The 70,508-nt window shown below is 53.5% G+C and overlaps 8 protein-coding genes across 8 annotated transcripts in view; 5 read left to right on the plus strand and 3 right to left on the minus strand.

Annotated features, from left to right (window-relative positions):
- Positions 1-518, plus strand: part of IUM83_19046 (Anaphase spindle elongation protein 1) — a gene marked incomplete at both ends in the record, with an annotated part of 2,282 nt that extends 1,764 nt beyond the window's left edge. The window contains 3 exons of the mRNA XM_067944075.1: positions 1-119; positions 199-293; positions 369-518. The exon at positions 1-119 is cut by the window's left edge and continues 6 nt beyond it. Of these exons, the coding sequence (XP_067787802.1) occupies positions 1-119; positions 199-293; positions 369-518 (364 nt within the window). The remainder of the gene's footprint in view (positions 120-198; positions 294-368) is intronic.
- Positions 519-3,287: 2,769 nt separating this feature from the next.
- On the plus strand, positions 3,288-5,098 carry IUM83_19047 (uncharacterized protein; the record flags this gene model as incomplete). The annotated part of the gene is made up of 2 exons (XM_067944076.1): positions 3,288-5,022; positions 5,088-5,098. 2 exons carry the CDS (start codon positions 3,288-3,290, stop codon positions 5,096-5,098), a joined length of 1,746 nt encoding a protein of 581 aa, XP_067787803.1.
- A 12,817-nt stretch (positions 5,099-17,915) lies between these two features.
- On the plus strand, positions 17,916-18,437 carry IUM83_19048 (uncharacterized protein; the record flags this gene model as incomplete). The annotated part of the gene is made up of 1 exon (XM_067944077.1): positions 17,916-18,437. One exon carries the CDS (start codon positions 17,916-17,918, stop codon positions 18,435-18,437), a length of 522 nt encoding a protein of 173 aa, XP_067787798.1.
- Positions 18,438-22,937: 4,500 nt separating this feature from the next.
- On the minus strand, positions 22,938-24,895 carry IUM83_19049 (uncharacterized protein; the record flags this gene model as incomplete). The annotated part of the gene is made up of 3 exons (XM_067944078.1): positions 22,938-22,950; positions 23,034-24,109; positions 24,170-24,895. 3 exons carry the CDS (start codon positions 24,893-24,895, stop codon positions 22,938-22,940), a joined length of 1,815 nt encoding a protein of 604 aa, XP_067787799.1.
- A 14,051-nt stretch (positions 24,896-38,946) lies between these two features.
- IUM83_19050 (putative Tigger transposable elementderived protein 6) lies at positions 38,947-39,854 on the minus strand (the record flags this gene model as incomplete). The annotated part of the gene is made up of 3 exons (XM_067944079.1): positions 38,947-39,176; positions 39,257-39,318; positions 39,601-39,854. The coding sequence occupies 3 exons, from the start codon at positions 39,852-39,854 to the stop codon at positions 38,947-38,949; spliced, it is 546 nt and encodes a 181-aa protein (XP_067787847.1).
- On the plus strand, positions 39,032-39,238 carry IUM83_19051 (putative thioredoxin; the record flags this gene model as incomplete). Its single annotated transcript, XM_067944080.1, has 1 exon — positions 39,032-39,238. The coding sequence occupies one exon, from the start codon at positions 39,032-39,034 to the stop codon at positions 39,236-39,238; it is 207 nt and encodes a 68-aa protein (XP_067787846.1).
- Positions 39,855-41,112: 1,258 nt separating the features above from the next.
- On the plus strand, positions 41,113-41,652 carry IUM83_19052 (Amino Acid/Auxin Permease (AAAP) Family; the record flags this gene model as incomplete). The annotated part of the gene is made up of 1 exon (XM_067944081.1): positions 41,113-41,652. The coding sequence occupies one exon, from the start codon at positions 41,113-41,115 to the stop codon at positions 41,650-41,652; it is 540 nt and encodes a 179-aa protein (XP_067787845.1).
- Positions 41,653-42,646: 994 nt separating this feature from the next.
- Positions 42,647-43,050, minus strand: IUM83_19053 (catalase/peroxidase HPI; the record flags this gene model as incomplete). The annotated part of the gene is made up of 2 exons (XM_067944082.1): positions 42,647-42,927; positions 43,047-43,050. The coding sequence occupies 2 exons, from the start codon at positions 43,048-43,050 to the stop codon at positions 42,647-42,649; spliced, it is 285 nt and encodes a 94-aa protein (XP_067787844.1).
- Between the last annotated feature and the right edge of the window lie 27,458 nt (positions 43,051-70,508).

The following is a 70,508-nucleotide window of genomic DNA, read 5'->3' on the forward strand; positions in this document are numbered from 1 at the left end:
CGTCCCCGACGAGAGAACGCGACTGCGCATTGAGCGCGAGCTGCCAAAGTACACCGCGATACTACACAATCGCATTGCTAAGTGGCAGAAGGAAACGGGCGTAGTCTTCTGCTGGAACGGTACTTTGCTCCTATCATTCCCTTTGATGCAAACAGAATTTTTGACGTTGAAGCAAGTACTCACTTAGTATCTACTCAGGTCAGCCGTACCTGGAGCAGATGCGCGCAGATGGCCACGAGTACGGTAAGGAGGAGAACTCAGTGCAGGACAATCAAACCTCGTTTGGCGCTCAGGTTGGTAGAGGATCCAGCCGAGTTGGTGTGTTGTACTGCAGTCGTGTGATGTCACGTGGTACAATTGTTAAACAGACTCGCCATTCCATTGAGGAACGCAGATCCCCGCGTATTGAGGTTGCAGAGACACAGCTTCGTCGTCGCCGGTCGGACCCGCAGGCCGCTGAGCGCCCCCGCTGGCGAAACTTCATCCGAGCCACGTTCGCGAGACGAGCCAAGTCGTAGGCAACAGCAGCCCGGCTATATTGTTGGTGACTTGTATACGTGTATGCGCAACATTTGACCAATTTCGCGTAACTGTTCGTGATCGTGAAATCCTGAGCAGAGAACTTTGATTGATGAAATCTATACTCTTGTTTGAATCAACAAAACTGACTATTATTCAATGAGAATTGACACAACGCTGATCTTATCAATCGACTGACCGGTGAACGGGGCCAATGGCCCCGTTCAGACAAAACTGAGATCTGGAACCTGAGAAAAAGGCCCCAGGTTCCAGGATTTGCCGCGTGTTCAGCTACACGAGCGAGTCTAGCGCACAATCATTTCGAACATTGATTCTGACAGGGAGGGAGGGTAGGCTTTCTATTTGATTGTAGAAGTCCCAGATTCCAGGAACTTTTGAGAAAGGGCACTGAAGCGGGTTATTCCTGGTGTTTTTAGTGGCCTTTTCTCAGGTTACAGGGCAAAATGTCACTAATTTTTGTCAGGTTCCAGGTTCCAAGCGTTGTCTGAACAGCGCCATTACCAGGTAAGCAAAACACAAACATAGGGGCAATTCGTTATACTAGTACTTAGGGGAAAACAACAGCTTTATGCATTGATTTTGGGAATCCCTTTCACAGTCTACTACTGTAGAGAAGGAACGGAGCGTAGGTACATCAAATTATTATGAAATATTACGGGTGGATATGTTATTTGATAGGGTATTTCGTACCCCTACCCTACTCAAACATCAATGTCGGAATCAACAAGTTCTATACGGTATTGGCAGTGATATTTACTAACTTAATGGATAACGCCGAATTGTGTACCGCATACTATTGGATTGAAAGCTTATACATTCAAGAAAGGTACATAATAGGAGAGGGTATACTATAAAAACTTAAATGGAAACTTCAGTCCTAAAAGATCATTTCGTTCAGATTTTCGAGTAATTCGTCCGCGGAGTCTTCACCTTCGGAGTCTAGTCGCGAGCGAGCATAGACGTCGTGGCGACGCCTCAAACCACGAAGAAAGCCCTGGTGCTGTTGCAGAGCGACTCGCAATGTCATCAGGTACGGCTTTATAAGCAGTTTAATGGAGATTGTTGCCCCTAATAAGCAACAATTCAGGACAAACTCATGCTTTTTTCGAATTTTAGGACAAAATACCAAAAATATACAAAATATCCTGAAATCAAGTCAGAATCGTTTTTGTCCTGCGATTTGTCCTTTACAAATTGGTGTAGGTACAATAGCTTTGTATATTCAACAATTTCTATCAGATTTGAGAGGATGTATTCAATTTGGGAAGGATGCGCTATTTGATGCTACCCGTTACTTAAGTATACTGATATAGGCACCTGAGTGAGGCAGTAAAAGCCGTACAGGTTCCTTTGTTCAATCGTGTGAGGCTCACGCCCATACTAGTATGTACCAGTTCAGCGCTGATTTCTCCCGTCATCACAATGGACGTTATACCGTGTACAGCTACATTAGATGTATAGCGGCCCCGCGCCTCCATAACCACACCGGCTACAGGCCCACAGGAGCAGTACCAGTAGAGGGATATATACCTATTATATATATGGTTTCGAGGCCACATTTCTAACAAAACAACAGTTCAGCACATCCTTCCACCCAATCTTTTCCCTTTGTTTTCGTTTCGAAACGAGGTACACACTTGATGCCACTTGGATTTGGCATCTTTCAAGTTAGGATCCGACTGTGTGTCCATTTCCAACATACACAACCTCTTATGACACCACCTGCAGCTCCATTTTTAGGATTTCTACAGACAATGATAGATTTGGCTTTTCCGAAGTTGAGATTTCCTACAGCTGACATATCTCCTAAAGCACATCCCTCACTAGCCAATCATGTTCAGCGGTGCGCCCAGCTCACCACTCGATGACAGCATGTAATGCAGCAGAGCCGAGCCAAAACAACCAGTTTTTTTTGCAAAGAGCTTGCAGAATGCCAGGGTCTTCCGAAAAAGGGGCAGATTTACTCGTGATTCATGCAGCGTGACTTCATAGCAGAGCAATGTGAGTCGGGGGCAGCCGTACACTTTAATTCTCGTGCAATTGGGGCGGGAGCTACATTGCTGCCGGAGGTGAGGAAAAGCTCGTTCGCTGGACCAACGCTACGTAGCGAAGGGGGTGACAATGCTTGCAAACGTATCGGTTGATCGCGATATCGATACACGAACTGCCGACGAGGAAGAAGCCTAACTACATGAGTACACGCGCATCGTTGCATTTGCATTTATCAGAGGAGTGTTCTTGTGCATTTCACCTGTACATCTCGTGTTCAAGTGCAACGCGACAACTTCAACGTTCCTGGGTTATCATGTAGGAATTCTCAAATTCGGTAATACTATAATAATATACTCCCCATACGTGTACAAGTGCAACGCGACAACTTCAATGTTCCTGGGGTATCATGTAGGAATTCTCAAATTCGGTAATACTACCTCCCCATGTAAGGAACGATATGCTTAATCTATGTTGAGGTTAGGGCTCGTCACACAGCCCTAGCCGAAGTACCGTGTGGACCCTTTATTCTAATACTGAAAGGACTCGCGCAGTACAGTGACTCTAAACTTTGATATTCAACGTCAAATGGTTGGTAGGCACGATATTTATCTGTGTTTTAGGCAACCACATACTTCTCTCGAGTGAGCAGCAAGACTAGCTCCCTGCTCCATAACTTACTTAATCTCACTCCTCCTTTTACCGTCTTTTCTACAAGTCCTTCTCTCAAGCGCTAAAGCCTGCTACATTAACAGGTCATGAGTCCCAGCCAAGTCTCGAGTGACGACTTCCCCCGACTTACCGGGTCAAGAAATTTCGACGTGTGGAAGACCCGAGTGACGGCATCGCTTGATGGCAAGCACCTCCTCGGCTTCGTCACCAAGAAGGACTACGACGGAGTGAGCGATGACGACGACGAAGATGAAGATGGTTCGTCAGACAACGCCGACATGTCCGACGTCGAAGACCCTCCCAAGACTTCTACTCCTGTCGACTACGACTCTCAAGCCGTCGACTATGAGTCAAGCTCCGAGGAGGACGATGCGGCCAGCGACGAGGACGGCAAGACAAAGTCGACACCCAGCCCACCCTCACCGATACGCTCGTTTTCGCAGCGGAAATCGCAGCGCCGAGCCAAGAAAGAGATACCAGCACCGTTGTCATCCCGGCGCTTGCGCCGCATGGAAGCACAAACCAAGGCCTTCCTGATGAAGACTATGGACGACACGCACATCCGTCTTGTCAAGAACCTTCACTCGGCTTACGCCATTTTTCAAGCCATCTGCAAGAAGTACGAGGGAGCCGCGTTCCATGGTGACCCATACTTCATCCAGCACTTCCTCATGGAAACCAAGTACGAGGAAGGGAGTGATGTGAACGAGTTTTTCCTCGTTCTCGAAGACGCGATGAGAGCCGCGTCCAAGGCGACCGAATCGGTCCTCACGGATGGACAGAAGTCACTGTACCTGTTCCACTCCATGCCAGCGTCGTGGAAGGACGATCTGCGCATCTGGAAAGGAAATCGGAAGTACATCCCGTACGATGAACTCAAGATGAGCATCGAGAATAAAGTCCGCAAGATGGAGGCGCAAACCCGATACTCTCTGGCGAAGGGTACTCCTGAAAGTCGAAGGACCAAGGATGAACGTGCACTTATTGCACCAGAGCAACCCACATCACGTGGTACGTCCTACGGCGAAGTATGCAGCTGCTGCCAAAAGCCATATCATCACATTCGACTATGCCGTGGGTTGCAGAAGGATCTCCGCGATGGCACTGTCAAGGCGGGCACCGTTCTACCAGCGAATTTCGAGTTTCGCGGCGGAAATCTTCGCAGGTCCCACCCTTACGAACGACGTGACAACAATTCGGGTCGTGGCCGTGGACAATGGCAGAAAGGCGGCCGAGGTCGGAACAACGGCGGTCGTGGCAGCTACAACCGTGGCGCCAACGACAAGAGACAACTGTCTCGCCGTGAAGAAGGAGGCAACAGCCAAACTCGCCGTGATGAGGCTCGTATTGCGGTTGCCACTGTAATCAAGCCGGCACCACCTGCCATCAGCCTCACCGCTCAAGCCAGCGCTAGCTTCGACTCCAACTGGACCATCGATTCAGGGTGCACGAGTCATGTCACTCAGCATGCTGAATGGTTCATCTCGAAGAATCCTGCCTCCGGTGTCATCACCGTCGGCGGAAAATCCGAGATTCCAATTGAAGGAACCGGCGATGTCGTGCTCCAAGTCACCGACTCAAAGGGGCAACACCGCCAACTCACGCTGCGCGACGTGCTCTACGCACTTCAACTGAAGTTCAACCTTTTATCGGTTCCTGCAGCAGTGGAGCATGACTTCCGCTTCACATTCCAGCGCGCCGTATGCACGGTGCAGTCGGACCAAAGGTTCAATGTCAAGGCAAAGAAGTCCACCAGTGCCAAGCTGTACCAGGTCACGGCCTCGCCGATCAAAAAGCAAGAAGTCCACGTGGCCATGTCAGGTAAGCCCACTGCTATTATGCTCTTGCACAAACGCCTAGGTCATCCTAACTTTCGTGTCTTACAGGCGCTGACTAAGGACCAGGCGCTAAAGGGACTCGAAGACACAGCCGTAGTTCCCCGAGACAATTTCTTTTGTCCTGCTTGCACTTATGCGAAGTCACACCGCAATGCATTTCATTCCAATATACATGTTGAGCGTGCTACCATGCCTCTACATAAAGTTCATTCTGACATTTGTGGACCGCTACCTGTTCCTAGTATTAGCGGGTGCCGGTACTTCGTTGTCTTTATTGATGACTTCACTCGCTACATGTTCCTATACCCTATCAAAGCACGGAGTCAGCTATACTCCTGCTACGAGAACTTCCGGATGAAAGCGTTGAATATCTTCCGCTCAGACATTCATCTTCTTGAGTATACAGGCCCCTCAGAAGATAAGGATATTCGGGTACTTCAAGCCGATAATGCCAAGGAATATGAAAAACTTGGTCGAATTATCTTTACACGGTATGGAACACATGCACAATTCACCAATGCATACACACCGCAACAGAACGGTGTAGCCGAACGACGAAATCGCACGATCCTAGAACGCATCCGTGCTCTCCTACTCGATGCCAAACTACCTAAGATGCTTTGGGCGGAATGTGCTACTCACGTCACTACACTACTAAATATGACACCTAGCGAGAACACATATCGACGCACTCCTTACGAACTCTAGTACAACCGTAAACCCAGCGTGGAGTATCTGAAAGTATTCGGCTGTGCAGCATACGCTCACGTGAATGACATCTACAGGGACAAGCTCGATGCACGAGCTAAGCTATGTATTTATCTGGGTATTCCCGAACATAAGAAAGGCTATCGTCTTATGGACGTAAAATCCCATGCGATCGTCTACAGTCGCGACGTGGTCCTTAATGAAACCAGTTTTCCAACGATTGGAACCGTTGAGGATACCTCCGAACCACTACCACTGCCGCTACAACTTGCCGCATTGACAGATCCAGCCCCATCGACAACTACAGACGATACACCTGTAGAGGCGGAACATACACCGCAGGTCGGACCAAGTGACGAGACTATCCCACTTTCATCTGATATCGCAGCGACGCCGAAACCGCTTCCATCACTGAGAAATGCCCTTGAACGTGGCACAATAAACTATTCCTTTATATCGGAGACGCCTTCTACTCCTCCACATCGCTCAACTAAACGCCCTCGGTACGAGGATGAAATAAATCTGACTGAGCTAAATTCTAAGGAAGATTCCGAGGAAGCAGCAGAACGTATTCACTCAGTTCTCAGCCTACTTGCTATCCGCTACGTGCCGGAACCCAAAACATATAAAGCAGCAATGGCATCTTCATACGCGAGAGAATGGCGAACAGCAGCCGAATCCGAATACCAGTCCCTTACGAAAAATAAGACGTGGGTCCTTGTCCCTCCACGGAAAGGCCGGCGAGTTCTCCAAAACCGCTGGGTCTTTGTTGTCAAGTATACTGGCACTGGCGAGATAGATAGATTCAAGGCCCGTCTTGTTATCAAAGGATTTTTACAACAGTATGGTATTGACTACGACGAGATATTTTCTCCTGTCATACGGATGGAAGTGCTTCGCCTTCTCCTCATCATAGCTGCGCTTCTTGATTATGAGATCCATCAGATGGATGTTAAAACTGCCTTTCTCAATGGCTTCCTATCTGAGGAAATATACATGGCTCAACCGGAGGGATTCACGACCCCTGGTCAAGAACACTTGGTGTGCAAACTATTAAAAAGCCTCTATGGTCTTAAACAAGCACCTCGTATTTGGTATCAGACATTGTCTACCTTCCTAGAGAGTCTCGGTTTTCGAAAGCTGATTAAGGATCGCTGTGTCTTTATGGCGACATTTGACGGACGGGTCTGCTACATTGCAGTCTACGTGGATGACTTGCTTATTATCGCTCCCACGGTTAACCTCGTATGTCGTATTAAATCGGCCCTGAATCAGAGATTTTCAATGACAGATTTAGGGGAGGTGAAATACATCCTCGGCTGGTCAATCGAACGAAACCGCAAAGACAAAACCATTCTCATTCATCAACGCAAGTATGCAACAAATGTCCTCGACAGGTTCAAACACCTCGTCACATACCCAACTGCGACGCCATCAGACCGCAGCATTAAGCTCACAAAAGCCATGGAGCCCTCCACTCAAGAAGAGAGGGAGGCTGTAGTGGGCCTACTTTGGCTCACTACTTTAGCTTACACGTTGCGCTACGTGTATGAGGAAGCGTAGGAGTTTATTAATAATTTGAATTAATTATACTTGAGTCCACAAGTATAATATAAATCAAATAAAACACCGAGTAGGTAGTTTAAGGTAAAAATGAGAACTGTATTGTTTGTAAATTGATCTTCCTCTAAAAGCTGCTAAAACTGTTTATCATCTATGAAAGGGTTGGCAGCGGCTGGCTGTCAGAGCCCCGCTAATATGCATGTCTCTGATTGGTAGAAAGATGCTGCTTTCTACCAATAGGATCTTTTGGGTATGTGTGGACCACTCACTGTGGTGGTCCACTTCAATGTATCCATCGGTGTGTCTTACACCAATGTGAGGAAGTATCCAAAACGTTTAACAGATAACCTATCTGTTAAATTCACAAGTGGCTTGCAGCCACTTGTACGTGTAACCCCGTTACACCATCCCCCCCTTAAGGTTAGACGCGCGGGGTCCCCGCACGTCAATCTTTGGAATTGACCATTCGTCAAATCTCCGCGTTTGGAGAAGAAACCCGCGCTCATTCAACGATGAGCGCGCCTCAGAAGAAGTCCGCAAAGTCGATGGGGAGTCATCTCTCCATCGACGACTACTTCGAACGCCAGAAGGCGAAGTACGGTGACGTCGTCGACTTCGACGACGACGATGAAGATATGGAGGGCGAGGAAGACTCGCCCTCACAGCGCAAAGACTCAGTGTCGAGCGAATCGCTCGACCCTCACGCCAAGATCGTTCGCCCACGTGAAGGGGACGAATCGGACGCTTCGAGTTCGAAGCGTTCGCGTACTGAGAGCGATACCCCACTCGCTTTTGCTGGGGCTCTCAGTACTCCGCGCACTGCTGCTGCAGCGCGTGATATCAAAGCTCAAGGCTCTCCGCGCGCTGCAGGCGCAGCGCGCGATCCGTGGATGCCGTCCACGTCCGAGATCGCGGACCGGTTTGGGAACTCGGTACCTCCGAATGAGGTGCCGCTGTATGTATGCAGCGCCATCAAAGATGACGCTGTGGCTGCCGAGCTGCACTTTGATGCGGAAACGCATCAAAGGCGCGATTACTACATCGGACTCTTTCATGAGCTCCGATGGTTCCAAAGCAAGAAGACATCTTCTCGCAGCAAAGTGCCCGAATGGCAGGCACTTTGTCAAAGTTGGAATGTTTTTGTTGAGAGCTTCAACAAGAAGCCGAGTGCTTACCGTGATCGGATTAAGCAAGCGCGTGATCGCTTCGAGACGTACTCGAAGCGTGGAAAGTTGGAGCAGCTCCACGTTGCCGCGGAGGAGGCTAACGTGCCGTGCGCGGTGCCCGAGGGCTTTCAGTGCACGAAGTGCTTTCCAGGCGCGGTCCGCTTGAGCGACCGCGACCTGAACGGGTACACGTCGTTCCGTGTGCCCGAGAGTCTCAAAGAGCTCCGTGCTAAGTTCTTAGCACGTGAGGGTTCGGGCGCTAGCGATGATCGCAGCGCTCGTGTTACTTCCGCTGCGCCAGCGCGTACTGCTCTTCGTACGCCCTCACCATTTCCGGAACGTCCTCCAGCAAGACGTTCCGCGGCTCCATGTATCTCGATGGGGAGGAAATCCTCTCCAACGAATACGAAAACGAGCCCCTTGAGGGTTCGTTTTCGGGATACTATGGTCAACAATCCGCTCAACAATCCAGCGGGTTGAGCCGCGGGCGTCACGGATCGGCGGTGGCGGGGGTGGGAACACGCCCCGGGTATGATCAGCCCCGGGCTGATCAGTATGCGCCTCTCCACGACCGGGTGGCCGTCGTGGAGCGTCTGCAGGGCGCTGAGTTCGCCGCCCTGAAGCAGGAGCTGGCGAACCAGAAGGCCCAAGTCGCGGCGGTCTGCGAGACCGCCTCGAATATCCAGGTCGAAATGGGGGACCCAGATGAAGGGGTTGCTCCAGCGCGTCCGCGCGCTGGAGGAGAGGTTGCTCGTCGCCGAGGCCAAGTCCTCCGCTTCTGCCTCGGCTCCTGCCGAGGCTTCGGGTCAGCCGAGCTAGATGGCTCGTGCTGCCGGTATGGCTTCAGCCGTCCGACGTAAAAGGTCGGATGGAGGCGCATGCTAGACGGTATGTCTAGCGTGTATGCGTTGCCGTGCCGTGCCAACACAGTGAACAGCCCGATGAAGCGCGGAGCAAGCTTGCTTGCTCCGAAATCCGAAACTGCATGTCTAGGCAGGTTTTGTGTAGCTAACAAAACTAATGAACCAACTTTAAATTCATTTGTGTTGCCTCTGCCCGCATTGTCTGCGTTCAGCTTCTGTTGATCAACAGAAGCTGCTATTATGTCTTGGACAAACCGAATCACGGCTTGTCTTTTGGTGATGAAACTGATTGCATCCGAGCTGAAGTCATTCAGCTCGCTCTCCGCTAGAGGCCCGGCCTCTGCGTGGTTCTTTGCGGTGTCTGCGCCCTGCGCAGACCCGTGGTCGTTGGCCATGTTGTTGGGGAGTCTGCGCCCTGCGCAGACTCATGTGGTTTGTCCATTGTTGCAGCTGACACTGTGCAAGTGTCAGCGGTTTTCTGCGGCTGCTGTATTGCAGTCGTAGATCCTCCCCCACTTAAAGTGGGAGCCATCACTCCGAGTAAACTCGGTAGACGTGGATGCCGCATGGCATTCACGTAGAACGGTGTATGCCCTGTCGAGGCATGCACTGAGTTATTGATGGCAAACTCTGCCATCGGTAAGCACTCGCTCCAGTAGTGGAACGAGTGAGCGTAGCTCTTCAACATATCGACGAGCACGCGATTCACGCGCTCGGTTTGACCGTCCGTCTGCGGATGATCCGCAGTCGACATGGAAAGCTGGCTCCCAAGAAGTGTAAACACTTCTTGCCACAGGTGCGCTGTGAAGCGCGGGTCTCTGTCCGACACGATGTCGGACGGCATGCCATGGTGTTTGAACACCATGTCGACGAGCAGACGGGCCGTCTGCTTCGCGGTCACCTCTGCTGGCACCGCAGCAAGATGTACCATCTTGCTGAAACGGTCTACAAAGACCACAACACCGGTGTTCCCTCCGCTGTCCGGGGAAGACCAAAGATGAAGTCCAAAGACATGGACTTCCAACACTCCGACGGAGTTGGTAGTGATTGCAGTGGAGCCTGCGCAAACGGCGCAGGCTTTACGCGTTGGCACACCTCGCAAGCACGGATGTACTTACGCACCCACTATACTGGTGGTGCCAGTAGAAGTCGCGCGTGAGAAGGACGTAAGTCTTCTCACGTCCGAGATGTCCCGCAGTCGGGGCATCGTGATACTCGTACATGATCCTGAGTCGCAGGTCATGGTCATTTGGCACGACAACGCGATCCGCGTTGTCGTCGACTACGTTGTAAAGTAGCAGTCCTTCGTGCACACGAAAGCGGTGTGCACGCGCTTGAAGGTGCTTGGGCAGCTTCTGACGGGACTTGTCAGAAGGCGCTGTGCCATAGGCCAGCAAGAGCTTCGCGTCCGCGTCGTGCGCGTACGCGGCCTTCACATCATCCAACAGAGATGATGTGGGTTTGCTCGATCGTATGGCGTCAATGGCATTGACGTCAACAGCTTCTGCATAGTCCGGCCGACGTGATAACGCGTCGGCCACCACGTTCAATCTTCCGGGTTTGTATTCGACCCGGAAGTTATACTCCGCAAAGAATGAGAGCCATCTCGCCATTCTTTGTGAAATGTGTGGCGACTTCACTGCGGTGCGCAGTGAAGCATGGTCGGTGTAGACCACAAATGGTCTACTCCCAAGCAAATACACTCGGAACTTTGCGAGTGCATACTTCATGGCAAGGAGTTCCTTGTCATGCACCGGATAGTTGCGCTCAGCTGGCTTCAGCTGACGCGATTGGTAGTAGACAACACGATCACGGCCCTCGTGATCGTGCTGCATCAACACGCATCCGATCGCGAAATCGGATGCGTCACACACTACGTGAAATGGGCGATCTTGGTCAGCCACTGCCAAGATCGGCGCCTCAGTCAAGCCCCGCTTGACTGCATCGAATGCCTTTTGGCAATCGTGTTTCCAATTCCACATAGCTTCCTTCTTAAGAAGCTGTGACAGCGGGCGGATCTTGCCCGCATAGTCCTCCACGTACTTGCACAAAAAACGTGGCCAAGCCAAGGAACTGCCTCAGTTCCTTGACACTTGAAGGCGTTGGCCATTCATTGATCACTCTGACCTTTTCCGGGTCAGGGCGAACACCATTCTTCCCTACGAGACACCCGAGGACGGGTATCTCGCTCGCCCCGAAGATACACTTCTTCAGGTTCGCGTAGAGCTTATGCTTTCGCATAAGCTCAAGTAGCTGCCGGAGATGCACCCTGTGCATCTCTACGTCGGTCTTCCCGTCCACAGCCCGGCTGTGGATGAATACATCATCGAAGTAGCTCGGTGCGAAGTCGCGCACCGAGCGCAACAAGTGCGTCACGCACCTGTTGAAAGTCGCAGGGGCATTCTTAAGCCCCTGTGGCATTACTAGCCATTCCCAGAGCATGCCGCTTGGCGTGCTCACTGCCGTGAGAGGGATATCGCTCTCACGCATTAGGATTTGATAAAATCCATCTCGCAAGTCGAGAGCACTGTAAACGGTGCTCCCGGCCATCGAATCGATGATAACATCTTTTCGTGGTATCGGCGTCTGCGCCGGTACCGTCGCATCGTTCAGCTTGTTGTAGGCATGAACGATGCGCCATCCGCCCTGTGGCTTCTTGACACAGAACGTCGGAGCACTGTGCGGGGACTTTGATTCCCGCACTTGTCCTACTTTACGACGACTTTCAAAGAAGTCGTCGATCGCTTTCACTTGCTCTCGCGGCAGTGGCCACTGCCGCGTGACACAGTACTTCGTGCCCGGCACGAGATCAATCTCGTGCTGAATGCCCTTATCCTGCGGAAGCTCCGCAGGAATGTCTTCCGGGAGTACGTCTTTGTACTCCCTCAACAATTGTAATAGGGACTCGACTTCAGCGAGTCCCAACCTTATTCCTCGAAGCGCTCTCGCTTCGTCTTCGCACTGAGAGTGTCTTCACTCTCAGTGGTACTTCCATGAAGAGCTGCCTCAGCTCTTCGCTCTCGCTCGCCGTTCTTTCGCTGTCCGAAAGAACGCAGACTTGTTCGATGCGTCCATCGTGCAAGTCGCGCGTGAAGCGCTTCCAGCTCATGGCTGGAAGCGAAGTCAACTCCGACGCCGTCGTCGGAGGACTAGCGAGTTCCATGTCACAATACTGAAATCCAGTATCGGTGCGCGTCAAGACGCTTAGCGTCTTGACATTCGGCGTCACCGCCGCAGTCTGCCCAGCAGACTGCTCTTGTTGCGTCTCGGTCCCGGACCGAGACTTGCGCAGCGTTTTCCGCTTGCGCCGTCTTCTTGTTGTGCGGAGCCCGGCTCCGCACAGTTGTTCTTCTTGTCCAGGCCCGGCCGTGGACAGTCGTTCGCCGGCGGACCCTGTCCGCGGGCGCGCGGTATCAAGCCCGGCTTGACCGCATTTTCCTTCGTGCAGCCCGGCTGCACGGTAATGTGTCCCTTCGCCGGCAGACCCTGTCTGCGGGCGCGCGATATCAAGCCCGGCTTGATCGCATGGCGCCTCGTCGTGCAGCCCGGCTGTACGACAGCATGCAAATTGCGTCAGTGCGGTACGTTTGCAACCGTCCGCACTGTTTGCAGCGTCAACTCCCGGAGTTGACACGCCTTCGTCACCTCGATGCCATTCATTGGCGGAGCCCCTCATGACTGAGGGTGCGTCGGCTCCCGGAGCCGACGCGTCGTTGTCGACCTGACCGCTTCGGGTCAGGGACTGTCCCTTACACGCTTGAACGTGGGTGTTGGTTCCCGGAACCAACACATCTTTTTCTTCCGACGTCGGCAGCATTGCCGACGTGGGTCTCACTTGTGCGCGCCCTCGCGCACTTCTTGGGCACTCCGGGACAGCAGCATAAAGCGCTGTCTCGACTTGTGAGCCGCGCGCACCAGCAGGTGCGCGCGCTGCGGTAACAGGGCCATCGCTCTCTGTTCCGCTGTCGCGTCCGAAGCGCACGAGCGTGCGCTTCTTCCAGTCTATCACCGGATCATGCCGTGCAAGCCACGGCATGCCCATTACTACGTCGAACTTATCGTCCAGGTCCAGGACGATAAAGTGTTCGACAAACACTCGTTGTTTGTACGAGAAGCGCACGTTCACGACGCGCTTCTCGGTCTTCACGATGGCACCTGTTGCCAGTCGTACCTCCAGAAGACTTCGAGGTGTATCTACCTCCTCGAAGTCAAGTCTCGGCAGGCTTCGTAGTCGAACAAAGTTGTTCGACGCGCCTGAATCCACCAAAGCTCGAAGAGAGTCACTCGCTCTGTTCGAGTAAACCTTCAAGATGACTAGGTTTGGCCTGTCATCTTGTTTCTTGCAGTGAGAGCTGGTCTCACTGGGGCTGCAGTCTCAGTGTCGCGTGCCCGATGTCGGCACGCGCGACTGCATTACCAGTAGGGCGCCCCGCGCCTACTGGATGTTCGCGTTTTTTGTTGGTCCGCGGCGATGCCTAGCATCGCCACGACGGCCACCTCCAGGGGGCATGGGAGCTGTACACTCCCGTGCAAAGTGACCGATCCTTCCGCAGCGGAGCATCGCACGTTACCTCCCTGCTGCTGGTAACCAGCAGTTGTTGCGCTCGAGAGGTCCATTGGCTCCGGACCTCCCGTCCTCGCTACCGGGCGCGGTTGCGGCCTCGGTACGTTTACATGGAGTTTAGCCTGCCGCAGGCTAAACTCTTCTTGCATGGCAAGAGTGATTGCAGCTTCGAGAGTACTCGGGTACTCTCGGAAGAGATAGGTCTTCACAGGCCCATCGCTAAGCCCCTTCATGAACGTGACGACCTGGGTCGCCTCGTCAATCGGGTTAGTCACGATATTTGATACCAAATATCGTGCGCGCTGCGCGTAAGCATGGACGTCATGCTTACCCTGCTGCTGGTCGAGGAGCTCCGCCCTCGACCGGAACTCGTTTTGCGGGGGCTCAAACGCTTGTCCAAGCTCTTCTTTGAATGCTTCGTACGTGCTGAAGCACGTAGGATCGGAGAGTCGGCATCCATACGCCCAACTCCTCGCTCGTCCGCCAAGGCAGGACATGGCGAATGCGACCTTCGACAGTGGGTCGACGATGCGTCGAGCCACTATGGCTGTGTCGAGTTCGACAAGCCATCGGAGGAGAGGCTCGCCCTCACTTCCTACATAATTGCTCATGCTCAATTTTAATGATTGAGCACGCGGTGTCGTCCCCGACGACGCCGTCACTGAGGAAGCAGCATCACGCTGCTCCTTCATGATGAACCCCAGAGCAACACCATGTTGCTCCGTCGGCGATAGCGTACGCAGCATTGTAGCTATCGCCGCTTCTCCAATGACTGTTGACAGTCGTTGGAGGGCCTCCCACTCTGGGTCTGACAGGTGGGGGCAGTCAGCGCGTGCAACATGCGTTGCAGGCGTGTTGGAGCTCTCCATGGGCACCTCCGTGCTCATGTGGTTCTCGGCTCCGCGTTCGTACACCGCGTACGAACGTCAAGCAGTCGGTCGTTGGACGGACTACAAAGTGCTACCAGGTGTAGTGGGCCTACTTTGGCTCACTACTTTAGCTTACACGTTGCGCTACGTGTATGAGGAAGCGTAGGAGTTTATTAATAATTTGAATTAATTATACTTGAGTCCACAAGTATAATATAAATCAAATAAAACACCGAGTAGGTAGTTTAAGGTAAAAATGAGAACTGTATTGTTTGTAAATTGATCTTCCTCTAAAAGCTGCTAAAACTGTTTATCATCTATGAAAGGGTTGGCAGCGGCTGGCTGTCAGAGCCCCGCTAATATGCATGTCTCTGATTGGTAGAAAGATGCTGCTTTCTACCAATAGGATCTTTTGGGTATGTGTGGACCACTCACTGTGGTGGTCCACTTCAATGTATCCATCGGTGTGTCTTACACCAATGTGAGGAAGTATCCAAAACGTTTAACCGATAACCTATCTGTTAAATTCACAAGTGGCTTGCAGCCACTTGTACGTGTAACCCCGTTACAGAGGCAATGAAAGATATTCCATACCGAGAGGTCGTTGGAAGTATCATGTACCTCATGGTTGGCACTCGCCCAGATCTAGCATTCTATATGCGCGAAGTCAGCCAATTCTTATCAAATCCTGGAATGGAACACTGGAAAGCAGTGATAAGAGGTCTAAAATACCTATCAGGCACAACAAACCAAGGTATACTGCTAGGTGGATCAACATCTATTGACGCCAGCAATCTAGCTGATCATCTGACAGCTTACACGGACTCAGACTATGCCAATTGCCCTGACACTAGAAGATCAGTTGGCGGATATGTCACAATGATCGGAAAAAGTCCGATATCATGGCTATCGAGAAAGCACCACACGGTAGTGCTCTCGACTACGGAAGCAGAGTATATCGCATTATGTCATTGCATGCAAGAAGTCATATTTCTTAAACTACTACTCAAAGAGCTTGGGTTTTCTACTACTAAATCGACAGTTATTATGGAGGACAATCAAAGCTGCATTAAGATCGCTACCAACCCGGAACCACACGGACGATCAAAGCATATTGACATCCGTTATCATTTTGTTCAAGAAAAGGTAGAACGACACGAATTCAACGTCGTTTATTGCAATACCAAGTCGATGGTAGCCGATATCTTCACGAAAGCACTAGACAAGCATCAGTTTCGAAATTTGCGTCGCAATTTAGGTATGCATTCACTTAAGACAACTACAGACACTAACTCAGTTAATCGTAGCACTTCAATGCATATTGAGTCACGGGTCATACGTGAGGTTTCTCCTACAAGGTTTACTCACGATGTCCTATAGGTTTTCCCCTCTCACGAGGTTTTCCTGGCACACAGCCGCCAAATATATACAGCATACATGAAGCAACAATAAAGCTACTAATAATAATGTGATGCACTATGAAGCATAACCCCTTGATATCAGTGCAAGCCATGATACCGGTCACAGCGTCGCCAGAACACAAGTGTACTCACCAAACAGCGCAAGCAGCAGTTGCAGAGGGCTACCAAAGCCCTTAGTCAACCGCAATTGCACTGCTCAGTGAAAACTGTGTTCTTTGCGGGAATCGAACCCGCGGTGTCCGGACTGCGATCCAGACACGCAAACCACTACGCTACGATTTGCCAAGCATAAAAGTGCTGGCTCAAATCGTCCGGATAGTTCCCTGATGACGAGCCAGGGAGGCTGTTGAGGTTAGGGCTCGTCACACAGCCCTAGCCGAAGTACCGTGTGGACCCTTTATTCTAATACTGAAAGGACTCGCGCAGTACAGTGACTCTAAACTTTGATATTCAACGTCAAATGGTTGGTAGGCACGATATTTATCTGTGTTTTAGGCAACCACATACTTCTCTCGAGTGAGCAGCAAGACTAGCTCCCTGCTCCATAACTTACTTAATCTCACTCCTCCTTTTACCGTCTTTTCTACAAGTCCTTCTCTCAAGCGCTAAAGCCTGCTACATTAACAATCTACAACTCACTAGTTCACCAAGGAAACCCAATCATCCAATTCTTGCCACCGACAACTACACCTTTGCCCGTCCAAACTAAGAATAGTTTCAAGCAAAGCGACACTGTAATATTTGACCTTTTCGCAAAATTGACACTACTGCTACTAATCACCAACGAATCAGAGAATAGTTGCACACAAACCGAGACTGCGCCTCAGGTGTTTGCGCGCTCCCGCGCTCGCAGAACGAGTGGTGAGCGCGCCCTAGCACGAAAATGCGCGCGAATGCGCGGTGAGAAGCCCTGAGCTCCGACCCAGGCAGGCGTCTCTCACAACTCGGTCCCCCTCCTCGCGCACAGATGTCCCGCCAAGCCTCACTCCCCAAGCACTCGCCAGCCGAGAGAGAAGCTCCGCGTCGTCGCTGCCACCGCACCGACCGCGCTGACTGGATCCAAGTCACATGGCATTCACGGTCAAACAGACGCGGATTGAGCCTATGACATGCAACAACATGGTCAACAGGACTAAACGCCAGGTCTTTGCGAAGGCGCTGAAGAAGCACCAGCAAGATGACGACTTCGTCGTCTACAGTACTTCGATGAAACCAACTATAAGTACAACGTCTCCTGCAAACGAGGCTGCGGTCGTGCCAAGAAGGGCAAGCGAGCTACGTTGGTGCTGCCATCGTCAAAGGGCGCCAACCTGCAAGTACAGTGCGCGGTCAACTCAAACACCGGAGGCGCAGTCTCGGTTTGTGTGCAAGTATTCTCTGATTCGTTGGTAATTAGTAGCAGTAGTGTCGATTTTGCGAAAAGGTCAAATATTACAGTATCGCTTTGCTTGAAACAATTCTTAGTTTGGATGGCAAAGGTATAGTACTTCAAGGGACGAATAACCCGATCCACCCATCCTATCTTTTATCGGTAAGGGCCAGTCTGGCGTATACATAAACCGAGGAACCACCTCCGGGTCCTCGAAGCCTGCTGGAGATCTGCTCGCTCGTGGTCTTGGTGACACGCGAATAGTGCTGCCGTCGCGGTTTCAACTGGTCGCGCTATCCAGCTCATTATCGAATCCCCCCCCCCCCCAAGACAAGATCAAGCAAGCAACAACGATGATGTTTCTCTTGCAGGCTCGTACGATGGTGGCGCTTATCCCAACGGGCGCTGCCGAGCTCCAGAGCGGTGTTATGCTGAGCGAGATCTACGGCGGTCCCCACGGAAACAAGTACTCGGACCTGGACGTTGTGAAGCCGGCACAAGCGGTCAAATCTATCACGATCCGCACTGGCAAGCGCGTCAATGGCGTCGGTCTTGAGATTGTGGGACTGAAGAACCCCTTGTACCACGGCGGCTACGGCGGTGACTCGAACACAATGACCTTGGGTAAGGGTGAGTGGGTCACCGACATGGAGGCCCACTGGGATGAGCAGGACAGTCACACGCGCATCTTCTACATCAACTTCACCACGAATGCAGGCAATTGGATCGCAGGAAGTACCCCTATGGTTGATCCGGCCCTCATCGGAAAGGATACTGCGAATTCTGGCTACCAGCTTGGTGGCTTCATCGGTAACACTGGCAGGGAGCTCGACTCGGCGGGAGCCATTTGGACCAGCATTAATCCCGTGGAGTAAGTGGACTCGGTGGCACGTTCGCTCGATCCTGTTTGTTGGAGGAAGTGTCATAAGCGGTAGTGAAAACACACAGTTGGTTTATGGAAGGCTAGGAAGTCGACTGAGGAGCACGGCGAGTGTAGGAGACTGGTTGTTATTGAGTTGGTAGAATTGAGAATGAGAAAGAAGTTGGAGCGTGAGCTCTACATGCACTAGGGCTATCCCCTTGGAGTCTCCTCTTGTGTGATATGCAGTAATGGGTGGTAAGTTCGCTGTACTTGTAGTCTGTCCTTCATTCGGATGAAGTAAGCGTGCGCAACCAACCATCTCACTCTGCGAGCAGAAGTATCCAGCTGCCAGTGGCTGTAAATCATCGTAGAGCTGTGCTTGTCTTGCAGGTTGCAACACTCCCCCTCAAGCATGGCTTGCGAGGCGGAGTTTGCAGCAGAGTCGCTCGAAAATGTCCCGATCGGTGGCCTTTGTGAAAAGGTCAGCGAGCTGCTGTTGCGTGGGGTAATATTCGACGTGGACGTCCTTTTTCATGATGGCGTCGCAAACGAAATGGTACTTGATGTTAAGGTGCCGGGTCCGTTGAAACGAAACTGCGTTTTGCATGGACTTGATGGCCGATTGGTCATCAACGCGGAGCAAAATGGACGCGCCTTCAGGTAGCAGGCGTAGTTCATCAAGAAGTTGGCGGATGCCGATGCAATCTTGAATCGCTGTGCAGGCAGCAACACATTCGGCTACCATAGTCGAAAGTGCGACCGTGGTCTGCTTGCGTGAGGCCCAGGAGACGGTCATCAAATTTATCTGCAACACTGCACCGCTCGTTGATTTTGCAGAGTTGGAGTCTCCAGCCAGTTTGCGTCAGAGTAAACGACTGCTTGCAGCTGTGCTCCCGGACCGTTGCCGAACTTGTACAGGAGTCCTTTACTCATGGTGCCCTAGAGGTATCGCAGTACGCGTTTGATTCCACGCCAGTGCATCACTGTCGGGTGTGCCACGAAACGTGACAAGCAGTTTACAGCGGTGGTTGTAAGGCTTTTGGTTGTGCTTGTTGCTTTGAAGGTAAATTGGAAACTGAATTGATGTGGTTATCTCTGTGTTCTGTGCTATCCATTTACCCAAGGGCGCCCTCGTGGCGCGCAGTCTGAAACATGCATTGGTTGGCTGTGGCTTGCTGGAGCCAACGGTTGCGCAACCTGGTAAGTGTGCAGGCGGCGACCCAGGCTCTCTGTGCGCGGACTCAACTGATGATGTGGTGTTACTTCTGCTCTTGCACGTGCAGATCATTACACTCCCCCCGACTTGAGCGAATCCCGGCACCTTGAACGTTGAAGTCGCCGAAGTTGAAGTTGGTATTACCGTAGTACCTCGATATAAGGAACAGTACAGTGTAACCTCTAATCCAGAGAATTCCACTAGGCCCGTGCCACTCGAGTGCGCTGGCGAAGATCCTTGAGTAGCGCTTGCCAATGGCTGACGTGCTTGATGTCGCGCTCGCGTTCCCACGTGTTCTCATGGTGAGGGAGTCCGTGCCACTTGACCAAGTACTCAGGTTGGCGGTTGAAGATGCGCTTCTTGATCAGAGCTTCGACAACATGTAGCGGTTCGCCGTCGTCATCGAAAATCACGGGAGTCGACTTCGGGATCACGCGGCCGACGAAGCGATCAGGGTTGCTGTTGTATACCTTGAGCTTGTCGATGTTCACGCGTGGGCTGATGTGCTTCAAGTTGGCCGGTAGATTCAGTAGCGCGACGTTGCCCTGAAGCTCCAGGATCGGATATGGACCGATGAAGCGCGGGATGAACTTCCGTGAACGAAGGGTAGTTTCCGCAGTGGCGTGCGAGATGTTCAGGTCTTGCGTCGACAGTAGGGCTAGATCGCCGACCTTGAATGGATTTGCTGCACGGCGCCGGTCGTAGAACCTCTTTTGAGCCTCTTGTGCGCCCAACAGGTTCTTTCGAGCGCGTTCGATCACCTCTTGACGATGTCGAGCAAACCGAGACGCGTACTCCACGCGAGACCTTGCCACCGGTTGATCGCCGTCAGCACTACCCAATGGATTCTTAGGGTGACGACCTGTGTCGACGAAGAATGGCGACATCTTCGAAGAGCTTGACACCAGTGTTGCATGCGCATACTCGATCATGGGTAGGTGCTCATTCCAGTCGTTTCCATGGTACGAGATGGAGCATCGTAATGAGTCTTCGAGAGTCCTATTCTGACGCTCGGTCTGACCATCGGCCTGAGCTCGGTGGGCAGTCGTCATCGCTGTCTTGATCTTCATCAGGTTCACCAGTGCTTTCCAGAACTTCGACGTGAACTTTGGGTCCCTGTCGGAGATGATGGTCGATGGGATTCCATAGTACCGGATAACGTTGTTGAAGAACAGCTTGGCAATATCTTCCGTGGTCGCCGTGGTGTGTGTCGGGATGTAGACTGGACGCTTCGACAACTTGTCTACCACAACCATGATCGCATCAAAGCCGTCAGACACGGGCAAATGTGTGATGAAGTCGGTCGAGACAACATCCCAACAAGCTGCCGGCAACGGAATCGGCTGAAGCTTACCGGTCTTCCGGCCGGTGCTCGACTTGTACCTCATACAAGACTCACAGCTCTGAACGTAGGCTTTGATGTCCAGGTCCATGCTCGGCCAGAAGTACCACTGTGCTGCAGCAAGCTGTGTACGACGGATTCCTGGGTGTGCCATGATGGCAGCATCATGCGCGTTGTGGATGACATCGAGCCGAAGTTTCCGGTTGTTTGGCACGCAAAGGCGACGTAGGCTGTCGTCACTCTTTAAATATATCAGCCCGCGGATGATTTCGTACTCTTTCGACGAGCGGCCTGACTTCCACAAATGTTTGAGGACGGAATCTTTGCCGTATGCCTTCTGAAATGCCCGCTTCGTTTGGCTATCCAGCTGAAGAGAGCTTATCACCGTGTTGTCCTCCATCGATGCTGCGTTCAATCTCATCCGCCACTGAGCCGTGCCAACACTAAGCGCCTTTGAGGCTGGCTGTTTGACGGCAAGCATCACGGTTTGATCGCGGGTCGATATGCTTTGGAGCTTCTCAGTAGCCTTGGCCCGTCGCGAGACCGCGTGACGAATGCTGGTGCATGAAGGAGATGTCAAACACGCCGTACACACTGAAACCGGCACTATCTTGGGCTCACCATCTTCTGACTCCTCCCCCGGACTTGAGGGAGCCGCAGGGGGTCGCGATAACGCGTCAGCAACGACGTTCAAAGCTCCTGGACGATGATGTAGCGTGAACTGGAAGGACGCAAAAAAGTCTAGCCAGCGAGCCAAGCGACCGGACAGACGCGGATGCTGCAAAAACCACTTGCACGCCGAGTTGTCCGTGTAGACTTCAAACGATACTCCATGGAGATAATGACGCCAACGAGTGAGCGCCTGTTTGATCGCAAAGAGTTCCTTCTCGTGAACAGGCCAGTTCAGTTCATGAGGGCCAAGCTTCTTGCTGAAGAAAGCCACGGGGAGATCGTTGCCATCTTGAAGCTGAGAGAGCACTCCACCAATGCACGCATGGCTAGCATCCGTTGTCACGATGAACGGCTTGTCGAAGTCAGGCAGCCGTAGTACTGGTGCGTGCTGGAGCGCAAGCTTGATGGCATTGAAAGCCTGGCGCTGGCGTTCATCCCATATCCAAGCCACATCCTTCTTGACCAGAGCGCTTAGCGGCAGTACAAGCGTCGCAAACTGATGAATGAAGCGACGATAATACCCGGCGAGGCCCAAGAAGCGCTGGAGGTCCTTGATGTTACCAGGCTCTGTCCATTCTGCTATGGCTCGAGTCTTACGAGCGTCCACGTGCAAACCATCAGCCGAGATCGTGTGGCCGAGGAAGTCGACCGAGGATTGGCCGAAGTCGCACTTGTCAGGACGTGCGTAAAGCTTATTAGCGCGAAGAACTTCGCAGACTTGCCGTAAGTGCTCGACGTGGTCGGCCATTGATCGCGAGAATATGCAGATGTCGTCAAGATAAACGACTACGAATAGTAGATGACTCAGCAGCTTGCGCATCAGGCGCGTCCACGTGCCCGGCATGCCGGCCAGACCCATTGGCGCCACGTTCCAATGATATATCTCATGGTTCGTCCTGAATGCCGTGTATTGCTTTGACGTAGGAGACATGCGCATCTGGTGGTATCCACTGGCGAGGTCGAGAATCGAGAATACTACTGCTCCCACCATGCGATCAAAGAGTTGTTCGATGTGCGGTAGCGGTATCTTGGCAACGTCCGAGGCAGCATTCACCAAGCGGTAGTCGATGACCCATCGAATCGGCATGTGCGGGTTGTTCGAATGCAGCCACTCTAAGCGGGATGGGAACTTGCCAGTAGTGGGATCCTTTTTGGGCACGCCGAAGATATTTGATACCCATGGTGAATCCGACACCTCGATCCAGTTCTTCTTCAACAGCTCTGCCACAAATATGTCCAATGCTTCCTGCTCGACCTTCGAGAGGCGGAAGGGAGCTCGGTTGCTAGGGGTCGCACCTGGTTTCAACACCACTTCGTGCTCGATTGAGCGGTTCGGTGGTAATCCAGGTGGCAGCTCTGCTGGGAAGACATCTGCGAACTCTTCGAGTACCGCTTGAAGCTGCAACGGAACGGTCTTCACCTTGGGCGAAGTCTTCACCGTGACCTGATACAATTCGGCATACGCTTCGGCTTTCACCTTCGTTTCAAATTCCGCTGCCGAAAGGACACACAACGACGCGTCCGTGTCATCGTCGCTACCGTTGTCAAAGATTCGCGACAACGGCTGACATCCAAGTGTTGTTATCGAGCGCGGTCCCAAAGGCATACTGAAGTATCCCGCCTTGACACTATCATCGAGCTGCTGTCGCAGGTGCTGGGGAAGAGGGTACTGAAGACACTCCGGTTTCACTTCCACTGAAGTCACTGCCGGTCCCGACACCTGGAGACTGTCGTTCAACGAGCTGAAGTCGTGCACTACACGCTGGTTGGGGAATCGCATCACTCCAATTTGCCAGTCGATGATCGGGTTGAACTGCACCAGCCATGGAAGGCCGAGAATTATGTCTTGATTTGTCGACACCTCCCACTCAATGAGAGAAACACCGTTGAAGTCCCTGCCCGCAAAGTTGATAGTCTCCAAACATTGCTGTGCCGTACGAGCCGGTGTTGTTGTACCGTCAAATCGCTCGGCCGTGACCTTGGTGGGCTCGATGTAATGTTGAGCGAGGCCAGGACGCACAATGTTGCGCTCCGCACCGCTGTCGATCAAAACTCGCACGGCCTGTCCGTTCATCGTCCCCTCAAACCGCAATAGCTCACGGTTGGACGACGACTCGGCGCCGACCGACACCATGTTCAGCTGCAAACTGTCGATGACCTCGACGTGGTCGTCGCGGTTGTCAGCGTAGTCATCGCCATCCTCTTCTGATACGTCGTCATCATCGACAATGCGACGAAATAAGCCCTGGTTAGCGCGGAATGACCCGCGTCCTGGCGGAGGACGAGATGGGCCTCGGGGGTTGTTGCGCGCTGGCCGCTTAGTACACGTCGCCAGGCGATGTCCGGGTTCTTTGCAGTAGAAGCAGAGATTACTTCTCAGGCACTCATCGCGAGAAACAAAGCGCGAGCTCCCGATCTCCATTGGTGTCGGCTCCTCGACGTGTTGTACCGATTGCTGAAGGCGTTGGGGACCTTGGCCTCCTCGATTCGTGTGGTTTCGACGCGACCCTATCGCGTGCGTGCGGTCGTACATGAGTGCAAAAGAAATCGCGTCCGTCGTGTTTCGGAACTGACGCAGTTTCACCTCTTGTCTGATCTCTACGACCAAGCCCTTCTGGAAGTGCATGACTTTGTCAATGTCCGACATGTCTTCCACCTTGCAGATGATGTGCCGGAAGGCCGACACGTAATCCTCAAGACAGGTGAAGTTGTTCTGGCGCAGGCGTAGGAGCTGGTCACGCAAGTGCTCTTGCCGATCGGGTGTCGTGAACTCGCTAGTCAGCAGCTCCTCGAACTGCGTAACCGAGTGCAAGAAGTTCCCGTCGTGGGAGACATACTCGCGGTACCAAGCCGCTGCTGGTCCCTTCAAGTTTGCCACCAAGAGCGACAAGGGGCGCTGCTGCGGTGAGTCGACGCCATACTTGATGTTCTTCGACTCGAAGTACAACTTGGCGCTGAACAGGTAGTCCGCGACGTCGTCGTCCTTGGTACCGGAGAACTTCGGCATGGTGATGCCCTCAGCCCGGTACTCACGCGTGTCTTGTGGTGAAGGTTCAGGCGACGGCGGTTGCTGCTGCTGCGATACGGATTGCTGCTGCTGTTGCTGTTGCAGTGTCGCCGCCATCTGTCGCTGCAGCTCTGCTGTCTGCGCCATGAACTGCTGCTGCTCGTGCATCATCGCCGCGAGAGAGGCGAACATCTGCTGCACACTGTCCGCGTGTTGCATCGTGGCTTCGTCCATGTTTGCGCCTACGCTAGACACGTCGTCAATAGATGGCTGGGGCGCGCAAGCTCCTCAGCCAAATCAATCAAAGATTTGAAGTCGCAGGCACTCCCTGGAGCGCTGCTTCCGACAATGTCTTTAAGCCCCAACGAAGTCACAGAGGCTCGACCCGGAGCTCTGTTTCCGTCAATTACTGCCAACCACTTGCAGTAGCCAGTGTCCCGAAGGAAGCAACTGGTGCAATTCCGTTCGGCGCTAGTTCGAGCCCGCCTCGGAGCACTAGAGACTCCTACTACTAGACCCGTAACGGCCACCGACGCAGATGTTACACTCGGTTGCACACTGCTACTTTGCAAGTGACAGCCGAGGCGACAAGCGGTGGGTTGAGGTGGGTGCCGTGAATGGACACGCGGAAGTGATTGGGCCAAATGCACCAATGGGATATTGACACGAAGTGACGTGTGACAATGTGCGTCTCCACTCCTCCCCCAGAAAAGAAAAGGAGAGGGCGCGACGAAATTGGCGGTCTTGTCAGCGTCGAGTCGAACGGTACGGCAGAAGAGGTCACGCACGCGGCGTACCCGGAGGAGCTGAAGGGCGAGATGTACGCACGCGGCGCACCGGAGGGACTGAGGCGGGAAGGTCTGCGCGTGCAACGACAACGCGCAACGGACGAGGCGGGACGAGCGTGCACAACGGCGACGCGTGACGGAACTGGAACTGGAACGGGTCTGGAACTGGACTGGGACTGAAGCGCGCGTCGGCTTCGCAAGTGCTACCAAGTGTAAGGCTTTTGGTTGTGCTTGTTGCTTTGAAGGTAAATTGGAAACTGAATTGATGTGGTTATCTCTGTGTTCTGTGCTATCCATTTACCCAAGGGCGCCCTCGTGGCGCGCAGTCTGAAACATGCATTGGTTGGCTGTGGCTTGCTGGAGCCAACGGTTGCGCAACCTGGTAAGTGTGCAGGCGGCGACCCAGGCTCTCTGTGCGCGGACTCAACTGATGATGTGGTGTTGCTTCTGCTCTTGCACGTGCAGATCATTGCAGTGGTGATGTCCGGTCGTGTACAATTTGAAAGCCACAAAAGGCTACCAATAGCCTCACGGACGAGGTTTGTGTCGGTGAACGGCTCCGAAGTTTCATCGTAGAATTGGTGGTTCACTTCCATTGGTGTTGCCACGGGGCGGCACTGCTCCATGCCAAATTTTTGCAGCAATTCTTCGATCGTCTGCTGCTGGTGAAGAATAATGCCTTCCGAGGTGCGCTTGAGCCATACACCGAGACATTTTTGAGCTTCCCCTAGATTTTTGATGTTGAAGCGCTCAGCAAGACGTGACATCACGTGTTCGGAGAGATTATCATCTTGACTCACCACAAGGACGTCGTCAACGTAGAGTCCAAGTACACAGAGGTTACCATCACGGTGCATGAAGTAGATGTACGGGTCCACCTTGCTGCGCGTGAAGCCCTCTGCTTTCAAGAACGCGTCGATCATGTCGTTCCAGAGTTTTCCGCTCTGTTTGAGGCCGTAAAGTCCCTTGAGAAGCAGCCATGATTGCCCAGCGAACACTCCAGTGGTCCCGTTTGGCGGCGTCAGGTAGATCGGCTTATCCAGCGGTGACTTCAGATATGCATTCGGCACATCGCCTTGCAGCAGCTTCGCCTTCTAAAGAGCTGCCAGCAGAGCAATGAGGCGAAGACTGGACAGCTTGAGCACCGGAGAGAAAGTAGCATCAAAACCAACTCCAAACTTCTGCGTGAAGCCGCGGGCGACGAGCCTGGCTTTAAAGCGCTCTAGTTCACCGTTGCTCGAGAACTTGATCTTATACACCCATTTTGCCGTCACTAGGTTCACGTTTTCGGGTGTGTCAACAAGTTTCCAAGTACCGTTGGCTTGGAGATCGGCGAGTTCCTTATCCATCGCTTCTTTCCATTGCCGCCAGTATTTGCTGCGCATGGCCGCACCGAGTGTTTTCGGTTCTTTGATGTGGTCGAATGCACGAATTGTGAGAAGCACGTAGGCAGGCCCTGCAAATGCGTCAATGAATGACTTCGGGAGCTGGAACTCTTCGGTTCTAGCGGTGTGTCACCGTCCAAACACTCGACGCAGTACACCAGCGGGTATTGGCCGTCCGAAATCTTCTGGGACGTCTACTTCATCGCTGGATTCATCTGTTCCACGTTGATCCGAGTGATTTTCGCCTACGTCGGGTTGGTTGGTGGCCTCGTTGCTGGGCGTTTCAGGGTGGATTTCTTCATGATGCAGTCTCTGGAGAACTTCCGCGCTCTCAGGCTCGTTGATGTCCAGCTTGTGATATTTTGTACGTCCGAGCTGGTGATAAACCGCTTGGTTCGGGGCAGCAACAACTTGTATCCCTTCTGCGTGTCAGAGATCCCCACAACGATTGCTTTTTCGGCGCGTTTCATGAGACTGCGTTTGCTCTTGCGCGGGACGTGCACTGTGCACTTGGAGCCAAAACGAAGTATATGCGCGAGATTCGGTTGCTTACCGGTGAGCACGTGAAAGGGGGACTTGTAGTCCGCATTTGCACGGGTGGGGACTCGATTGCGAATGTAGGAGGCGTAGACAACTGCGTCACCCCAGTAGCGTTTCGGTAGTGAGGATGCCCATAGCATGGCTCGGGCTGAATTCATCAGTGTCCGATGGAATCTTTCTGCTTTGCCGTTCGAAGCGGACGTATCAGGTTGCGTGTGCTGTAGCCGGATGCCGTGTCGTCCAGCGTACTCCTCGAATTCTCGATTGACGAATTCTCCCCCACCATCGGTACGGATGACTTTGATGACTATGTCGAACTGGCGCTGAAATTGAGTTGTGAATCGCTCGAAATTGTCGAAAGCCTCATCCTTTGTACGCAGTAAGCACACTTGATTGTAATTAGTGGCGTGGTCGACAATGGTGAGGATGTGGCGATGGCCATTGCGATCTGCGGGAAGATCAGCCTTCAAGTCCATGCAGATAACTGCACCGTGTTCATCCGTCGGTGCTGACTCAGATGTATCATCTGTTGGCTGCTTGTTGCGTGTTTGCTTTCCTTCAGCACATGCCATACAGAAGTTTATCTTCTTGGTGCTGATTTCCATCCCAGTAGCAAGGTTCTTGTTGACGATTTTCAGTAGGTCTTGGTAGTTCACGTGGCCTAAGCGTTCGTGCCACTGCTGCAAGGAGCTTTCGGGAATATTTGCGAAATAAGCGTGAGGGTCATCGCTATTCACATCAGCGGCGGAGGCATTTACGACCCAGAGGCCGCGACGCTCGATTGCTTCTCCCACAATACTGCCATCACTTCCGTGAAATGTGCACTTCTCGTCGAAAATGAAGCGGAGACTACGTCGTCTCAGCTGCGATAACGACAGAAGGTTGCGATCGAGGTTTTCGCAGTAGTAAACTTCCGTCAGCAGGACGGTTCGGTCAACTCCGTTGACATTAGTCCACAGCAGGCAGTTACCCTCGAGGTTTGCCGTAATTGTGTCTGAGTTCGCAACTTGATTTCAGGCTGGCTGGCTCGACTCCGAACAGCAGATTCTTGTTGGTGCAGAGATGGTGTGTTGCACCCGAGTCGAGTATCCATTCTTCAGCGACGGTCGTCCTATCCGAGGCGGCCAACCAGAGACCTCCATCATCATCTTGGCTAGTCGCATCGATAGGTGGGTCGGGGTTGGTCACTGCAGCATTGTGGGCTTGTCCGCGCTCTTTCACGAGGCGCTTTACCTTCTTGAGCTCCGGGCAGACAGGCCCGCGGCGGCCCTCCTCGTCGCAGACATAGCATACTAGTTTAGGAGAACGCGTGAAGCACGACCAACAGTACGACCACTGCACAACAAATCCGTGGTAGCACATCAAATGTGCGAAAATGCCACACGCTCTGGTGGCAACACAAAACGATTGCATGGTTTTGGAATCTGTCCGCGTTTTGTCGAGATGCACGGCCAGGGCGAGATTAGGTTAGTCCGAGCCAACCAGCGCTCGAGAAGGCAGCATGTCTCAATTTGGAGATGCACGGACGCAAATCAAAATCCTCCCCCTTCGGCAAGAACACGAACGTACATGCCGAAGCAGATTGCTTGGTAGCTATGGCTCTCGGCGTCGACGGAGTCCGCGCGGACGTGGTGCTCGACGGAATGAAGTCGTTTGAGATAACCAAGAGCAACAAGATGGCCTGTACGACCTGCACAGACATCGAGCCGCACCAAATGCGTTACCGACTGATGGAGTGCAGCTCGCATTCCTGTGCGTCTGCTAGTGAGTTCGCTTGCTCCTGGCGGGGGAAGATGGTAGCATGCCTTAAGAACGACGCAATCTCTATCTACACGGTAGGGGAGCACACGACGGAGGCCACCTCCCCCAAAAAGAAGAAACTGACGGCAACGCAAAAGGCATTCTGTCGCGACTTAGCGGAACACCATCTCCGCCCAATGCGGATTCGTCATGCGATGTCGCGTAGATTTGATACGCCGCTAGAAGACATTCCAGCACTCAATACCGTCCAGAACTTTGTGAACTATCACACGCGCACGCACCTGGGGAACAACGACCGTGTGGACGATGTGAGAGAATGGATTCATGCGCATGCATACACTGGAGGTGAAGCAATGACGCAGCCCTTCACGTTTGCATGGGATTTAGACCGTGAGGGCAAGCCGGTTGTGGGTAACGGCTCGGATGAACGTCCTTTCATCGTCGGGCTGACGTCGAAGGCGCTCGTCATGAGGCTGATGCTTCCTCCGGAGCGTTTTATCCTACATGTGGACGCAACCTACAAACTAAACTATCGCGAGTACCCCGTACTGGTAGTAGGGGTGTCGGATCGATCGCGTGGATTTCATGTTGTGGCTCTATTCACCATATCTCAAGAGACGCAGCCGGTTATCCAGCGTGCGTTGATGTCACTGAAGCGCCTGTACTTTTGGATCACCGGTAGGGAACCTGAGGTTCTCTTCACGATGGGAGACGCCGATAAGGCCCAGCACAACGCTCTCCGCGCCGTATTCGGAGGGAACAATGGGTTCACGGCACTTATGTGTTTCTTCCATGTCATGAAGAACGTGTACGAAGCAATTAGAGGCTTTCCCTCGGGTGTGGCGGCTTCTATCGTGCATGACATGTACGACTTACACTTTGTGCGCAGTGAAAGCTCGTATCTCTGGATGCGAGACCGTGTTGTCGCCAAGTGGTTGGACTACCCTAGTCTTAACTCTTTTGCGCAGTATATGTGGTCGCAGTGGCTTACTGGTCCATTCAGCGCATGGCAACTCTACTTAACCCCGGTAGGGTTTGCGTCCACTAATAATCCAGCGGAGACATTCAACGCGCTACTCAAGCGTGACTACACTTTGAGACGCCGGCTCAAAATGGGCACTTTGCTGAAAGAGCTACTACACTGCTGCGAAGACCAGTCCTCCAACCCGCGACCGTTCCGCTTCGACGTCGTTCCAGCGGCGACCCTCGTGCGACGTGTATCCGATCTAGTGCGAGAGAATCTTTTAAGGGCGAACGAAGTCACCCCGATCGATAATCTGGGTACTGGACGCATGCAAGTTTACTCACTTCTCGCCAAGCGAATCGTAGTCGCACCAAACAAGCGATCTGAACTGGGCATCGCCGTGTCGGCTCAAATGGGCATCAACTACGCTCGCATGGAAGTGGAGGGGCAACCATGCGGCGGGTGGGTAGTGGATATGTACCAGAGGTGGTGTAGATGCAATTACTACTACGCATTTGGAGCTTGTATCCACGTTCTATTCGTAATCCAGTCGTGTGAGCACTTGGACAGTCAAGGGCGAGAGGTTTTGGTGAGCAGGAAGAAGCGCAAACGTGGGAGTGGTGGTTCGGACGAGAGGGTGACCAACCTTGGGGGTAGACCCGTGATAGGGGGCCGGCCCTTACTTTCTGAGGTTCCAGCACTATCGTACGACCGGAACCTGCTTTCATATGCGTGTTACCATGTTGACTAGGCTTGGCGTGCACTTTTGCACTAGAGGGATTGTTATGAATGTGTATCCTCGCGTGGAAACGTAGGGAGACGTGTTGGCAAACAAGTTAATGATTTATTTTTCTTTAACTTGTCTTTATTCTTTGTGCTGATCGGTAAACTAGATCTCGACTGCTGGCTGCTACTACAATCAAGTCCAACATCATATGCAGGTAGATGCTGGTCAACTCAGGTTACTCTCCATCACTGGTCTCCTCCACCCAACAATCGTCGCACGGGCACTTGAACCAGATTTGGTTGCCGTAGTTCACTGTTAGCTGTGCTCCAGCGTTCACACTTTTGATCACTACTGCCATCACTTTCACTGTCGACCGATTTTGCATCGACGAAGGCTACGTTGGGGTCGCACGCGTGGCTAATGAAGCGGGTGATAGATCCACACTCCAGGGCTTCGATGTAAACAAACTTTCCGTCCACTGAACGCTCGTTCAGCAGCATAGTGTAGCCGCTGTTCTGCTTCTTCGCCTCTGCGGGTTGCCCTTTCACGAGCGCTGGGTATGCACACAGACGCCCGGAATACTCGCCAATGACGTCGCCGACATCTAAAAATGTAGTGGTGAAGACACCGAGACCGACACGACCTGTGTCGTAGAGTTTCAGTGTTTTACGCGTGCGAGGTGCATTGCTGCAAGCAGCCTTTAGTGAACAGCAATGGGGAGTACAGAAAATAGCGAGAGTTGCGTTGCGGCATGTATCCATAAAGCAGTCACCTACACAATTGCACGGATGTCCATCTCCAATATCTTCAAATGCAATTTCCTCAGGCACTTCGCACGTCTCCGTGTAGGCCACTGTGTGTGGCCAGGGTACTTCAGCATCAACGGGCTCCGCAGGAGCGCTGGGCTCGATAAACTCCGGTCGACGGATATGTAGTGCGCGAAGGCGTGCTTTAATCCCGGGCAAGCGCAGCATCGCCTTGTTTTTTTTCGCCACCAGTGATTTCGCATGGTATATCTGCATGCCGCTCCGCGTAATTCCGCACTTGCTCTGGTTGCATCGCTTGCGAGACCGTGCAACATACCAAGACCCCGCTCGCTTCATGGGTTGATGGCGTATCTTGGCACGCTCCCAGCGAGTAGGAATAGACTTTAGATATGCGTCCATTGCTGCCAAGTCAGAGTCCGTAGGAGGCTTGACTGGCATTTCCTCTGTCGCACCACCTTTCTGCCCTACGTCACTATCGTCACGGACATAGTTTCCCTGCGATCTAGCAACACTCGTAGTGCTGGATGCCTCTTCGTCTTCATCGGTCTCAACATTAATCACTTCAACGTTCATTGCTGCATTTCCAAAACGCTCACATGCTACGGCTGCGCCCGGCGTTGCCACGGCCTCCTCGCGATTCGACACCTTCGGCAGCAAAGCCTCAGCAGCACTAGATGCCGAAACTTCCTCTTCCTTCTCCTCAGCCTGGGACGGCGAACCTGCCGCTGGGACCTCGACCGGATGCTCGCATTCTCCATCACTCTGTCGCATTACACTAGCAAAGGCGCCATCAACTGCACGTCGCATGGCACGGTTGAAGAAGCTAGAGCGCCTCGGCGCGTTGCAAGTACTAATAACTAGCCGAAATGAACGCAAATTCCGCCACTTAGCCTCGTCTTCCGTACAGCGGTGACCATTACGATCAACGAGCCTCTTAATCTTCATCGTAAGAGGAATAACCTCGTCCGTGTCGACTTGGATCGGCTTGACCTCGTCGTTTCTTGGATCTACGCTCAGCACGACGGACTCGCGGTAGCCACGGGGGTCCCCACAAACAAACGCCCACGAAAAATACGCTATTGTATCCCCTGCATGAAGCTCCTCCGGAGGTAGCTCAGCCAGGCTGATACCCACCATGACTGCGCTGCAGCTTCTGGGCGATCCAGTGGAGTCGAAGGCCTAGAAGAGGAAGGAGGAATGAGCACAACACGGCACGCCACAAACGACGTTAACATTCAGGACACCTTCGGAGGACCTCAGCGCGCTGGCAGAGATGTGCTGCGAATCCTGCACTGTCAATGCAGAAAGTGCTGCACCATCCATGTTTTTTTGTGTGATGCTTTACTGTGTTATTCAGATCTGAACGTGTGATACTAACGTTTTCTCCTAGTTTAGGCACAGGTTTCGCAGGTGCTGCTAGCGCTTGTCCTTGTCCAGTTCGGTGACTTTGCTTCTGTTGTTTTTGTCCGGCGTGATGCTGGGGCTTTTGCAGTTGGTAGGCTCCATTTTTCTTTTCATGCTGTTGGCTGGGCACTGGCGTTCTGGCGACCTGTGGACGTTGCGGCCATCGCCTCGCAAATCTACGAGTAGTGCGAGGATGCGGTCTGCTTCGGAGAGGTAGTTCCGTTTGAGCGATCAATGCGAGCAACGAGAACACTTGCGAGGTCCGGGCAGGCATTCGCACAGAAGGTCTCCAGCAGCAGTAGACTATGGTCACCAGTCATGAGACGGGACACATACTTCAAGTAGTCGAGATAGTCGGACCAGCTGTCTTGTGGACGTTTGCCGGACGTCAATCGTTTGCATAGCTGCACTTGGTTAAGTCGGCAGCCGAATTCAGATTTCATCTTGCCCTTGAAGTTCTCATAGTTGAAGTCGGGATTTTCAATACGCCATTGCGTCACGTTGGAGTGAAAGACACGTGCAGCCTTTCCCGCCAGAAAATTGACCAATACGGAAGCTTTGATCTGCGAGGTCCAACGCGATTGGTTTAGCAGCGACTCAGTATAGAGTGCTTGCTCGTATTCGAGGATGAAGTCCTCGAAGCCCGGTCCAAGACCGAGGTACACCTCTTGGCCATCAAACTTACGGCACATCACGTCCTTGATCTTAGTAATCTTAGGCGTGGTGCGTGCGGGTGCTGTAGGTGCGGTCGGGGCCCCTGGGACAGGGGGGGGGCTGCCGCGGGGCTCCACTCCTCATTGCGTGGATCGTTGTTTTTAGTTGTACAATTTCTGCATGCAGCTGTGGTGCGGCCTGGGCATGGGCCCTGAGCTCTGCCAGCTCTGCATCGTGGAGAGACTTCGCTGCGGCTTGCCTTGACATCAGCTGAGCAAAGTCAAACCGCATCTTCTCCATTTCTGCTGCCATCATTGCAGCGGACGCTATTTGTTTACGCAGCGTTGACACCTCTGCCCGCAGCTTCACTAGCTCGGGGTCGGGCGGGCCTGGCTCCGTCTTGACGGGGGTCTCAGTAGCGGCGGCCTTGAACTCGGCGTCAAGGTTCCGCCTGACTGGGTGTTTCATTTCATCATCGGGGTTCATCTCTGCTGGAGGGTAGCCTGAGGGTGGTACGAGTGCAACACGTTGAAGTTGTCACACGTCGCAGATTCTCACATGTCGCAGGTTCTCGCGCGTCGCAGGTATCGGGATAGGCAGGTATCGCGTATCACGGGTATCCGGTATCGGAGGTTTGCTGCACTTGCCTAGTCGTATGACGTCTGGTTACTCTTCAGTGCAGGTCGTCTTTGGGCTCATAACCTTATGGAAGGCTAGGAAGTCGACTGAGGTGTAGGAGACTGGTTGTTATTGAGTTGGTAGAATTGAGAATGAGAAAGAAGTTGGAGCGTGAGCTCTACATGCACTAGGGCTATCCCCTTGGAGTCTCCTCTTGTGTGATATGCAGTAATGGGTGGTAAGTTCGCTGTACTTGTAGTCTGTCCTTCATTCGGACGAAGTAAGCGTGCGCAACCAACCATCTCACTCTGCGAGCAGAAGTATCCAGCTGCCAGTGGCTGTAAATCATCGTAGAGCTGTGCTTGTCTTGCAGGTTGCAACATTGGCTTTAGTTTTGTGAACAGCAGCGCTGTTGGCAGTACCACATCTCTCTCTCTCCCCCCCCCCCCCCCCCCCCCCCTCTCTCTCTCTCTCACACACACACACAGAGACAAAACTCAACACAACAGTGAGGAGACACCTCATGCTTCTAGTAGGGTTGCTCGAAAAACAAGTTGTCTAACAATTATTACGATTAAAACACACAAAATTATTGTTTGCTCAAGGCCCCAATCACGTCCAAATACAGGTTCATTTTGCTACCGTGTAGGTAGCCTTCCATTTCCACCTAGAGCACTCCTACCGCTTCTATCGACGTTAGTGGTATGCTTCACGCCCGAATCTGCAATTGTAGCTCGAGGTGGCTTGGCGCGAGCAATGCTTGAGTGCGGATCAGATTGGCATTATATTCCTCATTCTTCGATTTCCTGCGTACAGTTCTAGCCCTCCCTCCGAAGCTTTTGTCCCCCAACAAGATGGAGATCCGCACGGCCCGCCCTACGTAGCACCAGGTGTGTCAAGTGCTGTTAGAAAATCGTAAAGAACGCTCCCATCCTCAGACACGAAAGCACACGTCGCTGGACTCCATTTTCCGCGCCCTATTGCGTCGCTGTCTCGACGGAGATCGAATTAGCCAGCGACTTGCCGGTCATCCCCTCGACATTTTGATTGACGAATGGAGGCTGGTACTCACTGCGCGGTGACACCGTCATTGACGCTACGTGGACATTGAGGAGCCGATAGACCACTCTAATCACAAGCTATTGGGCGTCCTGCTGACACCAAGGGAGGAGACCAAGCGACAAAGTCTGTTCTCGTCAGCAGGTCTCGCTTTCAGCGTTCACCGCCGCGAAGCACCCAACAACATTTGAGACCCTTCTCTTTCTTGAGAACAATCGATACTTATGGGATGTTCAGCTGGTAGGCGGCAGGAAGATCGCGCATGTTGATTCACTGCCAACACCAGCGCTGTACCACCCGCAACCACCAAGCAGAATTGTACATCGGGAAAAGAGTTATCCCGAATATGCACATAGCATGCTGAACCGGACGGAGTCCATTGATCGTTGATCCGTGGCCGCCACCTTCTGCAGTGAGTAGCGGCTATAATATAGTGTAGCCGCCTTCAGGCGATGGAGAGCAGAGGGCGTGCGGTGTGTGTACGTGATACCCTTCAAGATACTTACTGTACGTGTACCCGAAGCTTTGATGTGGATATCGACGACCCAATAAAGTGAAGCCCACGGATCATTGAGTGTCTTGGCATCCAGCGCACGTGCTGCTGAGGAAACAACCACGTTGGTGCTGCGTAGCGGGACAGGCGTTCAGGTCATGGAAACTATTGCTAACAAAACGTGTGAATAATTCGCGAACCCAAATATCCACTCAACCACATACATCGACCGACCTTGTCCGCCACTACTTTTCGACCTGAGCAGCCCTGTGAGTAGGAAGCCAGGTTGCTCGAAATAAAATTGAATTCTAATTGAGGCCCAAGGGTCAATCAATACTTTTTGTAGATGCTGGGAGGGCGGAGTGCGCACTTCAGAGCAAATTAAGCTTTGGTGCAGGCGGGGTAGGTACCATAGACCATTGATATTGTTGCTACAGTCTTTTGCCTGAATAAAGAACAGGTAGAAGCTGATAACCTTCTGTTTCTGATGTTACTGAAGTTGTAGCCATTTGCACTGCTACAAGAAGGGTTGAACTTGGGATTCCGCCAATTAGATGGTATCTACAACGATTCCGCCAATCACAGACCGCAAACCGAGGACATCCGGTATCCATGCATTGCACGCGTAAATGACGTTGGAAGGCGCCAAGATTGATTCACTTCCACACATTCTCTCTCCAGCAACCATGCCTGTGATACCCACACGAAGACGGGCGTTCAAGAAGCGTGTTAGATTATCGAAGCAGCAAGAACTGGCTGTCTGCAAGCGGCACCGCACGATGCCAAACGAGACTTACAAGTCAATTGCCGAACTGGGCCGAGGCCCAGTTCGGTCTAATTGACACGCCATCGAAGCAGATGATTGGGCGCGTGCTGAAGTCGGAGAGCAGCCTCCGGCGAATGACCCCTGAGTGTTTGGCTCGCAAGAAGCGCCGCCCCCCTCATCAGCTGCGCCTGGACCAGAGCGTCATTGAGTTCATCACGTTCTGCGAGGAGTTCCAGCTGGCGCTCTCGGGCAACATGATCGTCTGCTATGCCCGAAGACTGCTAGGGCGGCTTTGCATCCCGGCTGAGTCACAGCCTAGACTTGGATGGTCTTGGCTGCGGCACCTCCAAGCAAGATATGGAGTTCGGTGGCGGCGATCTTACGGGGAGTCTGGAGAGGTGGATCTAAAGGCGGTGGCGTCTGACTTTGAGCGTCTCCGCCAACTTGTTAGCCTCTACTCCTCCACTGATGTCTTCAACATGGATGAGAAGAGCTTCTTTTACGACGGCGTCCAGCGCATTACACGCGTTGCTGCACCACGTGACTGCGCCCCGATGTCTCGATTACAAAGGGGTCCAGCTCGCAGCACAGTCTCCAGATTGCCTCTTCGCCGCAGTCTTGCTGTACACACCGCTTGATCCACGCGAGCACACCTTGGTCGCTTGAGCGAGCTCTCGTTGTCCAGGATCCTCTTGACGGACGATTTGCCCGGCGCCTTGTCCAGCGCAAACTTCTCCCGAGCCCATTCTCCTAGCGCCGCGAGGCTCCACGTTGGCTCGCGGGTGCGCATTGCACAGAGGTCGAGCTGTTGCTGCTTGGTGAGGCGCATTCTCCGTGCTTGCCGCTCCATCTTGTTCGTGTCAAATTCGAATTTCCCGCCCAGATTCAAAACCCAGCTCTGCCAGCAGGCCCAGCTGGCCAATGGCGATGGCCAATGTCAGTGCTTCAAGCTCTTCCCTCTAGAATTGCATAATATCAGTTTTTAAGGTTATAGGATGACACCCGTTCCTTATTCACGCCTCCGTCTGTACACTCAAATGCTCATTTTATCAAGATACTGAAGTAAAACCTCAATTATAAGAGACTACTGGACTACTGTAAATGTCATGACGGTATAGTTTATTTGGCAAACACCATATTCACCGAATCATTCTTAAATTTTGATTCCGGGGATCTAACCTTAACTTATGGGTGCCCTTCACAAAATACGAGCGGTTGACTTTAAGTGAAAAAAAAAAAAACTCAAACAACATGAAGCGAAAGCTTTACCGAGCGCCAGAAGTATAAGTAGAAGTAGAAATAGCGTAGTCTACCATTTCCCGAGTAACTACCATCCTCCGCTCCCGCTGACACAAACGCATTCAATATTGAAGGAAGTTGTAGGGAAAGGAGCACACATCTTTATACAGGTCATTTCCCACACAAAAAATGACGGTCCACTCAATATGTACAAATGTTCAACAGTACGACAGTTCAGCAGATACGGATAAGGATAACGCCGAATTGTGTACCGCATACTATTGGATTGAACGCTTATACATCCAAGAAAGGTACACAAATAGAAGAGAATATACTATAAAAACTTAAATGGAAACTTCAGACCTAAAAGATCATTTCGTTCAGATTTTCGAGTAGTTCGTCCGCGGAGTCTTCACCTTCGGAGTTCTTGTCGTGAGCGAGCATAGACGTCGTGGCGACTCCTCAAACCACGTAGAAAGCCCTGGTGCTGTTGCAGAGCGACTCGCAATGTCATCGAGTACGGCTTTAATGGAGATTGTTGCCCCTGATAAGCAACAAATTAAGGACAAACTCATGTTTTTTCGGATTTTAGGACAAAATACCAAAAATATGCAAAATATCCTGAAATCAAGTCAGAACCTACAATTTGCCCTTTGCTGAAGCTTGAGCGATGAAACCGTGGTTTACGGTTCGCTATTTGATGCTACTGTATCCGTTATGTACGGTACTGTACTTTTTACAGACAAGTCCATGATGTGGGATGCCACTGACATCATGTCATGGTACTACTGTAGCAATCGTACTACTGTAGCAATCTGCGCCCAGAGTCTGCACCAGACCAAGGAATAGACATGCAGAGAAGTGTGTAACTGTCGCATAAGCCGATCAAAATCTGTGCGAGGGGATGTATTAATACAGACGAGGGCGTGAATAAGGAACGCCTGATATATAACAACTTTCAAGTGGTATGAGCAGGGATGGCAAAAAAAATATGGAAGGATTTTTTCAAAATAAAAATATCGAAAAAATATTTTTATTTCCATTTTTATGATATTTTTACCATTTTTATACATCAAACCCCGCTGAAACGGATCGCCTGGAGCACCGTATAACACAGTAACTACCTGAATACTGGCCTCAACGCATACTGACGAGTGGGCTGCCACCGCAGGGCTACTTCAGCTTCATAGGTGGCGGAGCCGACCATGCCGATCGAGGTCAAGACACCTGAGGACTTCAGCGGCGCCATCGGCGAGAACCAGCCGGCCACCGTGCAGTTCTCGGCGCCGCGGTGCGGTGGCTGCAAGATGGTGACCCCCCAAGGTGACGCAACTGACGGAGAACGAGTTCCTGGCCGTCAAGTTCCTAAAGGTGAGCACCGAGGAGCTGGAGAGCGTCTGCAAGGAGATTGACGTGGACTGCTTCCCCACCTTCCGCGTGTGCAAGGACGGCGAGATGACCGCGTCGCACGTCAGCAAATATAGGGCCCCACCTAATAGAGCGCGGTTGTCAGATTGTGTCCGATACAAAACCGAAGTGTTTTATTTTCGTACTTACACGAATAAAAATGAAAAAATATTTTTATTATATTTTTATCACGGATAAAAATATTTAAATATTTTTTTGCCATCCCTGGTATGAGCCAATTAGAGGGCATAAATTGCCATTGATGGGACAAAATACTTGATTTAGTTAATTATGTCACTAATTCCACGCGTGGCGCCAACAAGACATGATGGTGTCGGCGTCCAGCGCATTACACCCGTTGCTGCACCACGCGACTGCGTCCGATGTCTCGATTACAAAGGGGTCCAGCTCGCAGCACAGTCTCCAGACTGCCTCTTCGCCGCAGTCTCGCTGTACACGCCGCTTGATCCACGCGATCACACCTTGGTCTATCGGTTGGATCGCCGCTGTCGTGTTTGGGGGCAAGAACTCCACCTCCACGTTGGCCAATGTGTCCTCCGGAGGTATGTGCACAGTTGCATTGTCGAGTAGAAGCAGAATCTCCCTCTTGGCCTCATCCATCGACTTGTCCAAGTCCTTCAACCATTGTTGAAAGACTGGTACAGTCATCCAAGCTTCGCTTGTGCCCTTGTATTGTGCGGTCGGTGGCTTCATGGACAGCCAACGCGGCTTCTTGGCTTTGTCCAGAAAGAATAGCGGTAGCTTCTCCGTCCCGGAGCTGAGCCCATTCTCCTAGCGTCGCGAGGCTCCACGTTGGCTCGCGGGTGTGCATTGCACAGAGGTCGAGCTGTTACTGCTTGTTGAGGCGCATTCTCCGTGCTTGCCGCTCCATCTTGTTCGTGTCAAATTCGAATTTCCCGCCCAGATTCAAAACCCAGCTCTGCCAGCAGGCCCAGCTGGCCAATGGCGATGGCCAATGACAGTGCTTCAAGCTCTTCCCTCTAGAATTGCATAATATTAGGTTTTTAAGGTTATAGGATGACACCCGTTCCTTATTCACGCCCCCGTCTGTACCCCTTTCCGCACATACAGTGCGCGTCAAAATTATAGGACCACCCCTGTGCACCCTCATAACTCAATCAATCTTTATCATTTAGAGGTGGGGGATCGACAGACGCTGAGAAAGACCTGCTATGCGCTAACACTCGCGTTTTGCACTTTAACGGGTGGCTCGTATACATGTATGGCTCGTATACATGTATACGAGCCACCTGTTAAAGTGCAAAACGCGAGTGTTAGCGCATAGCAGGTCTTTCTCAGCGTCTTTCACAACTACTGTCGATCCCCACCTCAAAATGATAAAGATTGATTGAGTTATGAGGGTGCCCAGGGTGATCCTATAGTTTTGACGCGCACTGTATCTATTCTGGGAGTCCCAAACCTGTCATTCTCGCTCGAGTTTATGGCATGGTCTTGTAATCAATAAGTGTACTATTATAAATGTAATAGTACAAAGTAAATGATGAGGCCAACGCAAAGTTCACCAGCTAGTTAAGTCCGGCAACCCTGGTGGGGTCTTCGTACTGTATGCTCGCTGTATATTCGCAAAATACTTTGTACGAAATTGCAGAAATTAAAGACAGCATTCCTATCCCATTTTACATCCCACTTGAACATAAGCAGCACCAACAGTAGTTTTACTGAGTAAACTTGAGTAATCCTCTCCGGCCCTTGATACCAGCTGACGATCGGTTTGCTCGCTGTCTTGGCGATTCATGTCGAACCATCTTTTCACCAGAAAAGCACCGCTGACCCCGCGAGCTTCCGTCCATTATCGATTTTTCTTCCTACCCAAGACAAGCTCAAACAAGCTACGAAGATGAAGTTTATCCTGCAGGCTCTCACGATGGCAGCCCTGGTCGCAACTGGCGCTGCCGAGCTCCCAGAAGGTGTTTACCTGACTGAAACCCACGGCGGCCCCCACGGCGACGAGTACTCTGACGCGAAGCTTGTGAAGGCGGGTCAAGTCGTCAAGTCCATCACGGTTTGCAGTGGCGACCGCGTGGATGGCGTTGGTCTTGAGATTGAGGGTCTTAGTGACCGGTTGTATCACGGCGGTCGTCATGGCGACATGAACACCCGCACTCTAGCTACCGGTGAACGCGTGATCAGCATGGAGGTGCACTGGGACGAGCAACACAGCCACACGCGCGTCTTCTTCGTCAACTTCACCACCAGCTTGGGCAACTCAATCTTTGGAGGAACCCCCGTGGCTCCTTCGGACAATCACCTTAAGGCAACGGATGTTGCTAAGCCTGGCTACCAGCTTGGCGGCTTCGTCGGCTACGCTGCCAGGGAGCTCGACTCTGTGGGCGGTCTTTGGACCAAAATTGACTCAGTGCAGAATGCCTATCAATAACTAGGCTCAGAATTCGATTGCTGGAATCGCGTTCGTTTGTTGCAATCGAAGGAAGGACGTGATGTATGTTGGACTCGGTTAGAGGGTAGAAGATCATTCACTTCGAAGCCAATAAACAGAAATAGAAGCGATAGATGGCCTGGGCATTTTTTGTGTAGTAGTATTCACTACTTCACTTGGCTTTAACATCTGCTGTACTGGTAGGTGGCAACTGCGGTTACGTTACACTGTACAGTGATTATTAATAATCTGTCCAATCCCTACTAAAGCACGGAGAAGCTCTAGATTTTATCATGAAGTAAGTTCTGCTTCTTAGCTACACAGCCTCTCTGTTTCTGCTAGTGCATCTTGAAGTATTGAACTACGTAGTAGGAAATCCAGTTAGTCGTTCCGTTAGATAGAGTTCTTTCATCGTCTTAACTGGGGTCATCGCGATATGAAATGATGTCTTTTGTGGGGTAGGACGCGTTGGGTGGGGCAAAGGCCAACGCTGACCCCGAAAGCGCTGCCTACCTTGCAAGCGCAAAAGTGAATAAGTTTGGCTCACATTGCGCCCGGACCACGGTGCCTATGTCAGACCACTATGAACAGAACCTCGTACGAATGAGAAGAGTGTCACCACGCTGATAAGTGATAGAAAGACAAACAGCCAGAGTCGATCATAGAGATTTCGCTGTAATTAAGGTACCGCACTTGCACTGCGGTGCGCAGGGTCAACTGTATTTATCGACTAGGATACCGTACTGTACACTCGCCGCCGCCCTGTTTAGTAGCTGGTCACGTTGAAGTGGTCGGCTGTCACAATCTTGGCTCACGCCGAATTTAACACGTGCTTGAAGGCGCCCTCCTCCGAAGCGAACAGCTGCACCGCCTCCTTCAGCTCGGGAGCTGCCAGAAGCGCCAGGTCCGTGTCTATCATGCATACGCTCTTGCCCTCAGCCTTGTACTCCTTCTCCGACACCTCGATCCACGTCTCGTTCAGGAGCACCTGGTATTATTCGTTCGACAGCATGAGCGAGTCGTTGCTGTACGGGCCACTGTAGCTCAGCGCCTTCTGTTTTGTGCCGTTCCCGTTGTTCGCGTCCGTGTGGCCACCCAGGAAGTCGATGGTCACGTTGCCGGCGTTGTCGAGGGCCACCTGGCCCGCCAGCTCGATCAGGTCGGCCGTCGACAGCGTTGGGTACGACTCCTTCACGGGCTCCAGCGCGGAGATGAACTTGTCCACATCGCCGTTCACCGGCCAGTTCTTCGGCGACGAGAAGCAGCGTGGCGTTGCTGGGGTCTTGCAAGAAAGCCGTCCACCTCAGCTAAGTGCGAAATCTATTAACCAATAATCTCGTATTCTTGAAATCTATTAGCCAATCGCATTAATCTGATGTAGCACGAAGGTTGACCCATGCGATGCCGCTCCAAGTGAGCTGATCTCGCGGTACCTGGAGTCAAACAAGTGCCCTAACTGCCGGGATGGTTTGCTCGTCAAAACGGCGTTGAGCTGAGGATGGAGGTGGCGGGTGCTCCTGCCGTGGCCGCGATTTGCAAACTGCAACATTCGTATCACTTCATCACTTTCTTCACAATTTGCATTTGCGAATTCTCTGTAGGGCATCAAGAACCTTCCTGTCGGTCTATCATCGGTTATGTGATGAATCGATACTCTTCAGATCATGACAACAGTACTTCGCAACACAGAGATGTCTTCACCGATCCAAGATAATATTGATCTTTGTGCTGTTGTAAAATTCCTTCCTCACTCGCAGACTAGAGCAATTAGAGCTTGCCTGTGACCGCGTCCACGCCGCATGGCTACGAGAAAAATATAACAAATCGACACAGGGCGTAGCTTTGTTTCATCTGCTTCTTCAAATTTAGGTCAACTAAATTTCGTTGCTATGTTTCGTTCGCGGAGGGATATCATCCTCACTATGGGGCCGAAATAACTGTAGCACATCGAGTGAACCTGACACTAACCCTGGCACTGGGGAGAGCCTTGCTGCGACAAATCTCATACGCGCTGGTGATGACTCGGGTATGGCAGCCTTGGTAGAGAACAAGTCAAAGCACTAGCGTGCAGAACATTGCGGAGGGGTTCTGTGAATCGTCTAGCTGGTGTCACTGCAAGCGAACATGAGCTTGATGCCAACGCCTTTCCACGATCTTGTTTGATTGTTTTCTACACGTCCACAAGCAGCTAATCCGCTGCAAACCTTTAGGCAAGAGCTTTAGCGTTCCGCCAGACCAACTTTTGCTGGCCTTGTCCGTGGTGCAGGTGGTGTTGTGTCACACATGGCGCTTGGGTTGGCGGCAAAGAAGAACACCCGATCTTCGGAAGAGAGAGTATGCAAGGAAGGATCCATGTCCTGTACTTGCACAGAAGCAACCGGGCGAAGATGGTATACCTGGGTGCTAGTAAATTGATCAGATGGCTTTAGAAGCATGTTCCGGTGAAATAAAGGGGACGCATGTTATTGCTGTAGCTGCTTTCGTGTTTCTTCACGATTGTCCGGCCCTCGCTAAGTTACTACTGCGCTTTTGCGCAACTCCAACAGTCGACTATTACTAGTTTCGTCGACCTCGAAGACTCGCTGGCACCGGTGACCCCACCGACACGTGGTTCCCCGGCTATTCGTATGGACCCCCAGTTGCTATATGCTCGACTACCCCGTGCACACCGAGGCTTTGTACGCCCGTTCGATGGATCTGCCAAAACTGTAAAGCACGGTGGCTATGGTAGTTGCGCATGGATTTTGTGGAGACTCCCGGAATGGACTATAGTGATCGCTGCGAGTGCTTATCTCGAGACCACGACGGTAAACCTCGCTGAGTACACCGGCATGAAGCGGTATCTCGGCAGCCCTAGAACATGGGGCCGAGGACTTAGTTATCGTCGGAGACTCGAGCCTCGCAATCCAGCAATCCCTAGGGGTGATCGCTTGTCGTAAGGAGTCGCTAATGGTACAACTGAACAAGCACAAGGATCTCACGGCGAGACTTCGCCAGGTGAAATACCTGAATGCAATATGTGAATTCAACGCGACCGCTGAATCGCTCGCAAGCGAAACAATGGAAAGAAAGCCTCGGTGGTAGTGGACGGTGATGAAAGGAAGCAATAATTGATGGAGAGAAGTTATCTACGAAGCGCCAGCCGAGGCTTCGGAAAACTCTGAAGAACCTACACGTTCTGTCAACCCGGTTCGAGTACTGACACCGCATGACCAGAGCCGTAGCCGGATTTTTTCGATTTCGTACGGGAATTGGGACATGTAGCCGCGGTGATTAGACGCCAAACAAAAGAGCAGCGAAAACACGTCCGCTTCTCGAATGAAGTCTCGGTAATCGGTCCGGGCCGTGAAGAACCCGTGTCTGAACCAACTGGGGCCAGCACCGAGGGTTTAAATGACGAACAGGTCCAACCGAGGCTAGATGCAACAGCGGTGCACGAACCGAGTGCTGACGACATCGACCCCTCGGTGGTGCAGGATGAGCGCTGCCGACGCATAAGTGCTGGCCAAGATGAGGAATTACGCTGGTCGAACCTAAAGACGGTGCTGAAAGGAGAAGAGGCAAAACTAGGTTACAATACCGCTCGCGAAGCCTGGCAAATGGCTGACAAGTTTGCGCTAAGTGAAGATGGATTACTCTATTTTCTCGGAGTGAACCGTCGATGGGGAAAGGAACGGACCGACGAGACTAAATTCAGGCTGGTGGTACCGACAACGATAATCCAGGAAATCAGGGTATCGTCCGCACCTACCACCGAGTTAAGGCGGACTATTACTGGATGGGCCTGTTTGCCGACGTGGAGAGGCATATGCGCTCGTGCCCAGACTGTAGCTTGTGCAAAAGTGTTCCACAATTCCGTGGATATTCGCCAGGGAACATCCTGGCCGAACGCCCGATGCAAATCGTATCGATGGACTTCGTTATACCTCTGCCGAGGACTCGGCGAGGGAACACCGCACTGTTACTATTTCAGTGCGCATTCACGGGTTTTGTTATGGGTACAGCCATGGCCGACACTTCAGTCCTCTGTGTGGCACAAGCGTTCGAGGAGTGCGTCTACCGAAGATTCGGTGCGCCGTCGTTAATACGTCACGACCGCGACCCTCGCTTCATGAATGAGGTCTTCCAAGCATTCGCCGAGATGTTGCGATCGAGGTCTCGGGCTACACTAAGCTATCGGCCGCAAGCAATCGGCCAGCAGGAACGCTCGGTTAAGATCGTGACACAATCTGTGCGAGTGGATGCGGAGGACCCGCTCCAGCAAGATTGGGATGAGATCGTGGAGAAGCTCATCTTTGCTATCAACAATTCACATGATGCAACAAGGAAGGACACTCCATTTTATCTCGTGTATGTTGGGACGCTTGGTCGAGCCTTCGAGCGATGTCATCGTCTCTCAAGCGAGGGATCGGTCGGCAGTCGGACGCTCTAGCGTGGCGACGCGAGGTCAACCGACAACAAGAGATCGCCCTGGCTATGGCTAAAGCGTATCAGGCGACTGAGAAGGCTCGGCGTGCTGAGAAGCATAACACCACGCTGAGTAGGCTGGAAAGGTCAGCCATGCCTGGGCCAGTACAGGGCGACGTTTCCGAGGGTGAACGAGGCGTTGGTGGAACTGATGGAACCGACGAGGACTCGGTGGCGAACTCTCTGTTCAAACCTGGACATCGAGTGTGGTTATACATGGAACGCGTGAAACCTGGGCTGACAAAGAAACTTGCACATCGCTGGCATGGACCTTTTCGTATCAAAAAGAAGGTCGATGAGTATCCATATGAGTTGGAGCTGCCTGATCGAAGTGGATACCGATTCTACCCGGTGGTACGTGTATCGCGATTAAAAGCTGTAAGCGAATTCGGTGATAAACCGAGAACTCGGTTGACCCCAGAAGTCACCGAGGGATCGAGACTTGACATTGACGAGGAGCTGCTGCCCGAGGACAGCTGGGAGCCAGACCAGCTTGCTGGCGAGTACGAGGTGGAGGCGATCTTAGACGATCAAGTACCCCCACTCTCGAACAGCACCGAGCGCTTGGTCAAAGAGTTTCTGGTGAAGTGGGCTGGCTACGACGAGACCTCGTGGGAGCCGGCCGCCAACTTGTCTTGCGGCGGCCGGCTTTACGACTACCTGCGCGAGACACGCCGCGACCGACGGTTGCAGATGGTCCAAGTCGCTGATGAGGACTAGCTGCAACCCATGATTAATGACGACCTGCCGGTGGGGCGATGCAGCCCACCCAAGCAGGCGAAAATGACTACTTCACCAAAGTGATTGTATATTTGCATGCAATTTGGAACGAGCTTACGAGTGGAGATTACGATTGGAGTGAGATGATGAGATGCATGAGAACGACGACTAAAAGATTAGCGAACGCCTGAGAGCTAGCTACCCTTACGCTACAATCACTTGGAGATTCTGAGCTAGCTACAGCTGCGAACACAGAAGAGGACATGAGAGACCGAGGCCTCAGTGATCCGAGTTGGAGGCGACCCGGGCGAGTACCGTGAGGCGCGCCTCTTTGGACTCCCCGGTTATGGGTTGAACTTCCGACCCTCCGGCCTCCGAGGCAGAGCCATCGGCGGCGCGCTCGTCGTCAAAGTCCTCGTCGCTTGAGTGCTCGGCCGGGAGGGCTGTGGGAGCTTCCGAGCGAGGGGTAGAGGCTGGGGGGGGGGGGGCTGGGGCTGGGGCCTTATCAGCTTAAACGTTGTGGCCGCCCGCAGCCTCCTCAGCCGAGTCTTCGGCCGACCGCCCTGTCACAACACTGTCACAGGGACGTGCAGATTCTTGCTGCTCCTTCCGAGGCCCCGGCTTCTGCAGGGGACCTGGTGGCAAACTGATCGTGGAAGCGCGTAAACTTGCGAACCCACGGTGCAGTGACCAGTTCGGGATCCAGCGAGGGATCAACCGTGACGGCCGACGCTTCTGTAGAGTCAAGCCGTGGGGAACGAAGACGGGAACCGCTGGGTTGCAAGGAGCGAAGATGGTGTTGTAGGGATGCGCAGCACGGACATCCACCTAACAGTTCCGTCAAGGCTCGTGGCCATCCATCTCCGTCGCCTCGGCGCACCAGTCAGCAGTCGTGCGAGTCCACGTCAAACTACACGGGGACCGAGGGCTCAAACATGACTTCGGGGGTGCCGTGTATGCGCCCGCGCGAATCCGGGTAACACCGAGGCCACAGGCGGCAGGGGATCCGGAGGTGGATACGACCAGCACGTTCATTCCGGTTCGAATGGTAGTCCGTCCAAGCCTCGAGCGCCTCGACGTATGCGGGGGAACCCTCACCGAGCTCTTCAGTAAACTGCTGGAGCCATCGAGCTTTCCTAATCACCGAATACAGCAATGCCCTCGACCGATTACTCCACAGCGACTTCACTGTCAACAGGCCGAGGCACCCGACCTTTCAATATCTTCTGCCAGCAAGCCCGGGCACCCGGGGCTGTGGAGGGAGGCTCGAGAAGGTCCGACGTCTTGTCCGGCGAGGATTTCGAAGAACGACCAGAAGTTTTCTTGGACGAAACCGAGGTGTAGGCCTTCCGAGCTGACCCAGTCTCAACATCTCTGGAAGCAGCCTGCCGATCCTTTGAAGTCTCGCCTCGTTCACGCCGGAGGCTCGGCGGAGGTGATGTTTTGCGCTGCCGACGATTCTTGGAGGGAGACTTTGTGGAAGGAGCCGTAGGCTTCTTTGCCTTGGCCGATTTCTGCTGTTGAGGAAATCGCTTGGACAGGATCTCCTTCCTGAAATTCTCAGAGGGGGCCCCAAAATCGAAAGCCATCTCCAGCATCGCGTCCAGTAAGGTCGGTAACCTCGGGTGCCGCCTCCGACGTTCCATCGAGACCCAAAACAAAGTCGTCGGGAGCATTCTCTTGCTCGGCCGAGGATTTCGACTGGAGTGAAGCCACGGTAGAAGCAGGACGAACTGGGCGGCCGTCACGGCGAGACTTGATCACCACCGACTCTTTGAAAGGAGAGTCTCGGCCGATAGGGACCGGCGCCTTCTCCTCGAGATCTCGGCCGGTCTCCAACTCGTCGTCCGAAGGCCCCTACTGGAGCGGAAGTGAAACTGAGGTCTCGCCATCATCAAGCCTGGCTGGCGAGCCGGGCAGAGAGTTCGTCGACGAGTCAGAAGGATACGGCGATGGAGGCGCGAACCAGATCCACTAATCGCCAACGAAGGTCCACTGGCCGACCGAGTCTTTGTGCTGCCAGTCTCGCCTACGCTTGGAGGAAGCACTCCTTGCGGTGGCGGTGCTGAGACTTGAGCTGCAGGTTGCGAAATAGCGCCAGAACCCAACCGAGACTTGGCCGCCTTCGCTGCTGCTTTAGCCCTCAGATCCACCGATGGCTTACCGATGCGCGAAGTGCGCTTGGTTTGAACTTGACACTTCGGAGACACAGGCGTCGGTGGAGGCTTGGAGTGTGCCGATGACTTCGCCGAGGTTTTAGCTGAGCGCTTCTGGCGTTTGGCTGGAGGGGCCGCAGAGCCCTCGTCATCCGACGGCTCGACCGAGGAATCAGATGGAATGCTGACGCGGGTGACCTGCTGTGGCACGGAGACACCATGAGAGCTCGCAATACTTGAGCTGGTATCAGACGCCGAGGAGATCGAGTGAGGACGCTTGGAGCCCACCGCGACCTCGGACAATCGCAGATCCAGCTCGTCGAGTTCTCCGAGCAGCAAGGAAACAACGGGCGGATGTGACGAGTCCTCGGGGAGGTCGAGGTCGCACAAGTTAGCCCGCTGAGCATCTTGCTGGCGGAAAAATGCGTTGAACCTTTCCATAGCCTTGGTGTACGCAATCAGCCCAGACTTGAACCCATCTCGATCTTTCTTGATGATAGCCCGAGTCTCCCTGATCGAGCTCTCATACTTGGAGCACCAAGCCTTCAAGTTGTCCGACATCTCAGCGCTCTGCCAGAGTGCATTGACTGCGATGTCAATCTTGCGGGAAAGGAAGCCTTATTTTTCACGGGCTGTCCGAAAATCTTCAGCAAGCTGATTGCGTTCGAACGAGGATTGGTTGCAGACCACTTCGAACTTGCGACGCTCATCGACTACTCGGTGCAGCAAGGCGTCACAGTAGGTGAGCTGTTCTGGGTAATAGCGGACCTCCGCCCGGAGGTCCGCCATCTCTGCGTCCTAGCCGGGAGCGGGCGATTGTGCCCGACCTGGAGCCAATGCATGAATCACGACGCCGAGAGTTTGAGCGTCCTCCAAGCGTCGGTCGAGATCAGAATCAAGGTGAAGTGGAGGATAACGAACCAAGCCCACCATGAGGTGAGCGAGGTCTGACAAGCATCGCTCGGTGTGGTCCTGCAGCTCACGGACCATATCCTCGGCGACGTCCCAGACTGCGTGTTCGAGAATATCGCGGCGAGGGTTCGGCGGACGGCGAGGAGCCGGCTACTCGAACTCACCCTCCTCTAGCCGGCGATACTGATATGGGTTGGATGAAATGCCGCCGGGCTTGTCCAACCGAGGACTCCGCGGAGATCAAGGAGGCGAACTGCTTACACGAGCTGAGACCGCGGCCTCAGAGCTCACCACCTCCCCGCTGTGCGAACCAGAGACGGGAGTTGGTGGCGAGCGAGCCTGGGCGCTGGAATCGGAAGCGGCACCACCTCTCGCTAGGGGGCCACGCACTGTGAATGGTGGGGGGCCTCGGGGTGCTCCGCTGTACGAGCCAGAGGCGGAAGTTGACCCTGCCGAGGCCTCAACCAGTCTGGCTGTCAGCGCAGGAGGGAATGGCACGATAAATGCATTGGGATCATACTGCAGCACGCAAGACATAGGAGATTAAGATGAGGAACCCAGCGACGCTTCAAGACCTCGCACAGTTTACCACGAGAGCGCGGCCGAGGGCTTCAGAAGTGGGGAGCTGCTGACCACACTGAGGTCTCGGCGGAGAAGACATGCTAGCGACGACGACGTGCACCACGACGGTCACCACCTGACAGGCTCGAGTCGAGGTGGGGGCCATCGTGAGATTGGGTTTTGACTGCGGAGATAGGGCGCCAGGCCGAGGTCTAACGGCATCGAGGTTTTGGAGAAAGGTGACCGAGGTCTCCTATTGGCTACTCACATTTACCACGCCAGAGTGACAGGAAGCTAGTTAGTGACACCGGGGCTCGGTGGGTCCTAATAATCCCCCTCCGATCTCCCCGAGTAGTCATAGTGGATTACCTTTTGCCTCTTATTAGGTTTCCGGACTTAAGATGAAGGCTCGTTCGGTTGTAGGATCAGACCGAAAGCTCGGTCTATATTAGCTATTTGTGTTGCCATTAGGGATTAGTTATAGTCGAGGCATCACCGCCTCTAACTATTAAATCAGAGCAGAATATTCCCCCCAAGCCATCAGGGTTAAATCCGTCTACGGCAAGTCTAGCTAGCTTAGCTGTAGGGTCTGATTACGCTCGGCCGACGCGGGGTATGTCTGCCGGTGAGCTTAAGGTACACTGACCGAGTGTTCGCCCTGGTAAGGCCAAGAGTGGATAGTGGCCGAGTGTTGGGAGGTAGAGGATCCTCCCTGTACGTTTGTACGTTGTCCTGGGTGTGTGGCGTGGCCCCCCAGGGTCTGGCGCGCTTGAGCGAGAGATCGACAGGTTATACTCAGCAAGGCGACCACCAAGCCATCCGTGCAGCCTTCCAGTGATGCGTCAGAAGTCTGTAACTGCCAGGGCGGCTTGATGACGGCGATATTATTGGTCGATAACGGATTGCTGCTCTTTAGCCTTGTCGGTATCCCCTTCGGAAGGCCTCCATACCGGCGCATTGTGGATCTTCCCCCTCCACCCGCGAGCCCAGCAAAGCTGGTGGTCCGATCACTGAACTCAGGCAAACCGGCAGAGCCCGTGGCCCACCCACCGGGTGAATTTACATCAGCAAAGCACGTGACACTACCACTGGCCATGCGGGAAACCAACGTAGGGTTTCCGCCCGCGTTGTCATTGAGAACTGGGGTGAGCAGCGGGGAAGTGATCGTCGTAACTGCCTCCCGTGGAACCCCCTCCGCCCTGGCGACGATCTCGATGACGGAGAAGAGGAGTGTGACGCTGTTTCTTGCTCCTCCGACAACCTTGCGAACTCCGATTTGAAGCCTCCGTAGTGACGAACAATCACATTTCGATTCGCCGACAGCAGATTATCAGGGCAGAAGTGGCCTCGGACCTTGGCGAAGCATTCTCAATTGTTTCTCGAACTGAGTAAGTCGGAACTCATTCACCACCTGCGTTAGGACGCGTCGCCTGTGCGGAATGACTGATTGACAGCTTGTGTAGCTTCAAGTCTGTCTTGAGCCAGCAGGAGCCGCATCGCCTCTAACTACTAGTCCAGCCAGTGAACCAACTCCAATCGTGTCTCGGGGATGGCAAAGCATCGGTTCAGCTGTGATCGGGCCAACTTGGAAACGACCTTCTCGACCATGTTTGTCACGAATGCGAGGTAGATTAACTACGTCACAGCAGCTAGCCCTGACAAAGCAGTAGCAATATATGTTAAGTCGGCAGATGCTCCCAACTTGGGCAACTTATTCTTGTGGGAGAAGTCGGACATATCGCACGATTGAACACGATGACGGCGTTCCGTGTCCTTCAAGACTCCAAAATGCATGACGCTCCGACCACGAATACCGAAATCCCAGCACAGTAGATTAGACATCATATGTGACGTATGAGACCGCGTCAACCAAACAATGCTTACGAACCTAAGTGCGAATCGCGATTTAAACGCATGAAACGAAAGTGCTTGTGCTTTTTTAAGCTATAGATCGGTAGAAAATGTTAAGAACACGTGGATCGAGAAACAAAATCTCCATTTCCGGATCCCCGACATCCGGTGTTTTATTCGGGTTGTGTGACCTCAATATGTTTCCAATTTTAACAAATTGCATATTGGCGGAAGCTCGTGTAAAACGCAATCGAATTAGAGTTGTTTTCGTTTTCTACGAGTGTTTTAGCCGTAATTTTGGATGTACGGTTATGTACGAACTTGGATTGATCAACTTTAAACGGGATTATCTCGAAAACTCCAAGTGGTGGCTAAGCATCTTTTTGTTTGCCGCGGTCTCATATTATGGGAACAAACACTGTCTTCTGTACGGATCCGCGCTTCAAATAGCGAGTGCTACTAATTGCTTCGCGCAACATAGCTTCCTCGTCGCCCCCTCCAGTTCCCTCGATCTCGTTGACCACCATCGCGGCTTCAAGCCACCCCAGCGCGCTTGCGCACTCGCTACGAGTCATGACGAATGTCGAACAAAAACTTTCTTCCAGAAAGAAACTCGAAGGTTTGATTTGATGGACTGCTGATACTTACTTAATTTCCAACCGTGAGAACCCCTATTACCTTAGCCAGGGCAAATTCTCTGAAATTTATTTCAGAGCTAGTGTTTGCGGTCTCATGTGACAGCCTGGTGTGGTAGTGTGTCGGTCGACTGTAGGTGGACCCATTCTACCGTGCGTACCACTGACTAGCTGGTGGTTAATGTGACGCTGCATCGCGGTCGGGCGGAACTGTGCCTTGGTGGCCGTCGTGCCAGTCGACACGGCTTTGGCTGGTGTCGACTTGCTCAGCGAAAGGACGTGATCGATGTGGCGTGCCATCGCAGGGTTAGTTGAATGCGTATCAGTGAGGGTTATCAACGAGTCCATGTCGTCAGTCAAGATCTCTTGAACGTCCCGTGGTGGTTGCTGCTGGTCGGAGCAGCGATGCATTGGGGTCCTGTTTGGCTGGCGGAGACTCGACATCGTCCTCACCCGAATCACTAAATTCCACCACAGATGTGAGTACTGACTCCACCGCCTTCGTTGTATTGCGTGTTGGAGCCCTGACAGGGACGGTAGGGGCAGCACGATCATCTATGGTTGGGTACTCGAAAATGGAATCGCCGAGGGCGACCCCATGCGGAATTCGGCGGCCTCCCTATTTGTAGTATGCGTAGTCGAGGATGTACTTGATCGGGACACGACCGACCCTTCATTTTGACCAATCGTAGAGCACAATTGTGCTAGTCTCGGCCATTGTAACTTCTCGAGAATCGACTTCGAGCGCCTTGTCGCCCTGCAGCCCGTACCCGTGAAGTAGCCAATGGCGTGGATGGCTTGCATCTCGGCTGGCATTAAGTCGACTATTGGTCGATTGATACAGGGGCGTGACGCGTATGGCGCGTACTCTAGCGCTTCAATCTCATGTACTTTAAAGGGAATCGACTCAATCTCTTCCCCAAGTGAAACGTGAAGCACACCACTGTGAGCTGTGGTATCCCAGTTATAGCCAGCGACAGCCCACCAGTTCCATGAGGGAGCGGAGTGGACTGTGGAAGACGGGGCACGTCCAACACAGGCGCAAGCTTTCAACGTGGGATCCTAAGCACTGGTTGCTTCTGTCGTTGACGCAGCACGGAGGACCAGCTCCGACCTTAGACGCCGAACCTCGAAATCACCCAAGGTGCTCCATCGCCCCGAATTCACGCGACACACGTCAACAACAGCCATAGGGTGGCCCGTCGCGGGTAAATCCGCCCTCCTGTAAGCGTAGCCACTTGTGGCCATCAGGCCAGGCCTGAAAAGGGCGAAGACCGAGTGGTTGGACATCAGCGTCAGGAACGAAGGGATGTGCGACGCGTCGCTTGTTTGCTGTCAGTTAAATCAAAGGATGAATAGGTCTAGGCTACTTCCGGCGCCCGGGAAGATGAGTTTCGACTTTCTCGGCTTGCACCTATTCAGGAGCTCCTTAGTCGTTGCGAAACTACCTGTCTCAGTATGCGTACAGTATTATCTGACAGATACTATCTGTGTAGGCTTCTGCAAAAGGGAGATTTTTCATAGACGGGCCATAATTCCATTTTGAAGACTCCGGAGATATCTCATTGTGAAGAAATGATTGAAAGAGGTGCTCCGAACCAAGGGATCGCTTTTTTAAACCATGACGAATTCGATTCGCCGTGTCTATCTGTATTTCAAGCAATACACTCACACGCGTACAGGCTGACGAATTGCTCGGTAATGTGACTAGTTTCTTGGCGCCGGCGAGATAAAATTCTGCCAATGGAGATGGTCATGGCAGTCCAGTGAACAATTCTACCGGAGCTCAGTTGTCGAGCGATGGAGGCTCCCCCGTCCACTTGGACAGCATGTTTGCCCACACATTTGCTACACCGTCGGCATGTTCTATAACATAGTGGTATGGCATTATCTTCAACACCCACCGCGCCACTAATGTGCATTTTAATGCTTTCACGAGGAGCGAACACATGAATAAGGTTGCGTGGTCGCAGAATATGCAAAAATGCTGATGTCACACCAGTAGATAGTCTAGTTTTCCACAGGCCACTAAGCCTCGTTTCAATCACTGTCCAGTTCAAGTGAGAACCCTTAAAACTGCTGCTGAGGCACGTGAGCTCCTTGTGCAGCCTAGCAGTGACAGGGACCTTAGGGTCGTAGTTCGAAACCTGATAATTACTGACGAACCATGATCAGACGCATCAGAGCACTCAATTGTGGTGGCAAAATCTTCTGGGAGTGCTAGAATAGCTGATGTAGCCAATGGATCCTTCAGCATCAGTCAGGGTGATAGTGATGCCAGCTGTGACGCCCTTTGTGAGCTTTCCGCAGCATAAAGTCGCTGGTGCAATGACTCTACAGCACCAGCATATTTGATTTTAGATTCCGCATCCAGTTGGCAGCACACAAGAACTGCTGCAACTGGCACGCTGTGGTTGGGTAAGACATCGATCGTAGCACGTAAATGCGAGACGTGTCGTGCGAAACGTTATCACTGTTCATGATGCGCCCACACCACTTCACAGACGGTTGGTAGAGACTGCATTTCTTTGCGCTCAGTTTGAGCACAAACGTAGCCACCAAGTCGAAGAATTCTTCCAACTTGTCCACGTAGGTGTCGATGGCATCAGCAAATAGGAGCAAATCATCAATACGACAGAGAATCGAAGGACCGCTCCATCTTCTGCAGAAAATGCACAGCGGCGTGACAGCTCCCTGACGAACACGACGACGAGTGTAAAGTTTTTTTTTCCCGTTGTGTAGGGCATTAGCTCGTTGTTCAGACCGTCTAGCGGTAGTATCCAAAAGCCGTTCATTAGGTCGAACAATCCAAAATGCTTCCTGCTTCGAGAATGATCGAGCAGTGTGACCATATGTGGCATCGTGCTGATGAGTTCCTTGACGAGGTCGTTCACGACTCGATAGTCACATGTCTGGTGGTACTCGTCGCCCTTTTCATCGGGATTACGCACCTACAGCACTGGTCTGGCCCAGCGGCTGCTCGGGGTTTCATACACCCAGCCGAGCTCCACGAACTTGTCGTTAAACTCGTGTAGGAACGCGCGTACCGCTGTAGGGTACATCCACAGTTTACTCTTTACGGCGCTCACACCCTCTTTTATCTGAATTTTCAGTGGGACCACCTTTGCAGGTGGGTCGTTACCCAACTCGACCCTTCGGGTGTCGTACCTGAGCACTATAGCACGGATCTGCGGCTGGAAAGCCGTGATCCAGTGCCCTGATCACGAGCCGCACAAGCGCTTCGCTTGAGCGAAGGGTCGTTGTCGCCGCACGAGGAGGACAGACTTGGGAGATCGTTCTCCACCTCAAGTCCTTCGTCGTCTTCGTCCTCGCCACGCTCCGCCACGCGCCGCCAACTGCCTCAATTGCCGATCGATATCGATCCCGAGCGACGCTAGTACATATTGCCCTAAAATGAAGTCAGGTTCTTCGTCGTCGACAATGAGGCACTCTAATGGCTTATGGAGCGAGACAGGCCTGGTCGCCGCATTAGGCAGCAAACGTAGGTAGACAGAGGTCATGCAGATCCCCCCACGGTCACGTTCACAGCAGGGACTCAAGAGACCGTACAGTTACCAACGGGTCCGGTTGTTGTAGTTGCTCAACATGCTACCGTCAGGCGTCAGTGTGATCCGCGCCGGCGTCAGCGCAAAATGGCACAGACAGTACTCCATTTAGAAGGCTAGACTTCGCTTCGGAAGGTAGACGTTCACACAGGCGCTTGGGTCCAGCAACGGTTCGCTTATTTCCATCGCTGGCTCGCTATGCGCGAAGCTTGCGACGTATTTCAGCTTGCTGACCATAGAATGCCTTCAGGCATTCCGACAACCAATGCATCTCGCAGCAGTAGGGGCATGGACTGGGCTGCACCTTGGGCAGCTCTGCAACTGTTTTCGTAGGCGGTCGTGGGCTCGCGCTACGTGGTTCGCTGGTGTACCATGGTTTCTAGGCTGGTTGGTGTTAGAGCCCCGTTGAGATGGACGCTCAGCGGTGCCGTCACTTTGATCGCGATTAATGTGCTTCTGGCTCTGGTAAGCTCCTGGCGAGTCCAGTGTCTTCTCTGGTGCCAGGTCATGCCGCCGCTGTTGGCCGTGTTCCACAACAACACCAACTCATAGCCGACCAGCGGCTGAAGCAGCGCCCGCTCAACAAACCGCGGGAGCGCGGGGAGAATACAGTGAACGTTGATGTGGAGGACTATGTCCTGCGCGCACGCGTTGACGAGAAGAGAGACAACAAGAAGCGGGGATGCCGTAGCTTTGCATCATTGGAAGACGGGTTAGACTCATCGAGTCTTAGCTAAGAATAGCGGTCGTTCTATTACCAGAACGACGTACGAGTCCGTACACCCTATGGACTCCAAGAGTCAACAATAGACTCTTAACTGTAAATCCCAAACTGAATGTATTTCTCTTTGTCTTGGTGTAAATGTATGACGCTCACTATCTAGCATAGTCAACCCTAGTCTATTGCATATCCATTGGCTATAAAGCCACCTACTGATGTTCATACTGATTTAAGTAAAAATGTGGACCCCACAACTCCTGTGTGTCCCACACTCTGTAGCCTTCGGGTAATCTTCGTGTAACCCCGCTACACCCTCCCCCACCAAAACGAGGACACGTAGTGTCCATGTTTAACGGTACCAACCGTGTGATCTTGTTCCATCAAGAACCTTTCTCGAGCTGGTCAATCCACATCCCGTGGACGACCCAGAGGACCTTATCGGCGCTGAGCACCAACGCATGACTCGCAGTCACAACGCGTTTTGGTCGTTCGACCACAGACAGCAGCAGTGGCGCACCACGTCCACACCAGGACACAACCCACTTCGTTTCGCAGTACCCCGTGCTAGCGATCGCCCACCGGCGCTTCCCACTTCGGTGCCGGCGCCACAGACGCCTAGCAGGCTCTCGGTTCCCCAGTACTTCGCGGCGTATCGCCCCAGGCACGGCCCGCTTCGCGTGAGGGCTAACTCACTTCGAGCGATGGCCCAACCGCCTATGCGGACCAACGACGAGACCATGGCGAGCTTTGAGGAAGGCCAAGTCGACTACGAGGAGTCTCACTCGGGTTCTCCGCATCGAGAGGGTGGGTCACCCGCTTCGCTTCGCTTCGCCTCGCTCGCCGAGCTGTGGTAGCGCTTCTCGTGCGCCATCGCCGCAACGCGGGGCCAGGACACGCGCAGCAATTCGCTCTCTGAGACGCGTCGCTACGCCTCCAACGCAGTCTCTGAACCGTCGTGGTGACGAGCGCTCAGCACAAGAACCGCGTGCTGCTTTGCGGACTCCGAATCCATTCCCGGATCGTCCGCTGGGTCTGGCCGAACTGCGGGAGCTCCCTGAGCCTCGCTACTCGCCTCTCCGTGGCGTCGGAGGCCCCACAGAGGATTCTGTCGTTACCAACGACTTGGACGAAGCTCAGGCCAGCACCTCGTGGCGCAGATTAACCTACCACCGCGCTCTCAGCGCTCAAAGCGCTGGCCATTGCTCACTGCCGGACGCGGGCAATAACTTCCAGCCCCACGACTTGGTCGAAGCCGCGCTTCAAGCTGCGACGTTGAACCTGACGTTGTACGTCATTGGGCTTCCGGCCCGTACGTCGGACGCGGTCGCACTGCGGACTTCGCTCCCCGAGCGGCTGTTCACTTCCCAGGCCACTACGGTGGCAGAGTATCGCGAGCGTCTGCGACGCCAGGGCCTGCGCCATTCCGTGCCGCAGATGCGGACGTACCCCGTAGTGCTCAACCAGAGCGAGGACCCCACGGTGTACGAAGCTCAGTTCGAGCTCTGGGCTGAGGGCAGCCGTCATCTGCCGTCGATGGAAACACTCCGAGCAAGCTTCAGTGAAGTGGATGTTCGCGTTGAACGCCGACTCCGCTTCGAGTACGCGAAGCCTCGCGCCAAGCGCCACCTGCCTGCTGGCTTCCAGTCTCATTCGCGGGTAGGTACAGTGCACCACGCTCCTTTGAGCACTCCAGTTTCTCCTCATCGCGAGGGAGGAGTAGCTGTGGCTCAGGGTCAGCCCCGGAGCATTGTAGCTGACCCAGCATCTTCCCAAGCTATTGCCGGGAAGCGCGGTACGACCGGCGTGCCCGCCTTGAACCATCCGGACGCTGGTGATCAAGCTGATCAAAAGCGCCCACGACGTCTGGCCAGTCTTGGCGGAGGGGTGTCTCAAACCCCATGCGTTTTCCGAATCCGGGTGCCCTCGCCGCTTTACCAGATACTGGTTTTGACCCCGTCATCGCCGCTTCGCCAGGAGGCGCTCTACATGATAGTGGAGGTTCCCCTCCTCATCGAGCAGCGCCGGAGGCGGGCGCGCTATCGCCGGATCGGCGACCGGTGAGCGAGGGAGAGGCTCGTAGGATCCATCTTCGCTACGAGGAGCTCCGTGAGCACGTCGACGACGTTGACCGGCGTCTAATTCATGCTTTGCCGACGTCGCAGCGGTGGAGCAGCGGGTGGATTGGATCCAGGTTCCAGACGAGGTATGGAACCGCTTCCGCGGTCTTGAGCAGGTTGCTCGTGACGAGGGGGACTGGATTCAGTTCCTTCGCTCCCGGGAGTATCAGCAAGCTGGGCGGGTTGCAGCGCTGGAGCGCCAGGTGGCCGAGCTTCGCGGTCAGGACGACCTTCTTGCCCGAATGCAGGTCGCGTCTCCGGCGACTCCCGTGCCGGTGGCACTCTCATCGACGACTCTCCTCCCTGTGTCTTCGACCTCGGTCCCTGCGACGGCGCCCTCGACCTCGTCGACCGCAATGCCCGCGGCGCCTCCATCCGCGCCTGTGCCGGATCGCGGTACGGCTTGATCAAGCCCACGTAGAAGACGAGATGCGCCCGCATCTTCTTGGGAATATTGAGCGTGTAAGCTAGACCTCTCTTGGCCACGACCTTGACGGTCCGATGAAGCGCGGGCGCAACTTCGTCTTGAAGAAGGTTGGCACTGCATGTGTAGGCAGGTTCTTTGCATTGACCAACACCAAGTCCCCGGCCTCATAATCGTCAACATTGCCGCTGCCTCTGGCATCCCCATTTTCGTTTTGCTTGACCTAGCTTTCAGTCATTGCGTCACGCACCTGTCGTAAGACACTTAGACGCGTTGACAGAAAATCGTCAACCTGTTTATGAACAGTAGCCGGGCTGACTTCAGCAACCCGATCAGCTAGATTGGCCATCTCTCCCCCACCAAACCCGGAGCAACAGCGTGGCGGCGTCAAAGGGACACGGGGGTGGACCAGACCGTTTACGTAAAACGGCGTATAACCGTTGTTCAACGCAATCTCAACGAACGGAAGCATAGTGCTCCAACGATTCGCCGTTTCAGTACAAATGCTGCGGAGAATGTCCTCCACGACGCGATTCACGCGCTCCTTTTAACCGTCAGTCCGCGGATGGTCGGCTATGGACGTCGGTCTGCGGATGGTCCGCTGTGGACTGTCTAGCTTGGTACCAAGCACCGCAAAGACCGCGCTCCAGAAGTTGTCCGTGAACTGGGGGTCTCGGTCCGAGAAAATCGACTCCGGGGGTCCGTGTTGCCGAAATACGCGATCCAAAAACAGCGTTGCCGTACCTTTACCATCAATGGTGTCCGGCACAGCCGCGAGATGAGCCATGTTGCTCAATCGGTCCACGAAGACCACGACGCCCGTGTTGCCTGCCGTGTCTGCCGGCAGACCAAACACGAAGTTCATACTCATGGAACACCAGCGTTCCGCCGGAACGGGGAGGCTTGCCAGCGGCGCCGCCGCACGAGGTGATAACTTCACCCGTTGGCACGTCTCACACGTGCGCACAAAGCTGCTGGACCACTTGTACATCTTCGGCCACCAGTAGTGGACGCCCACCGAGCAGTAGGTCTTCTCACGGCCAAGATGACCGCTCAGCAGGGTGTCGTGCGCCTCATAGAGGATACGGTACTTCAGATTCTCACCCTTAGGGATAACCACGTGGGCATATCCTCGGAGCTCGTGTTATAGAACAATAGGCCTCCATCGAGGGTGTAGCGAAGTAGTCGCGCGTGCCCGAGTCTTCAAACGCCTTGCTCCTCAGAGCCTTTAACAGCTCGACACACGTGGCATCCTTGACATAAGCCGCACGGATCTGATCCGGAAGTGACGAAGTCGCCGTCGCGACGTGAGCGAGCTCATAGTCCGGCCTACGCGACGTCGCGTCCGCGAGGACATTCTGTCTGCCAGTCTTGTACTTCACATCGAAGTTATATTCTGCGAAGAAGGAAACCACTTGGCCATTCTCTGCGTGAGGTGAGGCGACTGAGTCGCAGTGCGTAACGACGCGTGATCCGTGTAGACCACGAAAGACTGAGAGCCCAACAGGTGGACCCTGAACTTGACGAGCGCATAATTCATCGCAGGTAGCTCTTTGTCATGAACTGGGTAGTTCTTCTGAGCAGTCTTGAGCTGGCGAGACTCAAACGCGACCACGCGCTCGCGCCCCTCGGCGTCTGCTTGTAGCAGGGCACAGCGGATGGCGAAGTCCGAAACGTCACAGACGACACTAAACGGACGAGCGGGGTCTGGCAGAGCCAGAACAGGCGCCAGAAGCAGGATAGCATTAATAGCCGCAATTGCATCTTGACGCTCAGCGTCCCAACGCCAGTCCGCATCCTTCTTCAGGAGGTTAGACAATGGCCGAGCCATCTCAGCGTAATTCTCGCTGTACTTGTGCAAGTAATCGGCGAGACCAAGCCACTTGCGAAGATCCTTCTGGTTTATGGGAACCGTCCAGTCAACAATGGCATTGAATCTTGACCGGGTCGGCCCGCAGGCCTCGCTTCCCAATGAAGCACCCTTAGAAGCGTATATCTTCTGCACCGAAAATGCACTTGTCAATGTTGGCGTACAACTTATTCGTGCGCATGCACTCGAGCGCCGCGTGCAGGTGCTCCACGTGGTTTTCCACGTCAGTCTTCCCCACGTGGACGAAAATACCATCGAAGTACGTTTGTGCGTACGCCCGATGGGGCCTGAATGACTGCGTCGCCAGACGATTAAACGTCGCAGGTGCGTTCGACAGCCCCTGGGGCATCACTAGCCACTCCCAGAGCATCCCGCTCGGGGTACTCACAGCCGTGAGAGGGATGTCACTCGCTCTCATGAGCAATTGATAATATCCGTCGACCAAGTCGAGCGCACCGTACATGTTACAGCCCGTCATGTTGTCCTGAAGAACTTCCTTCCTAGGAATCTGTGTCTGTGCCGGAAGGGTGGCAGCGTTGAGCTTGTTAATAGCATGCACGATACGCCACTTGCCATTCGGCTTTCTGACACAGAAGGTGGGCGTGGAGTGCGGAGACTTGCTCTCACGTACCATGCCTGCCTCGTGTTTCGCACGGAAAAATGCGTCAATGACGTCCCATTGCTCGTTTGGCAAAGGCCACTGCCTCGTCACGCAGTATTTAGTTCCGGGAACAAGGTCAATCTCATGACGCACACCTCGATCCGGAGGTAGCCCCGAGGGCGGTTCCTTGGCCACCACGTCCTCGTACTCCTTCACCACCGGGTAAAAAGGATCAGAAGGGTCCTTCATGATAGCGGCCCAGCTACGCGCATTCAGCGCCTTCTTGGTGTCCTCGAGGACAGCGTCATCAAGAAGCGATGAGGAGTTCAATTCCTCATCCGGTCGTATCACGACCACCTCGGCCAATTCGCCAGCCGCTAGGGCCTCGCCGAACTCGGCCAAGGATATTTCGTCCAGCTCCAAGAGAGCGCCAAGCGAGGGCAAAGCGTCGAGACGGATGTCCCCGTCGACGCTGCCCATCATTCCGTTCACGAGTGTGTAGAGCTGCTCGCTCTCGTGTGGAGCACCACCGGTCAACACGCCGTTCTCATCTCGTGCGAGTTCAGACACCTTGCACCTCGCAGCCAACGCACGGCGTCGCTGCCTCCTCTTCGCAGGCGTGGTCCGGCTCGAAGAGATCTTCGACTTCGCGCCTCAACTGGCGCCAGGTGTTGCCACCTCATTCAGCTCTGGAAGGGTTTCGATGTCTTGACCGACACCCAGCGAAGTGCTGCTCGATCCACAGCCTTCCCTCATTGAATTATGTGCCACTCCACAATTCCTCGGCATCATGCCGACCGCGCCGTCGCCGACACGCAGCAAGGCGCCACCGTCAGGCGCGCTCCCGCTTAGCGCATTTACAGCTCCACATCCGTCAGCTAACAATCGCCCACTGCCCTCGGCATCGTGCCGACCGTGCTTTCAGTAACACGCAGCGGTGTCTCGCCCTCCGGGCTCTCACCGCTCAGCGGAATTCGTGCCGCTCCACATACAGTGACCGAGCCACGCTCGAGACACTCCTTCTCGACACGCTCAGTGTCCATCAACTCGGAAACTTCGAAATCTAGCACATGGACTGCCTCGTTGCCGTGCTCGCGTCAAAAGCGCTTCTCCTTCCTAGCAGAGGTGGGTTCATGACTCACCAAAGCTCCACCAGGAGAGAAGCGCGTAGCGCCTAACGTCTTCGACCTCCAGTCGATCCATGGCTCGTGGCGTTCCAGCCGCGCCATGCCAAGGATGAGATCGTATCTCGAATCCAGGTTCAAGACCAGACAGCGTTCCACGCTATCGAAGTCCAAAAGCTTCACGCCCAGGTCCACAGGGACCTGGGCACCGTGACACGAGTGCCCGTCGCGAGACGAATAATGGCGATGTCACCAACACACGTTGCCAGCGACTCAGCATACAGCTGAATTCCTTCCATCGTGGAGCGCCGGGCGTAATTACCCGGCGCCCCCGAATCGATCAAAAGCGTCCATGGCTTCTGAAAGCCCTTCACAGTCGTCTGGACGACTAGCAATGTGACGGGGTTACCCGCACAAGTGGCTTGTAGCCACCTGTGATTTTAACAGATAGGCTATCTGTTAAAAGTTTTAGACACTTCTTCACCTTGATGTAAGTCACACCAATGGATACTTTGAAGTGGGCCACCACAATGAGTGGTCCACACCTACCCAAAGATCCTATTGGTAGAAAGCAGCATCTTTCTACCAATTAGAGACGTGCATATTGGCGGGGTTCTGACAGCTAGCCGCTGTCAACCCCTTTCATAGACGATAAACAGTTTGAACAGATCAATTTACAAACAATACTGTTCTCATTTTACCTTAAACTAGCTACTTGGAGTCTTTATTTGATTTATAGTATACTTGTGTACTCAAGTATAATTAACTCAAGTTATTACTAAGTACTTACGCTTCCTCATACACGTCGCGCGACGTGTAAGCTAAAGTAGTGAGTCAAGTTAGACCCACTACACCTGGTAGCACTTTGTAGTCCGTCCAACGACCGACTACTTGACGTTCGTACGAGGTGTACGAACGCGGAGCCGAGAATCACATGAGCACGGAGGTGCCGATGGAGAGCTCCAATACGCCTGCAACGCATGTTGGACGCGCTGACTGCCCCCACCTGTCTGACCCAGAGTGGGAAGATCTTCAACGGCTGTCAGCAGTCATTGGAGAGGCAGCGATAGCTACAATGCTGCGTACGCTATTGCCGACGGAGCAACATAGTGTTGCTCTAGGATTCATCATGAAGGAGTAGCGTGATGCTGTTTCCTCAGTTACGGCGTCGTCAGGGACGACACCGCGTGCTCAACCATTAAAATTGAGCGTAAGTAATTACGTGGGAAGAGAGGGCGAGCCTCTCCTCCGATGGCTTGTCGAGCTCGACACAGCAATAGCGGCTCGACGCATCGTCGACCCGCTGTCGAAGGTCGCGTTCGCCATGTCCTGCCTTGGCGGACGCGCAAGGTGTTGGGCATATGGGCGCCGACTCTCGGATCCTACGTGCTTCAGCACGTACGAAGTATTCAAAGAGGAGCTCAGACAAGCGTTTGATCCCCCGCAAAACGAGTTCCGGTCGAGGGCGGAGTTCCTCGACCTTCAGCAGGGTAAGCATGACGTTCATGCTTACGCGCAGCGTGCACGATATTTGGTATCAAATATCGTGACTAACCCGATTGACGAGGCGACCAAGGTCGTCACGTTCATGAAGGGGCTTAGAGATGGGCCCGTGAAGACCTATCTCTTCCGAGAGTACCCGAGTACTCTCGAAGCTGCGATTACTCTTGCCATGCAAGAAGAGTTTAGCCTGCGGCAGGCTAAACTGCATGTGAACGTGCCGAGGCCGCAACCGCGCCCGGTAGCGAGGACGGGAGGTCCAGAACCAATGGACCTCTCGAACGCTACAACTGCTGGCTACCAGCAGCAGGGAGGCAACGTGCGATGCTTCCGTTGCGGAAGGATCGGTCACTTTGCACAGGAGTGCAGAGCTCCCATGCCCCATGGAGGTGGTCGTCGTGGCGATGCTAGGCATCGCCGCGGACCAACAAAAAACGCGAACATCCAGTAGGCGCGGGGCGACCTACTGGTAATGGGGTCACGCGTGCCCACACCGGGCACGCGGCACTGAGGACTGCAGCCCCCAGTGAGACTAGCTCTCACTGCAAGAAACAAGATGACAGGCCGAACCTAGTCATCCTGAAGGTAACGTCGAAGAGAGCGAGTGACTCTCTTCGCGCTTTGGTAGATTCAGGGGTGTCGAACAACTTTGTTCGACTACGAAGACTGCCGCGACTTGACTTCGAGGAGGTAGATATACCTCGAAGTCTTCTGGAGGTACGACTGGCAATAGGTGCCATCGTAAAGACCGAGAAGCGCGTCGTTAACGTGCGCTTCTCGTACAAACAACGGGTGTTTGTCGAACACTTTATCGTCCTGGACCTGGACGATAAGTTCGACGTGGTAATGGGCATGTCGTGCAAGCCACGGCATGATCCGGTGATAGCCTGGAAGAAGCGCACGCTCGTGCGCTTCGGCCGCGACAGCAGAACAGAGAGCGATGGCCCTGTTCCGCAGCGCACGCACCAGCAGGTGCGCGCGGCTTACGAGTCGAGACAGCGCTTAATGCTGCTGTCCCGAAGTGCCCAAGAAGTGCGCGAGGGCGCGCATAGGGGAGACCAACGTCGGCAATGCTGCCGACGTCAGAAGAAAAGATGTGATGGTTCCGGGAGCCAACACCCACGTTCAAGTGCGTAAGGAACAGTCCCTGACCCGAAGAGGTCAGGTCGACGACGACGCGTCGACTCCGGGAGCCGACGCACCCTCGGTCATGAGCGGCTCTGCCAATGAATGGCGTCGAGGTGACGAAGGCGTGTTAACCCCAGGAGGTGACGCAGCAAACAGTGCGGGCGATTGCAAACGTACCGCACTGACGCAATTTGCATGCTGTCGTACAGCCGGGCTGCACGAAGGAATATGCGATCAAGCCGGGCTTGATATCGCGCGCCCGCGGACAGGGTCCGCCGGCGAACAACTGTCCACGGCCGGGCCTGAACCAGAAGAACGACCGTGCGGAGCGGGACTCCGCACAACAAGAAGACGGCGCATGCGGAGAACGCTGCGCAAGTCCTGGTCCGGGACGAGGGGCGACAAGAACTATCTGTTGGGCAGACTGATGCGGTGACACCGGACGTCGAGACGCTAAGCGTCTTGACGCGCACCGATACTGGATTCCAGTATCGCGAAATGGAGCTCGCTAATCCTCCGACGATGGCGTCGGAGTTGACTTCGCTTCCATTCATGAGCTGGAAGCGCTTCACTCGCGACTTGCACGATCGATGCATCGAGCAAGTCTGCGTTCTCTCGGTCAGCGAAAGAACGAAGCGCGAGAGCGAAGAGCTGAGACAGCTCTTCATGGGAAGTACCACTGAGAGTGAAGACACTCTCAGTGCGAAGACGAAGCGAGAGCGCTTCGAGGAACAAGGTTGGGACTCGCTGAAGTCGAGTCCCTATTACGAATTGTTGAGGGAGTACAAAGACGTACTCCCGGAAGAGATTCCCGCGGAGCTTCCGTAGGATAAGGGCATACAGCACGAGATTGATCTCGTGCCGGGCACGAAGTACTGTGTCACGCGGCAGTGGCCACTGCCGCGAGAGCAAGTGAACGCGATCGATGACTTCTTTGAAAGTCGTCGCAAAGCTGGACAAGTGCGGGAATCGAAGTCCCCGCACAGTGCTCCGACGTTCCGTGTCAAAAGCGACAGGGCGGATGGCCCATCGTTCATGCGTATAACAAGCTGAACGATGCGACGGTACCGGCGCAGACGCCGATACCACGAAAAGATGTTATCATCGATTCGATGGCCGGGAGCACCGTTTACAGTGCTCTCGACTTGCGAGATGGATTTTATCAAATCCTAATGCGTGAGAGCGATATCCCTCTCACGGCAGTGAGCACGCCAAGCGGCATGCTCTGGGAATGGCTAGTAATGCCACAGGGGTTTAAGAACGCCCCTGCGACCTTCAACAGGTGCGTGACGCACTTGTTGCGCTCGGTGCACGACTTCGCACTGAGCTACTTCGACGATGTGTTCATCCACAGCCGGGCTGTGGACGGAAATACCGACATTGAGATGCATCGGGTGCATCTCCGGAAGCTACTTGAACTTATGCGAAAGCATAAGCTCTACGCGAACCTGAAGAAGTGTATCTTCGGGGCGAGCGAGATACCCGTCCTCGGGTGTCTCGTAGGGGAAAATGGTGTTCGCCCTGACCCGGAAAAGGCCAGAGTGATTAATGAATGGCCAACGCCTTCAAGTGTCAAGGAACTGAGGTAGTTCCTAGGCTTGGCCACGTACTTCTGCGAGTACGTGGAGGATTACGCGGGCAAGATTCGCCCGCTGTCACAGCGTCTTAGGAAGGGAGCTGTGTTGAACAGGACACCCGATTGCCAAAAGGCATTCGATGCAGTCAAGCGAGGCTTGACTGAAGCGCCGATCTTGGCAGTGGCTAATCAAGCTGTCTCGTAGGGAAAAATGGCGTTCGCCCTGACCCGGAAAAGGTCAGAGTAATCAATGAATGGCCAACGCATTCAAGCGTTAAGGAACTGAGGTAGTTCCTAGGCTTGGCCACGTACTTCTGCGAGTACGTGGAGGATTACGCGAGCAAGATTCGCCCGCTGTCACAGCGTCTTAGGAAGGGAGCTGTGTTGAACAGGACACCCGATTGCCAAAAGGCATTCGATGCAGTCAAGCGAGGCTTGACTGAAGCGCCGATCTTGGCAGTGGCTAATCAAGCTCGAACATTTCACGTCGTATGTGACGCATCCGATTTCGCGATCGGATGCGTGTTGATGCAGCACGATCACGAGGGCCGTGATCGTATCGTCTATTACCAGTCGCGTCAGCTGAAAGCAGTTGAGCGCAATTATCCGGTGCATGACAAGGAACTCCTTGCCATGAAAAATGCACTCGCGAAATTCCGAGTGTATTTGCTTGGAAGTAGACCGTTTGTGGTCTACACCGACCATGCATCACTGCGCACTGCAGTGAAGTCACCTCACATATCACAAAGAATGGCGAGACGGCTCTCATTCTTTGCGGAGGATAACTTCCGGATCGAATACAAACCCGGAAGATTGAATGTGGTGGCCGACGCGTTATCACGTCGGCCGGACTACGCAGAAGCTGCTGACGTCAATGCAATTGACGCCATGCGATCGAGCAAACCCACATCGTCTCAGTTGGACGATGTGAAGGCCGCGTACGCGCACGACGCAGACACGAAGCTCTTGCTGGCCTATGGCACAACACCTTCTGACAAGGCTCGTCAGAAGTTGCCCAAACATCTTGGTGCGCGTGCACACCACTATTGGGTGCACAACGGACTGCTTCTTTATAATGGAGTCGTGCCGAAGGACCATGACCTGCGACTCAGGATCATGTACGAGTATCATGATGCCCCGACTGCGGGACATCTCGGCCGTGAGAAGCCATACGTCCTTCTCACGCGCGACTTCTACTGGCACCACCAGTATAAGTGGGTACGCGAGTACATCCGTGCTTGCGAGGTATGCCAACGCGTAAAGCCTGTGCCATTCGCGCAGGCTCCGTTACAATCACTACCGACTCCGTCGGAGTGTTGGAAGTCCATGTCTTTGGACTTCATCTTTGGTCTTCCGGCGGACGGCGGAGGGAATACCGGTGTTGTGGCTTTCGTCGACCGGTTCAGCAAGATGAACCATCTTGCTGCGGTGGCAGCAGAAGTGACCGCGAAGCAGACGACCGTCTGTTCGTCGACATGGTGTTCAAACACCATGGCATGCCGACCGACATCGTGTTGGACAGAGACCCGCGCTTCACAGCACACCTGTGGCAAGAAGTGCTTACACTTCTTGGAAGCCAGCTTTCAATGTCGACTGCGGATCATCCGCAGACGGACGGTCAAACCGAGCGCGTGAATCGCGTGCTCGTCGATATGTTGAAGAGTTACGGCCACTCGTTCCAATACTGGAGCGAGTGTTTGTCGATGGCGGAATTCGCCATCAACAACTCAGTGCATGCCTCGACCGGGCATACACCGTTCTACGTGAATGTCATGCGGCATCCACAACTGCCGAGTTTACTCGGAGTGGTGGCTCCCACTTTAAGTGGGGGAGGATCTACGACTGCAGTGCAGCAGCTGCAGAAACCGCTAACACTTGCACAGTTTCAGCTGTAACAACAACGAACAAAACGCATGAGTCTGCGGAGGGCGCAGACTCCTCCAACAACAACGACAAAGACCACGGGTCTGCGCAGGGCGCATACACCGCGAAGAACCACGCAGAGGCCGGGCCTCTAGCGGAGAGCGAGCAGCTGAATGGCTTCAGCTCGGATGCAATCAGTTTCATCACCAAAAGACAAGCCGTGATTCGGTTTGTCCAAGACACAATAGCAGCTTCTGTTGATCAACAGAAGCTGAACGCAGACAATGCGGGCAGAGGCAACACAAATGAATTTAAAGTTGGTTCATTAGTTTTGTTAGCTACACAAAACCTGCCTAGACATGCAGTTTCGGATTTCGGAGCAAGCAAGCTTGCTCCGCGCTTCATCGGGCCGTTCACTGTGTTGGCACGGCACGGCAACGCATACACACTAGACATACCGTCTAGCATGCGCCTCCATCCGACCTTTTACGTCGGACGGCTGAAGCCATACCGGCAGCACGAGCCATCTAGCTCGGCTGACCCGAAGCCTCGGCAGGAGCCGAGGCAAAAGCAGAAGCCTTGGCCTAGGCGACGAGCAGCCTCTCCTCCAGCTCGCGGACCCGCTGGAGCAATTCCTTCATCCGGGTCCCCCATTTCGACCTGGATATTCGAGGCGGTCTGCGAGACCGCCGCAACCTGAGCCTTCTGGTTCGCCAGCTCCTGCTTCAGGGCGGCGAACTCAGCGCCCTGCAGACGCTCCACCGCGGTCACCCGGTCTTGGAGAGGCGCAAGTTGGTCAGCCTGGGGCTGATCATACCTGGGGCGTGTTCCCACCCCCGCCACCGCCGATCCGTGACGCCCGCGGCTCAACCCGCTGGATTGTTGAGCGGATTGTTGACCATAGTATCCCGAAAACGAACCCCCAAGGGGCGTTTTTTTCGTATTCGTTGGAGAGGATTTCCTCCCCATCAAGATACATGGGAGCCGCGGAACGTCTTGCTGGAGGACGTTCCGGAAATGGTGAGGGCGTACGAGGAGCAGTACGCGCTGGCGCAGCGGAAGTA

The sequence above is a fragment of the Phytophthora cinnamomi genome (assembly GCF_018691715.1).
Source record: "Phytophthora cinnamomi strain GKB4 chromosome Unknown Contig57, whole genome shotgun sequence".
NCBI lineage: Eukaryota > Oomycota > Peronosporomycetes > Peronosporales > Peronosporaceae > Phytophthora > Phytophthora cinnamomi.